Source organism: Amia ocellicauda, chromosome 11, assembly GCF_036373705.1.
Source record: "Amia ocellicauda isolate fAmiCal2 chromosome 11, fAmiCal2.hap1, whole genome shotgun sequence".
NCBI lineage: Eukaryota > Metazoa > Chordata > Actinopteri > Amiiformes > Amiidae > Amia > Amia ocellicauda.
The window spans coordinates 412,884-484,972 of NC_089860.1; the positions used below are offsets into that span (position 1 = coordinate 412,884).

The 72,089-nt window shown below is 43.7% G+C and overlaps 8 non-coding genes across 8 annotated transcripts; all 8 read right to left on the bottom strand.

Annotated features, from left to right (window-relative positions):
- Positions 1-5,284: 5,284 nt before the first annotated feature.
- trnav-aac (transfer RNA valine (anticodon AAC)) lies at positions 5,285-5,357 on the bottom strand. Its single transcript has one exon. It is a non-coding gene; the product is annotated as a tRNA-Val (tRNA).
- An 871-nt stretch (positions 5,358-6,228) lies between these two features.
- Positions 6,229-6,301, bottom strand: trnav-cac (transfer RNA valine (anticodon CAC)). The gene has a single exon. It is a non-coding gene; the product is annotated as a tRNA-Val (tRNA).
- A 16,829-nt stretch (positions 6,302-23,130) lies between these two features.
- trnav-aac (transfer RNA valine (anticodon AAC)) lies at positions 23,131-23,203 on the bottom strand. Its single transcript has one exon. It is a non-coding gene; the product is annotated as a tRNA-Val (tRNA).
- A 599-nt stretch (positions 23,204-23,802) lies between these two features.
- Positions 23,803-23,875, bottom strand: trnav-aac (transfer RNA valine (anticodon AAC)). Its single transcript has one exon. It is a non-coding gene; the product is annotated as a tRNA-Val (tRNA).
- A 16,294-nt stretch (positions 23,876-40,169) lies between these two features.
- On the bottom strand, positions 40,170-40,242 carry trnav-cac (transfer RNA valine (anticodon CAC)). Its single transcript has one exon. It is a non-coding gene; the product is annotated as a tRNA-Val (tRNA).
- A 2,155-nt stretch (positions 40,243-42,397) lies between these two features.
- On the bottom strand, positions 42,398-42,470 carry trnav-aac (transfer RNA valine (anticodon AAC)). The gene has a single exon. It is a non-coding gene; the product is annotated as a tRNA-Val (tRNA).
- Positions 42,471-58,519: 16,049 nt separating this feature from the next.
- trnav-cac (transfer RNA valine (anticodon CAC)) lies at positions 58,520-58,592 on the bottom strand. Its single transcript has one exon. It is a non-coding gene; the product is annotated as a tRNA-Val (tRNA).
- A 2,158-nt stretch (positions 58,593-60,750) lies between these two features.
- Positions 60,751-60,823, bottom strand: trnav-aac (transfer RNA valine (anticodon AAC)). Its single transcript has one exon. It is a non-coding gene; the product is annotated as a tRNA-Val (tRNA).
- Between the last annotated feature and the right edge of the window lie 11,266 nt (positions 60,824-72,089).

Consider the following 72,089-nt stretch of genomic DNA (forward strand, 5'->3'; position numbering starts at 1 on the left):
TAAATTCCTATGATGAGTGTACTTTGTGAAAGCTTTTTCCACTTCACTGTTGTCACCGGCCTGCTCCATCAGGTCATCAAGGATCACTAGGTTAGTTTGACCGGGCGGGAACAAGTCATCGTCTTACAACGAGGCGGGGAGACCTTGCACAAATTTCAGATTATTTTTTTTCGAAGCCAAATCATCGTAGAGAGGTTGCCAGCAAGAGTAACACCACACTATGTTGTCAAGAGCTTGGGACACGGTTGCGTCCACATCTTCTATGATGTTCCTTATAAGATAGCTCTTCCCCGAATTGGAGGGACCAGCTATAATACAGGAGAAAGGGTGTTGAAGTCTGTTATCAAAACCACCGCTAATATCCATAAGGCAGAGTGGTATAATCAGTCTTCAACACTCCTTTATTGTACACCACCCTGAACCGTTTGTTTAGTGATCTATTTTCCAACGTGTACTCCTTTTTATTGCGATAGATCTGATTTCCGGCTGTAATAATCTCACGAGGAGGCGCGTCTTTCTCGGTTACAAAACTTTCTACCAGGGTCGTCAGAGACTTGATGTTAATGAGCTTGTTGTTACAATGGTTCAGAGTGAAACCCTTAACTTTCATACAGGTCTTACCCGCAGCCGTTCTGTATGCGTCTTAGGACCCCCTGAAACAAACTCCACTATGTGGTCCTGAGGATCTAGTTCGCTCGTTAACTCCCCAAGGTAGTCCCCGAGGGGAGGGACCCAATCCCCTGGCCTGGTGACAAAGATTACAGAGTCAGAATCATGATAGAGTGTGCGTTCCTGCAACTGATCCATTAAGTTGTACAGTTCAAGCCGGGCGTAAGCCGTGGTAAAAACCGCTATGAAAACATTAACGTTCCCCTGTTTGGTGGGGAAATCTTTAGGGGCCCTCCACTGGACCTGTGCCACGTGGTCATTTAAGAATTGAAAGTGTGATACTGCATGTTGTTTGGAAAACATAAATTCTATAAACTGTTCAGGGGTTTTAATCAAGGTTGTGTTTAGACGGTAATTTCTTTCCCCAAACTTACCCCACAGACTGTTTAAAATCAGTTTGGACATTTGTCTCTTGGCGGGGTTTACAGTTATGTTCCTGCAACTTGGTGATGTCTGAAAAGGCAACCCTCTGTTGAGAGTTTAAGCCAGCCCTCTGATGAAGCGTTAAAGCCTCTTGCAGAGCTTGGGGTTCAGGCATGTCGGGGGTGAGTAGTTTTATTAAACTGTAAGCAAAACAGAGCTTATTGTCCCCACTGGAACTCACCACTAATTGCCTGAGCTTGGTCCTAATTATGTCGTTCTTCAAGCATTTCGACAGTCTTCTAAGCGCCCCACCCTCAGGGTTACGAACCACATTCATTACCAGAGACAGACTTTCATCAGCTAAGATGGCTGCGTTACTTTGCAATAACGCTTCGATTTTAGCCAGACATCTAAATTATCTCCACTCAGCATTACAGATAGGTTGCTAAACAAATCATCCCCTCTGAGTTCTAACTGTACAACATCTCGAGGTCTGACCCTTTCAGCAACCTGTTCAAGCATTTTCTGCAAGGCCTCGTGTATGTTGACAAATATTTCTGCATAATTGTCACAATTTAAAAGTTCTGCAAAATTAAAACACTGAATCATTTCAAAATTGTTATAGGCCGGTCTATCTATAATCACGGGATCACTGGTACTCTTGGACACATCATCATTTTGAACAAAGCCTTCACCCCCTACATTCTCACAGAGCATGTCCTCCACAGCCTTATCAGTCTCAGAACCCTCCACATTCCGAACACCCCCACTGCTGACATCTACAAAACCCCCTTTTTGAGGAGGCTCATTTAAAGCCTGTAAAAGTCCTTCAAAGATATCCAACCGGTTAATGTCAAGACCCTCCTTTATAGTGATGGCTGCTTCTGCCGCCATCCTGTGTTCTAATTGTTTCAAATCATTTATAATAGGGGCAGAATTTGGTCGGGGTAGCTCCTCCAAAGACTCCACCATTTCAAACAAATCGGGGTGAACTAGGGGGTGAACCTCTATAAGCGCTACCGGTGGGAGGTGGTTATTTAGATCATTGACCATCTGTAACAGGTCGGGGTTCACAGGTAAGTCTGTTAATTCACATTCTATCGGTGGTAATTGGGGGTTATTTAAATCATTTATCATTTGTAATAGTTCCAGGTTCATTGGGACATCAGAGGAGTTCACAACAGGGCCGGGGATGTTCTCTCGGGAAGGTCTTTTTGGGGCCCTAGCTTGTTCATAATCCTTTAGTTTGTGAGTTCTTTTACCAAGTCAGGACATTTTTTAATTTATTTTTTATTTTTCCAACAACCCACAATAGTAAGGCGTTTTGTGTCTATTAAAACATTAAATACGGTACAATTCGTTAGTAAGGGTATTAATAAGGGTGTTTTGGCTCTCTATCACCAGGTTTTGCCCCAGTAACACAAGTCTTTGATTTTGTAACAAAGTATGTAGCAACTCATGCCGACCTTCAGGAAGTAGCTCCGGGGGCTGGTGGCCTGGCTCAGCTTCAAAGGATGGTCGCTCCGGTAAATCTCGGTCGAAGGAGGCAGGGAGTGAGTGTATACTCATGGACAGAGACCAAGAAGGCCTTTGCGGTGACACCCTGGCCAAGCGCGGGGTTACTGTTTCGCGTTTCGGTAGCCAAGAAACGGGTCTGGGGGGACGATGTTGAAACTAGGCCGTCGTTGGGTGGTGTGTCAGCCCTGACTGACGGCGACCCCTGAGGTTGTTGGATGCCTGTATTTGTTCCGCCCGACAATGCGGCGGGCTGAATCTGGGGTGTTGAATTACCCCCAGAAGGCTGTGGCCTGAGTAGATGTTGGGGGGTCTCCAAGACCATCGTGGGGGATCCTCTCGGTGATCTCACCGGGAAAGATGTTTGATCCCACTTAGACGGGGTAATTGTCCTCAATAGCTCATTCACAGAATGACTATCCCAAGAGTCTTGGGAAGAATAAAAATATACATTACATTTACATCTTTAAACGGCGACAGAAATCAAACTTAAAACAACATGTCCAGGACATTCAAAACCTTTAGCTTTTTTAGACCTTTGAAAATAGCCTTAGACATTCACTACAACGCCTTATTATTTACAGACAATATATTTATTAGGACTTGATAATAAATTTAAAACAGAGAAGCCGCTGTAAATAAACTGTTTCTTAAATGTTTCTTTAAAAACTGTAATATTGTTAATAAAACACACACACACACAACAACATTTCATTTTTAAACGAACCTTCCAAGTGTAAACGCTTCCTGATCCCGGGACTTCCTGTTTCACAAACGTTTTCACGATCTGTTTAAATATTAAATACAATGAACACCTTCAAGCCTTTTCCTACAACCACTTTAAAACAGAAGTATAATAGCGGGAGATAAGCCAAACAACTTACTAAACCCTTTCGGACGGCTTTACTTCCTAACCAGACGGTACGGCAATCGGTCATTTCTAAACACGTTCCCCAGAAACAAGCCTAGACCTGTCCGGACTTCTAAAGATCTTTCCCAGAACCCCCCGCCCTACAGGAAACGGTCACCCATCGCTTAAATATTAGCCCTCAACGGGCAAACAAAGCCCTTTTAAAAACATTAAAGTTTGAAAGATCTTACTTACCTCCACAGAATAATCGTTTCTTATGTTTTTCGGCTGGTTTAGCTTTTTGCACCGCTGTGAAGGTAAGAGACATGTTTAACCTTTAACCACACCGCTTTATAAAAAGCTTTAACCTCTTACAGGCTGCAGATATTTACTCACAGCTATCAGATACCGGGGCTGACGGCCTTTCAGATTCTTGAAAGGTTACGGTTCTCGAAGGTAAAACGAAACAAGCCCTCGATGTGGAAGGCCTTTCGTTGTCTCAAACCACGTTTCTTAATACTGTTAGACAGGATAATTTTTTAAAATTAACAAAACTGGACTCAAACATCTTACAGAAACGTTATACAAACAAACAGGGGTTTAGTTCTTACCCGGTCGGCAGACAGCCTGTCTAGGGACAACCACTTCTCTTGGTCGATCCTTGGAGACATTAATCACAGGCCTTTCGATAGTTTCTGTGTAATTAAAGAGACCGGCATTAATATATATTAAAACGTTTTCATAACTCTAATGAGCCGCTTCAAACCACACACACCCATGCATAAGAACCCATGAGCGCAAACACAAAAATCTTACCGTCGTTGTTCCAGATGATCTCCTCAGCGTTGGGAATTAACTCCTGTTGACTGGCTGAAAAATTATTTTACAGAACTTAAAACAGATGTTATAGCCTTATTTACAATACATGCACACAACACGCTCTGAGTCAATGAAAAGAATCTGAAGACTTGCCTAAAAACTCGTTTAAATCGAATCGCTGATGTTGTTTCCGGACATTGTTGATCTTTAGTCTTAAATCGAAAGGTCAGTATGAGTCTGTCGAGCTGAAGACCAGACCTTCATACTTATACTGATGGCCACATGCCGGATCTGTTTGTAAGGCATTGTTCTGGTCTGGCCTTTGTGCCGCCCTGTTACCAATTAACATATCAAAACCAACCAATAAAATGACACTGCATCAAATTTCAAATAGAAACCAAGATGGAGACGATCTCTCTCCTCTCTACTCTAAACTTTTATTAGAACCTTTTGGTCTCTCAAAAAAACATTTTTAAACATCAAGACCTATAGTCAACAACCACTAAGAATATTTCAGGCCTTTATAAGCACTAAAAAACAACCTGAGCCTAGAAAATAACTATAAAGATCAAAAATAACTAGCGCTTTTACAGTGATTTTTTTTTTTTTTTATAGCGATGCTATGTTTGGTATTAAACAAGTCACAAACTACTCAGAACAGCGTTTATCCCCGCAAAAGATATATTTGGGTTTATTTTACAAAGCTTATAAATTATATAGGTTAAAAGTATTCTGAATGTTTTGATATCACACGCCATACCAACTGTTGTCTTCTACACCTTACGGTAGCAACAAATCTAACTACTGCTTTACTTTAACAATAATAATGACGGCGACCACGATGACAACAAGAACAACAACAACAAGAACAACAACAACAACATCATCATCATCATCATCATCAGATTTTAATTAAAAGTGGCTACACCAGCGTTTACAATTTCAACCTGTCGACGGACGGACGCTCTGAGTGCATCGATTGCGGGCACTCCAATGAAGAAAAGACACCCACCGCCTCCGGGGAACCACGAGGGCAAGAATGACGAAAAGGGCCAGCCCAAAGTAGGCTGTTTCCGCCCGGTTTCGAACCGGGGACCTTTCGCGCGTTAGGCGAACGTGATAACCGCTACACTACGGAAACTGACACCGCTGCCTCTTGCTTCAAATGGTTACCGTTAAAGCCTGCTGGTAAAACGGGCTCAGGTGTTTCAGGTCGGCTAGGCTGTGAGATGGCGTCTGAAGTGCGGCGAAAGGATGCCATTTTCACTGACCTGTTTGGCATTGCTAAAGGGCACATCAGGACACTTCGGAAACTCTTTTAAAGGCAGGACGCCCTGCGCTCTGACAGTGCCTGCACTTAACCCAACAAGGTGATGCTGAATGGCTTGTTCAAACGTCTGGTGGTCTTCCTTCACCACCAGACTATCAGAGCTATTGTGCCTTCTACACCTTACGGTAGCAACAAATCTAACTACTGCTTTACTTTAACATTAATAATGACGGCGACTACGACGACAACAAGAATAACAACAACAACATCATCATCATCAGATTTTAATTAAAAGTGGCTACACCAGCGTTTACAATTTCAACCTGTCGATGGACGAACGCTCTGAGTGCACCGATTTCGGGACACTTCGGAAACTCTTTCAAAGGCAGGACGACCTGCGCTCTGACAGTGCCTGCGTTTAGCCCTACAAGGTGATGCTGAATGGCTTGTTCAAACGGCTGGTGGTCTTCCGTCACCACCAGACTATCAGAGCTATACTGCGCCTTCAACTACATAAGAGTAACAGCAATGTCGCCGATCCTGCTACGGTCGTATTGTAACGCAACAACATGTATCGATTTTAAAAGTGTCAGTTCCAGTGCCTCGCAAAGCTACCCTTCTGCGATCGTTTGTTCTCAAGGTCAGGATTTCTTGCCACTCCGAGGAAGAGAAAACGACGGCCGGCCTTGGGGCAGAGAGATGGCGACGGGTAACACGGCACTGGCACGCATGCACCGCGGGTTGTTTCCGCCCGGTTTCGAACCAGGGACCTTTCGCGTGTGAGGCGAACGTGATAGCCACTACACTACGGAAACCGACCCGTCCTGCTGTTTCAAATGGCTCCCATCGAAGCCGGCTGGTAAAACGCGCACAGGGGTTTCCCGTGGGCCAGCCTGTGAGATAAAGGTTTCTATTTTCACTGACCTATTTTGCATTGCTCAAGGGCACATCAGGACACTTTGGAAACTCTTTCAAAGGAAGAACGCCCTGAGCTATGACAAGACTTACACTTACCCCAACAAGGTGATGTTCAATGGCTTGTTCAAACAGCTGCTGCTCGTCTTGTGCCACCATCAGACAATCACAAAGCTATTGTGCCTTCTACACCTTACGGTAGCAACAAATCTAACTACTGCTTTACTTTAACAATAATAATGACGGCGACCACGACGACAACAAGAAAAACAAGAACAACAACAACAACAAGAACAAGAACAACAACATCATCATCATCATCATCATATTTCAATTAAAAGTGGCTACACCAGCGTTTACAATTTCAACCTGTCGACGGACGGACGCTCTGAGTGCACCGATTTCGGGACACTTAGGAAACTCTATCAAAGGCAGGTCGCCCTGCGCTCTGACAGTGCCTGCACTTAGCCCAACAAGGTGATGCTGAATGGCTTGTTCAAACGGCTGGAGGTCCTCCGTCACCACCAGACTATCAGAGCTATACTGCGCCTTCGACTACATAAGAGTAACAGCAATGTCGCTGATCCTGCTACGGTCGTATTGTAACAGCTACAACATGTATCGATTTTAAAAGTGTGAGTTCCAGCGCCTCGCAAAGCTACCCTTCTGCGATCGTTTGTTCTCAAGGTCAGGATTTCTTGCCACTCCGAGGAAGAGAAAACGACGGCCGGCCTTGGGGCAGAGAGATGGCGACGGGTAACATGGCACTGGCACGCGTGCACCGCGGGTTGTTTCCGCCCGGTTTCGAACCGGGGACCTTTCGCGTGTGAGGCAAACGTGATAGCCACTACACTACGGAAAACGACCCGTCCTAGCGTTTCGAATGCCTCCCATCGAAGCAGGCTGATAAAACGCGCACAGGCGTTTCCCGTGGGCCAGCCTGTGAGATAAAGGTTTCTATTTTCACTGACCTATTTTGCATTGCTAAAGGGCACATCAGGACACTTCGGAAACTCTTTCAAAGGCAGGACGCCCTGCGCTCTGACAGTGCCTGCACTTAACCCAACAAGGTGATGCTGAATGGCTTGTTCAAACGGCTGGTGGTCTTCCGTCTCCACCAGACTATGAGAGCTATACTGCGCCTTCAACTACATAAGAGTAGATAGTAGGGTTTTTTGGGCGCGGCCTATTTTGTTATGACGTATGCCCTAAGCTTATTAATATTCCTACGTCATAATTGGGGGGCGTGATTTTAGGTAGAGTTATTTCCTTAATTATTCCTACGTCATATCCGTCAGAAAGTGTGCACCCATAAAACCCTGAACAACAAGGCCACCCATAAATACCCCCACCCCTCTGAAGGCAACGCCCCGAAACTCTCCTCTCTATTTAAGAACCCGCGCTTCTTTTAGGCAATACCTCTTTAATTCTCAGCTTCTGAAACATCCCGCTTCTTCAACATGTCCAGCGACATCAACATGAAACCCCGCAAGAAACAATCCCGGGCAAGGGTTCCTGTACTCACCAATTTGAAGATTGAACGCTCCTGGGTGTTGTTCTGGGGGGCTCGACGGGGTTACCGCTTTAAAAGGGATCCCAGCTATGTTGGAGTGGAGCTTCTTGCTTTGGGAGAGAAGGAGGGTACGTTGGAACCTTTTGAGACGGTAATTGAATACTCTTATGAGGACTGGTTGAAGGTGATGGCCTGGAGAGATCTGGGGCTTGTGGATAAGACTCTAGAAGGCTTGCAAGAGGGTCCAAGAGAATGCGAAATGGAGTCTCCGACTCAGGGTTTTGAAAGGTGTGAATGGGAAAGCTTGCAGAACTACGACAGACGACGTGTGGGGTTTTGGAGGGGGGTCTGACGGCTCAGGGGCTACTCTCTTCTAAGAGGGCGGTGTGTCGTGACGTAGTGAAGAGATAGGATAAAAGGTGCAACAATTCATTCATGGTTTAAAATTAAAGAGAATGTCTTACCCGAAAGCTGCGGACGTCGACAGGCTCTACAGGCCTCTTCAAACCCGGGATCACCCCTGGTTCTATTCCCCAGATTTTGTATACACTCTGGAACCCTTTGACTGTGGTTACTCTCAAAGACCTCAGACCCCGGTCCCTCAGGACGAAACAACATGCGGTGCGATGGATGTCCAAATGAGTCTCGGGGATCCCCAGCCTCTGGAGCTCATGGAGGGCCTCGATTTTGCCGAACTGTCTACCGTCTGTGCGTCTCAGGAGGGGGTCAGTCCAATGGATGGAGAAACACCCCACAAACCACCAGGCGACCCAATGAGCATCGGACTGTCCCGGGGGCGTGATGAAGACGCAGGATTTTTGCCCGGGGTATGTGACCAAGTAAGCAGAGTGGTTAAAAGCACCCTGGTGTATATTCTGAGTGCTCTCATCGACCGAGCTCTGAAAGAAGTCTGTCGGGGGTGTGAAGTGAATCACCCCAGTCAGTTGAGACACAGTTGTTTGTTTGAACCAGACCGTTACTATTTCCTGTTCTATTTCAACGTGTTTTACAGAAGACTGAACAAACCGTGGCTGAAACCGGCACTAATCAAGGCGCTCTCTTACTCCCACATACATGTCACTGTGGGACAAGTCCAGAAAATCATAGATGAGATTTTGCTGGAGCTGAAAAAGGAGCCGTTTATAATAGAGAAACTTGGGCAGCTGCTCAATGACCTGGATGAGCCGAGTAGAAAAACCGCTGGCAAGCTAAAAGCTTATTTCTTCCGTAAAGAAGTTAAAGCTGGGGGCAGCGACGAAGAATTCGACATCTACGCCACTGATTCAGACTCTGACCTGAACTAAGGGACTTTGAACATGGGGAATGTTCTGGACTGCTTCTGCAACTGGTTCTGTCATCAACACTCAGCAGCTAACCTGAGAGCGCTATTACACCATGTGCTTGACAGAAAAGTAGCCAACGCGAGCCTTTTCTCTACAGATTTAACCATCGATGAGGATCAACTTTCAAACCTGGAAAAGTGAATGGCTGCTGTAACAAAGACCGGGGGGTACGAACACTGGGATGAAGGGCTCAAGGGGGCCAAGAATGATATTAGGCCATTTCATCAACATCTGTATGACCTTTTACTGAGCATGTTTAATACACCTCTGTTTACTTTTAAAATAGGTCATATTGTTGTTTTATTTACATATGTAACTGAGGTGTGTGCCTACAAGATAAAGAAACAGGTATATTTGTTGATATAGATCAAGTAACCAATCATCTGATTTATTTTTGTCTGGACCGTAGAAAAAATTGTTGTGTATGTTATACTTTTCTCAAATGTCTAAAAAGTGGTATCTGCTCTCCTGAAGTTGAATAAAAAACCTTGTATAAAAACTTTGCGCATAGTGTGGGTCTGTGTGGTTATTTGACAGAATGACTCGGCAAGCTCCCCAAATGCAGGAACTATACTACAACCCAGCCAAGATTGGGGGTTTGGCGGGTAAGAAGGGTTTTCAAAGAGGACTCGCTGAGGCCGGAGTGAAGGTTAATGATGTGGTTGTTTCAGAATGGTTACGGGAACAAGACGCCTATACCTTACATAAACCTCTCAGGATTAACTTTAAAAGAAACCGCGTATATGCAACTGACATAGATTCACAATGGCAAATGGATCTAGTCGATATGTCAAATTTATCAAAACATAACAATGGTCACAAATTGATGTTGATGTGTATCGATGTGTTATCAAAATATGCCTGGGCTCGCATTCTACATAATAAAACAGGTCGGGCGGTGACAAGGGCCTTTGAGGATATATTGTCCCAGGGTCGATGTCCTAAAAAACTGCAGACTGATAAAGGAAAAGAGTTTCTCAACAGAGAATTTCAGAATCTACTGAAGAGACACAAAATACATCATTTCACCACCGGTAATGAGCTTAGGGCATCGGTAGTGGAGAGGTTTAACCGCACCATAAAGACCAAAATGTGGAGATATTTTACAGCGGTCAACACGTTCAAGTATTTTGATAAAGTTCAGGATTTTATCGATGCTTACAACCAAGGGTATCACACCAGTATTAAAATGAAGCCTTTAGATGTTGATCAAAGTAATTCTTTTAAGGTCTATAAAAAATTATACCGACCATTTATTAAGAAGGGAAAAACTACTTATTAGTTCAACATCGGTGATGTGGTTCGCGTTTCAAAGCTAAGGAGTACTTTTGCCAAAGGTTATGAACAAACATTTTCTGACGAATATTTTACAGTTACCGAACAGTTGGCTAGAGACCCCCCCGTGTACCGGTTAAAAGACTATGACAGGGAGGATATAGAAGGAACGTTTTACGAAGCCGAGTTACAAAAAATTATTGTGGGTAAAGACAGTGTATACAGAGTTGAAAAGATATTAGCTGAAAAAACCCAGAACCGGAAAAAATATGTGTTGATGAAATGGCTTGGATGGCCTGAAAAGTTCAATAGTTGGGTCCCGGAACAACAGGTTTGCGATATTCAATCCTTATAACAACATGCCCGCGGGTGTGTTGGGGGCATTACTTTCGATTCTCAAGATGGAATCAGGAGGCTTCTACGTGACTCTACCCAGTAATGCCTCTCTCGATATATATCCTAAAAATGAAATATCCAGTTACACGGTACAATTTGGAAAATCTATAGATCTAAGGGGGTCGTGGGAAGTGGGGTTGGCGGAAATACAGTATCCTTACACTTGGGCTGTTTTACAAGATAAGGATGCCACCTTCGCCATTTTTGATGATGTTAAAAAGAGTCAATGGACATTCACGATACAAGGAGGTTATTATGACAATGTGGATAAAATATTAGATGAGATGCATAAACAGTTCTCAGAAGGCACCCCCAACATCAAGCTATATTACAACCCTATTAAAAACAGAGTGTACAAGGTGTCAAAACCAGGTATTAGCATTCAAACCAGCGGCCAACTGGGGCGTATATTTGGGTTCTATTCTGACACAGAGAGCAGGTTCTCAGAAGTGGTGGGGCGGCTTTTACACTCTTTATGTGTATACGGATATCATAACCCACCAGAGGGTCGGGGATAGTTATGTCCCCCTTTTGAGAAATGTACTTAATAAAGGTAAAAGCAATGACATGGTCACAATTACTTATGACAAACCACACTACGTACCAGTCTCAAAGATCCACTTTGACAACATCACGATCGAAGTAAAATCGGATCAGAATATCAACGTACCCTTCCGCTTCGGTAAAGTTAATGTCAAACTACATTTTCGACCCCTGAAACAGTTTGTACATTATTAAAATGGCTACCTCGAGGGGTTATGTAGATCCTAGCGCCTATGTGGATTATTACAAGATGCAAGATGGAACGGCTTGCCCGGTATTGTAGGAGCCCCCACAATGTATGGCGCCGGTCTAGGAGGACTCTTTCGTGGTCTCTTTAGAATGGCCATACCCCTGCTTAAGAGAGGCTTTGCTATAGCCAGACCCCACTTGAAATCAGCGGCTAAAAATATTATTAGTGACGTGTTCACCAATGTTATGAACCGGGCAGCTAGCCATGAGCATCAGGAGGGTTCGGGTCTCATGGTAATGGCGAGGAGGGGGGTAAAAGAAGAAACAGCATGTGTCCACCAGGGGGCGACAAAGATCCGTGGCTAACAAAAAACGAAGAATCTCTCATTCTCCAACATATCGTGGAAACACTCGGAGAAGGAAGCAGCACAAGAAAAAACCTGCAAAAAGAAAGTCTCAAAGAAAGAAAAATAGAGCCTCAGGATACATCTTTTAAACATGTCTTTTGTCCACAGTCTATCGGAAGAATGCGTCAAATCAGAACTGGATCTGTTTACAGTTCCATACACTCAAACGAGTATAGATAAGATCATATATGTAGAGATTCCCCCTCTTTCTGCAATTTCAGACACGGCCCCTCTGGAGTTTTTTATAGCTGGCAATGGCGAGGATTATATTGATTTGAATAACACATTTATTTTAATGAACTGTAAAGTGACTGATGAGGATGGCGATGCAATCGAGAAGACGACCAACGCTGGGGTCATCAATTACCCGGTGGCCACCATGTTTTCACAGGTGGATGTGACCCTGGGAGATCGGCTCATTAGTCAAAGCAGCAATACTTACCCCTATAGAGCCATGATGGAGTGTATACTTAATTATAGTGAGGAGACCCTAAGCAAACAGTTCAACCCCGGCCTTTTCTTCAAAGACATCCCGGAAGCTATGGACGACAAGGATCCAGAGGGACTCAATAAGGGTTTGCAAAAAAGAACGGCCTTTTCAACAGAAGGGAGGACCTTTGAGCTAATGGGGCATATCCATGCAGACATATTTTTCCAAGAAAAACTCATGCTCAACGGGGTAGACATTAAAATTAAAATGATCCGTAGTAAAAGTGCTTTTTGTCTGATGACCCCTGATACTGAAAAATATAAACTGACCATATTATCGGCCTCGCTGTTTGTGAAAAAAGTGTCCGTCTCCCCGGCGGTTAAACTAGGACACGCGCAGGCGTTAATGACGGCAAACGCCAAGTACCCGATCGAAAGAGTCTATATGAAAGTCCACAGTATCCCCGCAGGGACACGGGTGATGAACCAGGAAAATCTGTTTCTAGGACAGCTCCCAAAACAGGTTATTATAGGTCTCGTGGATAATGATGCATTTACCGGGGTTTACAACAAGAACCCCTTTAACTTTAAACATTATAACGCGGAATTTATAGCGTTGTACGTCGATGGTGTGCAGGTTCCATCCAGACCTTTTCAACCTGACTTTGAAAACGGCAATGTGGTTCGTGAATATGACAGTCTAGTACTGGCTACGGGTCGCCATCTCAAGGATCAAACTCCCGGCTGATCGATCGCCGGGAATACTGCAGCGGTTACACCCTGTACGGTTTCAACCTGACCCCTGACGAAGAGTGTGGACAACATTTTTCACTGATGAAGACGGGCAATATGCGTTTGGAGATGCGTTTCAAGCAGCCTCTACCACGCACTGTAAATATGGTCGTGTATGCAGTGTTTGACAACATTATTGAGGTGAATCAGAGGAGAAACGTTATGTATGATTATTATTAAAATGAACACCAGAGAGCTCAACCACATCATGAATGCCCTGGCCAGCTCACGGAAACTGTTTCAAGGAGTCTACACCTGCGATCAGCTGCCTAAATTTAAGATCAAGAATTTACCTGCAATGTACATAATCAACACACACCCTAAAAATATGCCCGGAGAACATTGGCTGGCTATTTATCTAAGGGAGGACCACCGTGGTGAATTTTTTGATTCCTATGCAAACCCCCCGGATTTCAGACCTTTCCCTCGGAAGATCAATAACTTTCTGCTCAACAACTGTCAAGAAACCATTTACAGCGGTCGTCAAGTACAAAGTCTTCAGACCTTCACTTGTGGTCAACACTGTGTGTTTTTCTTATATCATAGATCTAAAGGAAGGTCATACCCCGATATTATGGCCTTGTACAGTGAGGATTTAGGCCAAAATGATAAAAAAGTGGCAGAGTTTGTCAGGACACTGTGGACCCCCCCTTATAACACAATGACTTACGACCCTAGCCAGCCGTGTATACAGATGGGGTGTTCTTGTGAGGATTTTAAAAGATGTCATGCGTGTTAAGGTGAAAAAATAATGAAAACAGCCTTTGAATCATTAGTTTTGTTTTTATTCAACACAATTCTTATACAAAGCAGGGGTTATGGTATAAATAAATGTACAACATTTGAAAAATAAAAAATAAAAATAAAAAATTGTTTGTCGGGTCATTATTTACAGGGGAGACAAATAAAAACATGAGATTAATAAGCTTCCCAACAATGGATAGATCCTGAGGATGGTCGCTCAGCATGGTCAGAGTAATGAGATATCGGAGTCAGATCAGGCTCCACCTCTTTACACAGACGGATTTTTTGTCGCGTTTCCTGGTTAGGAACTGTTGATTGGGGCATGTTCAGACAGGCCATCGCCTGTAGGAAAGCATTCCAGCCTACAGGTCGGCGACTATCGGGTACCTTATTAGTGCTAGTGACACTCTTCAACAAATCGAACATGTGTGAACCTTTGATCAGTAGTCCTTTAAAAACAAATTCACCCTGTTCATTCCAAGCCGTTACCCGCAGTTTCTGAACCATTTTGTGCAGGATATATTGTGCATGTCTTTTGCTTCTGGCCGGCATGTTTCTCAAAACATACGTTACAACATCTCCCTCTGAACTCTCTACAGGTTCGGTCACCGCAACATCTTTATCAACCGTTCCCCCCGCATCAGCCCCAGAACCATTTTCTTGAGAGGCCATGGTTAAAGTTAAAATGTTTTGATCTTTTTCACCCTGTCTAACCAGACGGAGGTAGCGCTGTAACGTGTTGGTATACAACTGGGCTTTGGAATACTGATTTAAATCGGCCCTGGCCTGTATAGCTTTCATTTCAGAGTCCAGGTTGTTTTCGGCCGTTTGTCTAATGGGCTCTGGCCCGACAACATTTTTTCTCAGTTTCTCAAGCTGCTCCTGAGGGATCAAAAACATTTTCTGAGCATATTCCATTATTAACCCACTCTGGAAGCTAGAAGACTGGTTAGGAAAGGCACGGCTATGCTCAACAGCGGTCCTATAAAACCCCCGGTTTGATTAATCTTCTTTCTTTTTCTTTTAATAGAATACTTCTTATTAGCGATGATCTTGATAACCGCTTTTTGTTTTTTGAGTTTAGAATGTTGAGAAGGGGTTAGGGGTATATTACCGCGTAAGATGTTAAAAGCTATTTCACACAGGGTCTCGATCAAATCCGAGGGGGCCCCTGCCAGCACAGCTTTCCTATGGCGCGGGCTCCTCTCAAATAACATTTGCAAAAGCGGCAGATTTCTTTTAATCCGAACAGACATTCTTATTTATTTCCTTTTCTTTAGCACATAGACTGCCGGCCAATCGTGCGGGCACAAACCTGTTCTTAGGCGAAAGTCTTCTGGGGTTTGTGCATTTAATTCCGCAATCAAGTACCCGTAGGGTTTTTTGGTGGCATCCTCAAATGCCTCCAAAAAGAACTTGGTCTGGTTAGGGTACATTTGACGAGCCAAGACGGTGACCTGTAGTTTATCTCTGGGGTTTTTAAAAATAATTATATAATTGGCATATAAATTAATAGTGCGGCTTTTTTTACCTTGAAAAAATAGATTTTGAACTAAATAAATAATACTTAAATTCCTATGATGAGTGTACTTTGTGAAAGCTTTTTCCACTTCACTGTTGTCACCGGCCTGCTCCATCAGGTCATCAAGGATCACTAGGTTAGTATTACCGGGCGGGAACAAGTCATCGCCACACAACGAGGCGGGGAGACCTTGCACAAATTTCAGATTATTTTTTTTCGAAGCCAAATCATCGTAGAGAGGTTGCCAGCAAGAGAAACACCACACTATGTTGTCAAGAGCTTGGGACACGGTTGCGTCCACATCTTCTATGATGTTCTTTATAAGATAGCTCTTCCCCGAATTGGAGGGACCGGCTATAATACAGGAGAAAGGGTGTTGAAGTCTGTTTTCAAAACCACCGCTAATATCCATAAGGCAGAGTGGTATAATCAGTCTTCAACACTCTTTTATTGTACACCACCCTGAACCGTTTGTTTAGTGATCTATTTTCCAACGTGTACCCCTTTTTATTGCGATAGATCTGATTTCCGGCTGTAATAATCTCACGAGGAGGCGCGTCTTTCTCGGTTACAAAACTTTCTACCAGGGTCGTCAGAGACTTGATGTTAATGAGCTTGTTGTTACAATGGTTCAGAGTGAAACCCTTAACTTTCATACAGGTCTTACCCGCAGCCGTTCTGTATGCGTAAGTCTTAGGACCCCCTGAAACAAACTCCACTATGTGGTCCTGAGGATCTAGTTCGCTCGTTAACTCCCCAAGGTAGTCCCCGAGGGGAGGGACCCAATCCCCTGGTTTGGTGACAAAGATTACAGAGTCAGTATCATGATAGAGCGTGCGTTCCTGCAACTGATCCATTAAGTTGTACAGTTCAAGCCGGGCGTAAGCCGAGGTAAAAACCGCTATGAAAACATTAACGTTCCCCTGTTTGGTGGGGAAATCTTTAGAGGCCCTCCACTGGACCTGTGCCACGTGGTCATTTAAGAATTGAAAGTGTGATACTGCATGTTGTTTGGAAAACATAAATTCTATAAACTGTTCAGGGGTTTTAATCAAGGTTGTGTTTAGACGGTAATTTCTTTCCCCAAACTTACCCCACAGACTGTTTAAAATCAGTTTGGACATTTGTCTCTTGGCGGGGTTTACAGTTATGTTCCCCGGCTCTAGACGGATCCCTTCCTTTTCAAAATATTGCTAAACGTATCGCTCTTTGGCCGCGGAGTCAACACACCATGAGGGATAGCCCGATGCCTCCTGTTTCCCTTTCAGATGGGTCATAATGTAATCAGCAAAAAGAGTATCAGATTTTTCAGAAAAATGCCAAACCTCATACACCTTACCGACTCTGTAACCTTTCTCCACCGCCTTGTCAAGCTCAATGCTACACCAGACACCCGTCAGCGCTCTCTCTTCATCACTGTTCAGACAAGAGGTAGTTTGATTTTCAGTTTCCACACACGTTCTACACAGAGGGAACATCAATTTTCCCGAACACCTGTAAGGCAACACGGGTAAGAACAGCTCGCGAGGAGGGTACATGGTGACTTTGATCAAACCAAAGTAATGTCCGATTTCGAGTAAGTCACGTTAAACAATGGTTGGACGCCCCACCGGGTACATTTTGGTCTTGTTGACATAAGGGTACAGACTGGTGAAATCATAGTAATCTACTCTCTCACCCTCCTTTACCTCATAATGTAAACAGAGGGCGTTGGTACGACCCCCAAATAACGCATCCCGGGGCTCAAGACGTTCAGGAAAGTCCAAGGTTTCCATAAACCGTTGTACCCCCGCTTCCTGTTGCTTCAGGGTCGTCCACTCGTGTTCCCAAATCACCAGCACGTTCAAACCATAGGTGTTTTTTAAAGTTTCAATTCGTTCCTGGAAATCATAGTACATATCACTGCAGAGTTTTTGTGTTACGGGGTTAAAGGTGTTTGGGTCGAAGCACTGAGGACAGCCATGGTAAATACAACCTGCAAACTCATAAGCGGTACGCCGCCCGGACACGTCGCTAAAACCGTCTAAGTAGTAAGGCCCCATTTTGACTTCCCCTTGATTTAAAGCATGTCTGATGAAGATGTTATCCCGGGCACTCAGGTATTCCAGCCACTGTATGGAGACAGTCGAAAAGTTCTTTTGTCTAGCACGATAGTTGTCAGAAGTGGTGACCGCTATAGTGTTTTTCTGCAAGAAATCGGACCGATACATTTTCATGCAGAGAGACGCTATGGTCACACTTTGCAAAGGGTCGAGACCCGATGTGTTGATAACCTCGGCGCGGAAACGCACACAGGCTTCTTTAAGGATCACCACATCATTTTTACAATAAGCAGCCATCTCTTCTCGGTCATCAAAAACACCTCCCTTAACCGTATTGTACCATTTAAAGAATTCCTCCCTCTCATGAGACATCATAGTATCAACCCCATAATAAGTGGCGGGCAGGTAGGACCCTCGATAATTTTGAGTGTCCATAGTATTAAAAAAATGGCAGAACCAACTTTTCTTCTGAGCCTCAAAACCCAGAGCCTTAGGCAAAGCGCTCAATTTCATGGGGATGAAATTTAACGAGTCTATGTAACGTTAGTTGAAAGCTTCGTCGGTGAAACACATGATCTTGCTACCCTGAGCTATTATTTTTGGGGTCACCCCATTTTCCACCAGATACTTCATCAAAATGTAAGAATCATAACCCTTAGCATTGTGGGCAATAAATGTGTAATTGAGGTATTTTGGACCGCGATACCGCGTAAAGAAATCCCTGACACAACTCTCACCGCTAGCTGACCACTCACGATCCAACATGTCAATACAGAGTATATAATTAGCAACCTGGACCCCGTTTTCTTGCCGGCATTCAAAAGCAAAAAAGACATACCGGTTGTGCGGCGGCTCCTTTTTAACCGGCTGAATAAAGCACTGGTGTTCGGACCCCGGGGTTAAATCAGCATTACAGATCCTGCATCTCGGCTCCAGACATTTGTGTGGTTTAACCTCATGAAAACGGTACTGGAGGCAACACTGCGGGCAATATTTAGTTTGATCACAATAACTCCGTTTTTTAACCCCCTCAGCAGCGGCCCTCTGTACCTTATGCTCGGAAAAACAGACTGAGAGACAAATCCTTAAGCAATCTTTACATCGGATGGTAGGGGCCAAACCCTTACGACATTGCGGATTGAAACAGACGTTACAGTAACCGTCACATCGGTGCTTAAGCTTATCATTGAAGGCCTTATAACACCAATGACAAACATACGAACAACCCAAAAAAGCCGTCAAACTCTTTATTCCAAAGTAATGACTATCACTTAGGAAGAGAAACAGTGTCTGTGTATGGGTTTCAGGATGTGTCTGAAATTTCACAAATACTTCCTTTACCTCACAACGGTACCACACAACAATTTTTAAAGACAACAACTCCTCAAACTTGGTGATGTCTGAAAAGGCAACCATCTGTTGAGAGTTTAAGCCGGCCCTCTGATGAAGCATTAAAGCTTCTTGCAGAGCTTGGGGTTCAGGCATGTCGGGGGTGAGTAGTTTTATTAAACTGTAAGCAAAACAGAGCTTATTGTCCCCACTGGAACTCACCACTAATTGCCTGAGCTTGGTCCTAATTATGTCGTTCTTCAAGCATTTCGACAGTCTTCTAAGCGCCCCACCCTCAGGGTTACGAACCACATTCATTACCAGAGACAGACTTTCATCAGCTATGATGGCTGCGTTACTTTGCAATAACGCTTCGATTTTAGCCAGACGTCTAAATTATCTCCACTCAGCATTACAGATAGGTTGCTAAACAAATCATCCCCTCTGAGTTCTAACTGTACAACATCTCGAGGTCTGACCCTTTCAGCAACCTGTTCAAGCATTTTCTGCAAGGCCTCGTGTATGTTGACAAATATTTGTCACAATTTAAAAGTTCTGCAAAATTAAAACGCTGAATCATTTCAAAATTGTTATAGGCCGGTCTATCTATAATCACGGGATCACTGGTACTCTTGGACACATCATCATTTTGAACAAAGCCTTCACCCCCTACATTCTCACAGAGCATGTCCTCCACAGCCTTATCAGTCTCAGAACCCTCCACATTCCGAACACCCCCACTGCTGACATCTACAAAACCCCCTTTTTGAGGAGGCTCATTTAAAGCCTGTAAAAGTCCTTCAAAGATATCCAACCGGTTAATGTCAAGACCCTCCTCTATAGTGATGGCTGCTTCTGCCGCCATCCTGTGTTCTAATTGTCTCAAATCATTTATAATAGGGGCAGAATTTGGTCGGGGTAGCTCCTCCAAAGCCTCCACCATTTCAAACAAATCGGGGTGAACTAGGGGGTGAACCTCTATAAGCGCTACCGGTGGGAGGTGGTTATTTAGATCATTGAACATCTGTAACAGGTCGGGGTTCACCGGTAAGTCTGTTAATTCACATTCTATCGGTGGTAATTGGGGGTTATTTAAATAATTTATCATTTGTAATAGTTCCAGGTTCATTGGGACATCAGAGGAGTTCACAACAGGGCCGGGGATGTTCTCTCGGGAAGGTCTTTTTGGGGCCCTAGCTTGTTCATAATCCTTTAGTTTGTGAGTTCTTTTACCAAGTCAGGACATTTTTTAATTTATTTTTTATTTTTCCAACAACCCACAATAGTAAGGCGTTTTGTGTCTATTAAAACATTAAATACGGTACAATTCGTTAGTAAGGGTATTAATAAGGATGTTTTGGCTCTCTATCACCAGGTTTTGCCCCACTAACACAAGTCTTTGATTTTGTAACAAAGTATGTAGCAACTCATGCCGACCTTCAGGATGTAGCTCCGGGGGCTGGTGGCCTGGCTCAGCTTCAAAGGATGGTCGCTCCGGTAAATCTCGGTCGAAGGAGGCAGGGAGCGAGCGTATACTCATGGACGGAGACCAAGAAGGCCTTTGCGGTGACACCCTGGCCAAGCGCGGGGTACTGTTCCGCGTTTCTGTAGCCAAGAAACGGGTCTGGGGGGACGATGTTGAAACCAGGCCGTCGTTGGGTGGTGTGTCAGCCCTGACTGACGGCGACCCCTGAGGTTGTTGGATGCCTGTATTTGTTCCGCCCGACAATGCGGCGGGCTGAATCTGGGGTGTTGAATTACCCCCAGAAGGCTGTGGCCTGAGTAGATGTTGGGGGGTCTCCAAGACCACCGTGGGGGATCCTCTCGGTGATCTCACCGGGAAAGATGTTTGATCCCACTTAGACGGGGTAATTGTCCTCAATAGCTCATTCACAGAATGACTATCCCAAGAGTCTTGGGAAGAATAAAAATATACATTACATTTACATCTTTAAACGGCGACAGAAATCAAACTTAAAACAACATGTCCAGGACATTCAAAACCTTTAGCTTTTTTAGACCTTTGAAAATAGCCTTAGACATTCACTACAACGCCTTATTATTTACAGACAATATATTTATTAGGACTTGATAATAAATTTAAAACAGAGAAGCCGCTGTAAATAAACTGTTTCTTAAATGTTTCTTTAAAAACTGTAATATTGTTAATAAAACACACACACACACAACAACATTTCATTTTTAAACGAACCTTCCAAGTGTAAACGCTTCCTGATCCCGGGACTTCCTGTTTCACAAACGTTTTCACGATCTGTTTAAATATTAAATACAATGAACACCTTCAAGCCTTTTCCTACAACCACTTTAAAACAGAAGTATAATAGCGGGAGATAAGCCAAACAACTTACTAAACCCTTTCGGACGGCTTTACTTCCTAACCAGACGGTACGGCAATCGGTCATTTCTAAACACGTTCCCCAGAAACAAGCCTAGACCTGTCCGGACTTCTAAAGATCTTTCCCAGAACCCCCCGCCCTACAGGAAACGGTCACCCATCGCTTAAATATTAGCCCTCAACGGGCAAACAAAGCCCTTTTAAAAACATTAAAGTTTGAAAGATCTTACTTACCTCCACAGAATAATCGTTTCTTATGTTTTTCGGCTGGTTTAGCTTTTTGCACCGCTGTGAAGGTAAGAGACATGTTTAACCTTTAACCACACCGCTTTATAAAAAGCTTTAACCTCTTACAGGCTGCAGATATATACTCACAGCTATCAGATACCGGGGCTGACGGCCTTTCAGATTCTTGAAAGGTTACGGTTCTCGAAGGTAAAACGAAACAAGCCCTCGATGTGGAAGGCCTTTCGTTGTCTCGAACCACGTTTCTTAATACTGTTAGACAGGATAATTTTTTAAAATTAACAAAACTGGACTCAAACATCTTACAGAAACGTTATACAAACAAACAGGGGTTTAGTTCTTACCCGGTCGGCAGACAGCCTGTCTAGGGACAACCACTTCTCTTGGTCGATCCTCGGAGACATTAATCACAGGCCTTTCGATAGTTTCTGTGTAATTAAAGAGACCGGCATTAATATATATTAAAACGTTTTCATAACTCTAATGAGCCGCTTCAAAACCACACACACCCATGCATAAGAACCCATGAGCGCAAACACAAAAATCTTACCGTCGTTGTTCCAGATGATCTCCTCAGCGTTGGGAATTAACTCCTGTTGACTGACTGAAAAATAATTTTACAGAACTTAAAACAGATGTTATAGCCTTATTTACAATACATGCACACAACACGCTCTGAGTCAATGAAAAGAATCTGAAGACTTGCCTAAAAACTCGTTTAAATCGAATCGCTGATGTTGTTTCCGGACATTGTTGATCTTTAGTCTTAAATCGAAAGGTCAGTGTGAGTCTGTCGAGCTGAAGACCAGACCTTCATACTTATACTGATGGCCACATGCCGGATCTGCTTGTAAGGCATTGTTCTGGTCTGGCCTTTGTGCCACCCTGTTACCAATTAACATATCAAAACCAACCAATAAAATGACACTGCATCAAATTTCAAATAGAAACCAAGATGGAGACGATCTCTCTCCTCTCTACTCTAAACTTTTATTAGAACCTTTTGGTCTCTCAAAAAAACATTTTTAAGCATCAAGACCTATAGTCAACAACCACTAAGAATATTTCAGGCCTTTATAAGCGCTAAAAAACAACCTGAGCCTAGAAAATAACTATAAAGATCAAAAATAACTAGCGCTTTTACAGTGATTTTTTTATTTATTTTTTATAGCGATGCTTTGTTTGGTATTAAACAAGTCACAAACTACTCAGAACAGCGTTTATCCCCGCAAAAGAGATATTTGGGTTTATTTTACAAAGCTTATAAATTATATAGGTTAAAAGTATTCTGAATGTTTTGATATCACACGCCATACCTACTGTTGTCTTCTACACCTTACGGTAGCAACAAATCTAACTACTGCTTTACTTTAACAATAATAATGACGGCGACCACGATGACAACAAGAACAACAACAACAACATCATCATCATCATCATCATCAGATTTTAATTAAAAGTGGCTACACCAGCGTTTACAATTTCAACCTGTCGACGGACGGACGCTCTGAGTGCATCGATTGCGGGCACTCCAATGAAGAAAAGACACCCACCGCCTCCGGGGAACCACGAGGGCAAGCATGACGAAAAGGGCACAGTAGGCTGTTTCCGCCCGGTTTCGAACCGGGGACCTTTCGCGCGTTGGGCGAACGTGATAACCGCTACACTACGGAAACTGACACCGCTGCCTCTTGCTTCAAATGGTTACCGTTAAAGCCTGCTGGTAAAACGGGCTCAGGTGTTTCAGGTCGGCTAGGCTGTGAGATGTCGTCTGAAGTGCGGCGAAAGGATGCCATTTTCACTGACCTGTTTGGCATTGCTAAAGGGCACATCAGGACACTTTGGAAACTCTTTCAAAGGAAGAACGCCCTGAGCTATGACAAGACTTACACTTACCCCAACAAGGTGATGCTCAATGGCTTGTTCAAACAGCTGCTGCTTGTCTTGTGCCACCATCAGACAATCACAGAGCTATTGTGCCTTCTGCACCTTACGGTAGCAACAAATCTAACTACTGCTTTACTTTAACAATAATAATGACGGCGACCACGATGACAACAAGAACAACAACAAGAACAACAACAACAACATCATCATCATCATCATCATCAGATTTTAATTAAAAGTGGCTACACCAGCGTTTACAATTTCAACCTGTCGACGGACGGACGCTCTGAGAGCACCGATTTCGGGCACTCCAATGAAGAAAAGCTACCCACCGCCTCCGGGGAACCACGAGGGCAAACAGGATGAAATGGACCGGCCCACAGCAGGCTGTTTCCGCCCGGTTTCGAACCGGGGACCTTTCGCGTGTTAGGCGAACGTGATAACCGCTACACTACGGAAACTGACACCGCCACGTCTTGCTTCAAACGGTTACCGTTGAAGCCTGCTGGTAAAACGGGCTCACGCATTTCAGGTCGGCTAGACTGTGAGATGGCGTCTGAAGTGCCGCGAAAGGATGCCATTTTCACAGACCTGTTTGGCATTGCTAAAGGGCACATCAGGACACTTTGGAAACTCTTTCAAAGGCAGGTCGCCCTGCGCTTTAAAAGGGATCCCAGCTATGTTGGAGTGGAGCTTTTTGCTTTGGGAGAGAAGGAGGGTACGTTGGAACCTTTTGAGACGGTAATTGAATACTCTTATGAGGACTGGTTGAAGGTGATGGCCTGGAGAGATCTGGGGCTTGTGGATAAGACTCTAGAAGGCTTGCAAGAGGGTCCAAGAGAATGCGAAATGGAGTCTCCGACTCAGGGTTTTGAAAGGTGTGAATGGGAAAGCTTGCAGAACTACGGTAGAGTGGTGAAGAGTCTATCTCAAACTACAGATCGTAAGGTTTTGTTTAGCAGTACCCTGATTACAAACCCTATTGAAGGGGGTGTGGAGGATCCAGAAAAACAGGTTACTGAAATTATGTTTGACGCCGTGGACTGGCCGTTCTTGAAAGAGGTCATAAACTGTATAAATGATGGTTTTGACATCTTGACCAAATGTTCGCAACTGGATTTGGTTAGAAGGAGAATATGCTGGATTATGGATTATATATCCCCCTTGAATGACGACGACGATGATAAAACCGACGACGTGTGGGGTTTTGGAGGGGGGTCTGACGGCTCAGGGGCTACTCTCTTCTAAGAGGGCGGTGTGTTGTGACGTAGTGAAGAGATAGGATAAAAGGCGCAACAATTCATTCATGGTTTAAAATTAAAGAGAATGTCTTACCCGAAAGCTGCGGACGTCGACAGGCTCTACAGGCCTCTTCAAACCCGGGATCACCCCTGGTTCTATTCCCCAGATTTTGTATACACTCTGGAACCCTCTGACTGCGGTTACCCTCCAAGACCTCAGACCCCGGTCCCTCAGGACGAAACAACATGCGGTGCGATGGATGTCCAAATGAGTCTCGGGGATCCCCAGCCTCTGGAGCTCATGGAGGGCCTCGATTTTGCCGAACTGTCTACCGTCTGTGCGTCTCAGGAGGGGGTCAGTCCAATGGATGTAGAAACACCCCACAAACCACCAGGCGACCCAATGAGCATCGGACTGTCCCAGGGGCGTGATGAAGACGCAGGATTTATGCCCGGGGTATGTGACCAAGTAAGCAGAGTGGTTAAAAGCACCCTGGTGTATATTCTGAGTGCTCTCATCGACCGAGCTCTGAAAGAAGTCTGTCGGGGGTGTGAAGTGAATCACCCCAGTCAGTTGAGACACAGTTGTTTGTTTGAACCAGACCGTTACTATTTCCTGTTCTATTTCAACGTGTTTTACAGAAGACTGAACAAACCGTGGCTGAAACCGGCACTAATCAAGGCGCTGTCTTACTCCCACATACATGTCACTGCGGGACAAGTCCAGAAAATCATAGATGAGATTTTGCTGGAGCTGAAAAAGGAGCCGTTTATAATAGAGAAACTTGGGCAGCTGGTCAATGACCTGGATGAGCCGAGTAGAAAAACCGCTGGCAAGCTAAAAGCTTATTTCTTCAGTAAAGAAGTTAAAGCTGGGGGCAGCGACGAGGAATTCGACATCTACGCCACTGATTCAGACTCTGACCTGAACTAAGGGACTTTGAACATGGGGAATGTTCTGGACTGCTTCTGCAACTGGTTCTGTCATCAACACTCTGTAGCTAACCTGAGAGCGCTATTACACCATGTGCTTGACAGAAAAGTAGCCAACGCGAGCCTTTTCTCTACAGATTTAACCATCGATGAGGATCAACTTTCAAACCTGGAAAAGTTAATGGCTGCTGTAACAAAGACCGGGGGGTACGAACACTGGGATGAAGCGCTCAAGGGGGCCAAGAATGATATTAGGCCATATCATCAACATCTGTATGACCTTTTGCTGAGCATGTTTAATACACCTCTGTTTACTTTTAAAATAGGTCATATTGTTGTTTTATTTACATATGTAACTGAGGTGTGTGCCTACAAGATAAAGAAACAGGTATATTTGTTGATATAGATCAAGTAACCAATCATCTGATTTCTTTTTGTCTGGACCGTAGAAAAAATTGTTGTGTATGTTATACTTTTCTCAAATGTCTAAAAAGGGGTATCTGCTCTCCTGAAGTTGAATAAAAAACCTTGTATAAAAACTTTGCGCATAGTGTGGGTCTGTTTGGTTATTTGACAGAATGACTCGGCAAGCTCCCCAAATGCTGGAACTATACTACAACCCTGCCAAGATTGGGGGTTTGGCGGGTAAGAAGGGTTTTCAAAGAGGACTCGCTGAGGCCGGAGTGAAGGTTAATGATGTGGTTGTTTCAGAATGGTTACGGGAACAAGACGCCTATACCTTACATAAACCTCTCAGGATTAACTTTAAAAGAAACCGCGTATATGCAACTGACATAGACTCACAATGGCAAATGGATCTAGTCGATATGTCAAATTTATCAAAACATAACAATGGTCACAAATTGATGTTGATGTGTATCGATGTGTTATCAAAATATGCCTGGGCTCGCATTCTACATAATAAAACAGGTCGGGCGGTGACAAGGGCCTTTGAGGATATATTGTCCCAGGGTCGATGTCCTAAAAAACTGCAGACTGATAAAGGAAAAGAGTTTCTCAACAGAGAATTTCAGAATCTACTGAAGAGACACAAAATACATCATTTCACCACCGGTAATGAGCTTAGGGCATCGGTAGTGGAGAGGTTTAACCGCACCATAAAGACCAAAATGTGGAGATATTTTACAGCGGTCAACACGTTCAAGTATTTTGATAAAGTTCAAGATTTTATCGATGCTTACAACCAAGGGTATCACACCAGTATTAAAATGAAGCCTTTAGATGTTGATCAAAGTAATTCTTTTAAGGTCTATAAAAAATTATACCGACCATTTATTAAGAAGGGAAAAACTACTTATTAGTTCAACATCGGTGATGTGGTTCGCGTTTCAAAGCTAAGGAGTACTTTTGCCAAAGGTTATGAACAAACATTTTCTGACGAATATTTTACAGTTACCGAACAGTTGGCTAGAGACCCCCCCGTGTACCGGTTAAAAGACTATGACAGGGAGGATATAGAAGGAACGTTTTACGAAGCCGAGTTACAAAAAATTATTGTGGGTAAAGACAGTGTATACAGAGTTGAAAAGATATTAGCTGAAAAAACCCAGAACCGGAAAAAATATGTGTTGATGAAATGGCTTGGATGGCCTGAAAAGTTCAATAGTTGGGTCCCGGAACAACAGGTTTGCGATATTCAATCCTTATAACAACATGCCCGCGGGTGTGTTGGGGGCATTACTTTCGATTCTCAAGATGGAATCAGGAGGCTTCTACGTGACTCTACCCAGTAATGCCTCTCTCGATATATATCCTAAAAATGAAATATCCAGTTACACGGTACAATTTGGAAAATCTATAGATCTAAGGGGGTCGTGGGAAGTGGGGTTGGCGGAAATACAGTATCCTTACACTTGGGCTGTTTTACAAGATAAAGATGCCACCTTCGCCATTTTTGATGATGTTAAAAAGAGTCAATGGACATTCACGATACAAGGAGGTTATTATGACAATGTGGATTAAATATTAGATGAGATGCATAAACAGTTCTCAGAAGGCACCCCCAACATCAAGCTATATTACAACCCTATTAAAAACAGAGTGTACAAGGTGTCAAAACCAGGTATTAGCATTCAAACCAGCGGCCAACTGGGGCGTATATTTGGGTTCTATTCTGACACAGAGAGCAGGTTCTCAGAAGTGGTGGGGCGGCTTTTACACTCTTTATGTGTATACGGATATCATAACCCACCAGAGGGTCGGGGATAGTTATGTCCACCTTTTGAGAAATGTACTTAATAAAGGTAAAAGCAATGACATGGTCACAATTACTTATGACAAACCACACTACGTACCAGTCTCAAAGACCCACTTTGACAACATCACGATCGAAGTAAAATCGGATCAGAATATCAACGTACCCTTCCGCTTCGGTAAAGTTAATGTCAAACTACATTTTCGACCCCTGAAACAGTTTGTACATTATTAAAATGGCTACCTCGAGGGGTTATGTAGATCCTAGCGCCTATGTGGATTATTACAAGATGCAAGATGGAACGGCTTGCCCGGTATTGTAGGAGCCCCCACAATGTATGGCGCGGGTCTAGGAGGACTCTTTCGTGGTCTCTTTAGAATGGCCATACCCCTGCTTAAGAGAGGCTTTGCTATAGCCAGACCCCACTTGAAATCAGCGGCTAAAAATATTGTTAGTGACGTGTTCACCAATGTTATGAACCGGGCAGCTAGCCATGAGCATCAGGAGGGTTCGGGTCTCATGGTAATGGCGAGGAGGGGGGTAAAAGAAGAAACAGCATGTGTCCACCAGGGGGCGACAAAGATCCGTGGCTAACAAAAAACGAAGAATCTCTCATTCTCCAACATATCGTGGAAACACTCGGAGAAGGAAGCAGCACAAGAAAAAACCTGCAAAAAGAAAGTCTCAAAGAAAGAAAAATAGAGCCTCAGGATACATCTTTTAAACATGTCTTTTGTCCACAGTCTATCGGAAGAATGCGTCAAATCAGAACTGGATCTGTTTACAGTTCCATACACTCAAACGAGTATAGATAAGATCATATATGTAGAGATTCCCCCTCTTTCTGCAATTTCAGACACGGCCCCTCTGGAGTTTTTTATAGCTGGCAATGGCGAGGATTATATTGATTTGAATAACACATTTATTTTAATGAACTGTAAAGTGACTGATGAGGATGGCGATGCAATCGAGAAGACGACCAACGCTGGGGTCATCAATTACCCGGTGGCCACCATGTTTTCACAGGTGGATGTGACCCTGGGAGATCGGCTCATTAGTCAAAGCAGCAATACTTACCCCTATAGAGCCATGATGGAGTGTATACTTAATTATAGTGAGGAGACCCTAAGCAAACAGTTCAACCCCGGCCTTTTCTTCAAAGACATCCCGGAAGCTATGGACGACAAGGATCCAGAGGGACTCAATAAGGGTTTGCAAAAAAGAACGGCCTTTTCAACAGAAGGGAGGACCTTTGAGCTAATGGGGCATATCCATGCAGACATATTTTTCCAAGAAAAACTCATGCTCAACGGGGTAGACATTAAAATTAAAATGATCCGTAGTAAAAGTGCTTTTTGTCTGATGACCCCTGATACTGAAAAATATAAACTGACCATATTATCGGCCTCGCTGTTTGTGAAAAAAGTGTCCGTCTCCCCGGCGGTTAAACTAGGACACGCGCAGGCGTTAATGACGGCAAACGCCAAGTACCCGATCGAAAGAGTCTATATGAAAGTCCACAGTATCCCCGCAGGGACACGGGTGATGAACCAGGAAAATCTGTTTCTAGGACAGCTCCCAAAACAGGTTATTATAGGTCTCGTGGATAATGATGCATTTACCGGGGTTTACAACAAGAACCCCTTTAACTTTAAACATTATAACGCGGAATTTATAGCGTTGTACTTCGATGGTGTGCAGGTTCCATCCAGACCTTTTCAACCTGACTTTGAAAACGGCAATGTGGTTCGTGAATATGACAGTCTAGTACTGGCTACGGGTCGCCATCTCAAGGATCAAACTCCCGGCTGATCGATCGCCGGGAATACTGCAGCGGTTACACCCTGTACGGTTTCAACCTGACCCCTGACGAAGAGTGTGGACAACATTTTTCACTGATGAAGATGGGCAATATGCGTTTGGAGATGCGTTTCAAGCAGCCTCTACCACGCACTGTAAATATGGTCGTGTATGCAGTGTTTGACAACATTATTGAGGTGAATCAGAGGAGAAACGTTATGTATGATTATTATTAAAATGAACACCAGAGAGCTCAACCACATCATGAATGCCCTGGCCAGCTCACGGAAACTGTTTCAAGGAGTCTACACCTGCGATCAGCTGCCTAAATTTAAGATCAAGAATTTACCTGCAATGTACATAATCAACACACACCCTAAAAATATGCCCGGAGAACATTGGCTGGCTATTTATCTAAGGGAGGACCACCGTGGTGAATTTTTTGATTCCTATGCAAATCCCCCGGATTTCAGACCTTTCCCTCGGAAGATCAATAACTTTCTGCTCAACAACTGTCAAGAAACCATTTACAGCGGTCGTCAAGTACAAAGTCATCAGACCTTCACTTGTGGTCAACACTGTGTGTTTTTCTTATTTCATAGATCTAAAGGAAGGTCATACCCCGATATTATGGCCTTGTACAGTGAGGATTTAGGCCAAAATGATAAAAAAGTGGCAGAGTTTGTCAGGACACTGTGGACCCCCCCTTATAACACAATGACTTACGACCCTAGCCAGCCGTGTATACAGATGGGGTGTTCTTGTGAGGATTTTAAAAGATGTCATGCGTGTTAAGGTGAAAAAATAATGAAAACAGCCTTTGAATCATTAGTTTTGTTTTTATTCAACACAATTCTTATACAAAGCAGGGGTTATGGTATAAATAAATGTACAACATTTGAAAAATAAAAAATAAAAATAAAAAAATGTTTGTCGGGTCATTATTTACAGGGGAGACAAATAAAAACATGAGATTAATAAGCTTCCCAACAATGGATAGATCCTGAGGATGGTCGCTCAGCATGGTCAGAGTAATGAGATATCGGAGTCAGATCAGGCTCCACCTCTTTACACAGACGGATTTTTTGTCGCTTTTCCTGGTTAGGAACTGTTGATTGGGGCATGTTCAGACAGGCCATCGCCTGTAGGAAAGCATTCCAGCCTACAGGTCGGCGACTATCGGGTACCTTATTAGTGCTAGTGACACTCTTCAACAAATCGAACATGTGTGAACCTTTGATCAGTAGTCCTTTAAAAACAAATTCACCCTGTTCATTCCAAGCCGTTACCCGCAGTTTCTGAACCATTTTGTGCAGGATATATTGTGCATGTCTTTTGCTTCTGGCCGGCATGTTTCTCAAAACATCCGTTACAACATCTCCCTCTGAACTCTCTACAGGTTCGGTCACCGCAACATCTTTATCAACCGTTCCCCCCGCATCAGCCCCAGAACCATTTTCTTGAGAGGCCATGGTTAAAGTTAAAATGTTTTGATCTTTTTCACCCTGTCTAACCAGACGGAGGTAGCGCTGTAACGTGTTGGTATACAACTGGGCTTTGGAATACTGATTTAAATCGGCCCTGGCCTGTATAGCTTTCATTTCAGAGTCCAGGTTGTTTTCGGCCGTTTGTCTAATGGGCTCTGGCCCGACAACATTTTTTCTCAGTTTCTCAAGCTGCTCCTGAGGGATCAAAAACATTTTCTGAGCATATTCCATTATTAACCCACTCTGGAAGCTAGAAGACTGGTTAGGAAAGGCACGGCTATGCTCAACAGCGGTCCTATAAAACCCCCGGTTTGATTAATCTTCTTTCTTTTTCTTTTAATAGAATACTTCTTATTAGCGATGATCTTGATAACCGCTTTTTGTTTTTTGAGTTTAGAATGTTGAGAAGGGGTTAGGGGTATATTACCGCGTAAGATGTTAAAAGCTATTTCACACAGGGTCTCGATCAAATCCGAGGGGGCCCCTGCCAGCACAGCTTTCCTATGGCGCGGGCTCCTCTCAAATAACATTTGCAAAAGCGGCAGATTTCTTTTAATCCGAACAGACATTCTTATTTATTTCCTTTTCTTTAGCACATAGACTGCCGGCCAATCGTGCGGGCACAAACCTGTTCTTAGGCGAAAGTCTTCTGGGGTTTGTGCATTTAATTCCGCAATCAAGTACCCGTAGGGTTTTTTGGTGGCATCCTCAAATGCCTCCAAAAAGAACTTGGTCTGGTTAGGGTACATTTGACGAGCCAAGACGGTGACCTGTAGTTTATCTCTGGGGTTTTTAAAAAGAATTATATAATTGGCATATAAATTAATAGTGCGGCTTTTTTTACCTTGAAAAAATAGATTTTGAACTAAATAAATAATACTTAAATTCCTATGATGAGTGTACTTTGTGAAAGCTTTTTCCACTTCACTGTTGTCACCGGCCTGCTCCATCAGGTCATCAAGGATCACTAGGTTAGTATTACCGGGCGGGAACAAGTCATCGCCACACAACGAGGCGGGGAGACCTTGCACAAATTTCAGATTATTTTTTTTCCAAGCCAAATCATCGTAGAGAGGTTGCCAGCAAGAGAAACACCACACTATGTTGTCAAGAGCTTGGGACACGGTTGCGTCCACATCTTCTATGATGTTCTTTATAAGATAGCTCTTCCCCGAATTGGAGGGACCGGCTATAATACAGGAGAAAGGGTGTTGAAGTCTGTTTTCAAAACCACCGCTAATATCCATAAGGCAGAGTGGTATAATCAGTCTTCAACACTCTTTTATTGTACACCACCCTGAACCGTTTGTTTAGTGATCTATTTTCCAACGTGTACCCCTTTTTATTGCGATAGATCTGATTTCCGGCTGTAATAATCTCACGAGGAGGCGCGTCTTTCTCGGTTACAAAACTTTCTACCAGGGTCGTCAGAGACTTGATGTTAATGAGCTTGTTGTTACAATGGTTCAGAGTGAAACCCTTAACTTTCATACAGGTCTTACCCGCAGCCGTTCTGTATGCGTAAGTCTTAGGACCCCCTGAAACAAACTCCACTATGTGGTCCTGAGGATCTAGTTCGCTCGTTAACTCCCCAAGGTAGTCCCCGAGGGGAGGGACCCAATCCCCTGGCCTGGTGACAAAGATTACAGAGTCAGTATCATGATAGAGCGTGCGTTCCTGCAACTGATCCATTAAGTTGTACAGTTCAAGCCGGGCGTAAGCCGTGGTAAAAACCGCTATGAAAACATTAACGTTCCCCTGTTTGGTGGGGAAATCTTTAGGGGCCCTCCACTGGACCTGTGCCACGTGGTCATTTAAGAATTGAAAGTGTGATACTGCATGTTGTTTGGAAAACATAAATTCTATAAACTGTTCAGGGGTTTTAATCAAGGTTGTGTTTAGACGGTAATTTCTTTCCCCAAACTTACCCCACAGACTGTTTAAAATCTGTTTGGACATTTGTCTCTTGGCGGGGTTTACAGTTATGTTCCCCGGCTCTAGACGGATCCCTTCCTTTTCAAAATATTGCTGAACGTATCGCTCTTTGGCCGCGGAGTCAACACACCATGAGGGATAGCCCGATGCCTCCTGTTTCCCTTTCAGATGGGTCATAATGTAATCAGCAAAAAGAGTATCAGATTTTTCAGAAAAATGCCAAACCTCATTCACCTTACCGACTCTGTAACCTTTCTACACCGCCTTGTCAAGCTCAATGCTACACCAGACACCCGTCAGCGCTCTCTCTTCATCACTGTGCAGACAAGAGGTAGTTTGATTTTCAGTTTCCACACACGTTCTACACAGAGGGAACATCAATTTTCCCGAACACCTGTAAGGCAACATGGGTAAGAACAGCTCGCGAGGAGGGTACATGGTGACTTTGATCAAACCAAAGTAATGTCCGATTTCGAGAAAGTCACGATAAACAATGGTTGGACGCCCCACCGGGTACATTTTGGTCTTGTTGACATAAGGGTACAGACTGGTGAAATCATAGTAATCTACTCTCTCACCCTCCTTTACCTCATAATGTAAACAGAGGGCGTTGGTACGACCCCCAAATAACGCATCCCGGGGCTCTAGACGTTCAGGAAAGTCCAAGGTTTCCATAAACCGTTGTACCCCCGCTTCCTGTTGCTTCAGGGTCGTCCACTCGTGTTTCCAAATCACCAGCACGTTCAAACCATAGGTGTTTTTTAAAGTTTCAATTCGTTCCTGGAAATCATAGTACATATCACCGCAGAGTTTTTGTGTTACGGGGTTAAAGGTGTTTGGGTCGAAGCACTGAGGACAGCCATGGTAAATACAACCTGCAAACTCATAAGCGGTACGCCGCCCGGACACGTCGCTAAAACCGTCTAAGTAGTAAGGCCCCATTTTGACTTCCCCTTGATTTAAAGCATGTCTGATGAAGATGTTATCCCGGGCACTCAGGTATTCCAGCCACTGTATGGAGACAGTCGAAAAGTTCTTTTGTCTAGCACGATAGTTGTCAGAAGTGGTGACCGCTATAGTGTTTTTCTGCAAGAAATTGGACCGATACATTTTCATGCAGAGAGACGTTATGGTCACACTTTGCAAAGGGTCGAGACCCGATGTGTTGATAACCTCGGCGCAGAAACGCACACAGGCTTCTTTAAGGATCACCACATCATTTTTACAATAAGCGGCCATCTCTTCTCGGAAATCAAAAACACCTCCCTTAACCGTATTGTACCATTTAAAGAATTCCTCCCTCTCATGAGACATCATAGTATCAACCCCATAATAAGAGGCGGGCGGGTAGGACCCTCGATAATTTTGAGTGTCCTTAGTATTAAAAAAATGGCAGAACCAACCTTTCTTCTGAGCCTCAAAACCCAGAGCCTTAGGCAAAGCGCTCAATTTCATGGGGAGGAAATTTAACGAGTCTATGTAACGTTAGTTGAAAGCTTCGTCGGTGAAACACATGATCTTGCTACCCTGAGCTATTATTTTTGGGGTCACCCCATTTTCCACCAGATACTTCATCAAAATGTAAGAATCATAACCCTTAGCATTGTGGGCAATAAATGTGTAATTGAGGTATTTTGGACCGCGATACCGCGTAAAGAAATCCCTGACACAACTCTCACCGCTAGCTGACCACTCACGATCCAACATGTCAATACAGTGTATATAATTAGCAACGTGGACCCCGTTTTCTTGCCGGCATTCAAAAGCAAAAAAGACATACCGGTTGTGCGGCGGCTCCTTTTTAACCGGCTGAATAAAGCACTGGTGTTCGGACCCCGGGGTTAAATCAGCATTACAGATCCTGCATCTCGGCTCCAGACATTTGTGTGGTTTAACCTCATGAAAACGGTACTGGAGGCAACACTGCGGGCAATATTTAGTTTGATCACAATAACTCCGTTTTTTAACCCCCTCAGCAGCGGCCCTCTGTACCTTATGCTCGGAAAAACAGAACGCTGAGAGACAAATCCTTAAGCAATCTTTACATCGGATGGTAGGGGCCAAACCCTTACGACATTGCGGATTGAAACAGACGTTACAGTAACCGTCACAGCGGTGCTTAAGCTTATCATTGAAGGCCTTATAACACCAATGACAAACATACGAACAACCCAAAAAAGCCGTCAAACTCTTTATTCCAAAGTAATGACTATCACTTAGGAAGAGAAACAGTGTCTGTGTATGGGTTTCAGGATGTATCTGAAATTTCACAAATACTTCCTTTACCTCACAACGGTACCACACAACAATTTTTAAAGACAACAACTCCTCAAACTTGGTGATGTCTGAAAAGGTAACCATCTGTTGAGAGTTTAAGCCGGCCCTCTGATGAAGCATTAAAGCCTCTTGCAGAGCTTGGGGTTCAGGCATGTCGGGGGTGAGTAGTTTTATTAAACTGTAAGCAAAACAGAGCTTATTGTCCCCACTGGAACTCACCACTAATTGCCTGAGCTTGGTCCTAATTATGTCGTTCTTCAAGCATTTCGACAGTCTTCTAAGCGCCCCACCCTCAGGGTTACGAACCACATTCATTACCAGAGACAGACTTTCATCAGCTAAGATGGCTGCGTTACTTTGCAATAACGCTTCGATTTTAGCCAGACATCTAAATTATCTCCACTCAGCATTACAGATAGGTTGCTAAACAAATCATCCCCTCTGAGTTCTAACTGTACAACATCTCGAGGTCTGACCCTTTCAGCAACCTGTTCAAGCATTTTCTGCAAGGCCTCGTGTATGTTGACAAATATTTCTGCATAATTGTCACAATTTAAAAGTTCTGCAAAATTAAAACGCTGAATCATTTCAAAATTGTTATAGGCCGGTCTATCTATAATCACGGGATCACTGGTACTCTTGGACACATCATCATTTTGAACAAAGCCTTCACCCCCTACATTCTCACAGAGCATGTCCTCCACAGCCTTATCAGTCTCAGAACCCTCCACATTCCGAACACCCCCACTGCTGACATCTACAAAACCCCCTTTTTGAGGAGGCTCATTTAAAGCCTGTAAAAGTCCTTCAAAGATATCCAACCGGTTAATGTCAAGACCCTCCTCTATAGTGATGGCTGCTTCTGCCGCCATCCTGTGTTCTAATTGTCTCAAATCATTTATAATAGGGGCAGAATTTGGTCGGGGTAGCTCCTCCAAAGCCTCCACCATTTCAAACAAATCGGGGTGAACTAGGGGGTGAACCTCTATAAGCGCTACCGGTGGGAGGTGGTTATTTAGATCATTGACCATCTGTAACAGGTCGGGGTTCACCGGTAAGTCTGTTAATTCACATTCTATCGGTGGTAATTGGGGGTTATTTAAATTATTTATCATTTGTAATAGTTCCAGGTTCATTGGGACATCAGAGGAGTTCACAACAGGGCCGGGGATGTTCTCTCGGGAAGGTCTTTTTGGGGCCCTAGCATGTTCATAATCCTTTAGTTTGTGAGTTCTTTTACCAAGTCAGGACATTTTTTAATTTATTTTTTATTTTTCCAACAACCCACAATAGTAAGGCGTTTTGTGTCTATTAATACATTAAATACGGTACAATTCGTTAGTAAGGGTATTAATAAGGGTGTTTTGGCTCTCTATCACCAGGTTTTGCCCCACTAACACAAGTCTTTGATTTTGTAACTAAGTATGTAGCAACTCATGCCGACCTTCAGGAAGTAGCTCCGGGGGCTGGTGGCCTGGCTCAGCTTCAAAGGATGGTCGCTCCGGTAAATCTCGGTCGAAGGAGGCAGGGAGCGAGCGTATACTCATGGACGGAGACCAAGAAGGCCTTTGCGGTAACACCCTGGCCAAGTGCGGGGTACTGTTCCGCGTTTCTGTAGCCAAGAAACGGGTCTGGGGGGACGATGTTGAAACCAGGCCGTCGTTGGGTGGTGTGTCAGCCCTGACTGACGGCGACCCCTGAGGTTGTTGGATGCCTGTATTTGTTCCGCCCGACAATGCGGCGGGCTGAATCTGGGGTGTTGAATTACCCCCAGAAGGCTGTGGCCTGAGTAGATGTTGGGGGGTCTCCAAGACCACCGTGGGGGATCCTCTCGGTGATCTCACCGGGGAAGATGTTTGATCCCACTTAGACGGGGTAATTGTCCTCAATAGCTCATCCACAGAATGACTATCCCAAGAGTCTTGGGAAGAATAAAAATATACATTACATTTACATCTTTAAACGGAGACAGAAATCAAACTTAAAACAACATGTCCAGCACATTCAAAACCTTTAGCTTTTTTAGACCTTTGAAAATAGCCTTAGACATTCACTACAACGCCTTATTATTTACAGACAATATATTTATTAGGACTTGATAATAAATGTAAAACAGAGAAGCCGCTGTAAATAAACTGTTTCTTAAATGTTTCTTTAAAAACTGTAATATTGTTAATAAAACACACACACACACAACAACATTTCATTTTTAAACGAACCTTCCAAGTGTAAACGCTTCCTGATCCCGGGACTTCCTGTTTCACAAACGTTTTCACGATCTGTTTAAATATTAAATACAATGAACACCTTCAAGCCTTTTCCTACAACCACTTTAAAACAGAAGTATAATAGCGGGAGATAAGCCAAACAACTTACTAAACCCTTTCGGACGGCTTTACTTCCTAACCAGACGGTACGGCAATCGGTCATTTCTAAACACGTTCCCCAGAAACAAGCCTAGATCTGTCCGGACTTCTAAAGATCTTTCCCAGAACCCCCCGCCCTACAGGAAACGGTCACCCATCGCTTAAATATTAGCCCTCAACGGGCAAACAAAGCCCTTTTAAAAACATTAAAGTTTGAAAGATCTTACTTACCTCCACAGAATAATCGTTTCTTATGTTTTTCGGCTGGTTTAGCTTTTTGCACCGCTGTGAAGGTAAGAGACATGTTTAACCTTTAACCACACCGCTTTATAAAAAGCTTTAACCTCTTACAGGCTGCAGACATATACTCACAGCTATCAGATACCGGGGCTGACGGCCTTTCAGATTCTTGAAAGGTTACGGTTCTCGAAGGTAAAACGAAACAAGCCCTCGATGTGGAAGGCCTTTCGTTGTCTCGAACCACGTTTCTTAATACTGTTAGACAGGATAATTTTTTTAAAATTAACAAAACTGGACTCAAACATCTTACAGAAACGTTATACAAACAAACAGGGGTTTAGTTCTTACCCGGTCGGCAGACAGCCTGTCTAGGGACAACCACTTCTCTTGGTCGAGACATTAATCACAGGCCTTTCGATAGTTTCTGTGTAATTAAAGAGACCGGCATTAATATATATTAAAACGTTTTCATAACTCTAATGAGCCGCTTCAAAACCACACACACCCATACATAAGAACCCATGAGCGCAAACACAAAAATCTTACCGTCGTTGTTCCAGATGATCTCCTCAGCGTTTGGAATTAACTCCTGTTGACTGGCTGAAAAATAATTTTACAAAACTTAAAACAGATGTTATAGCCTTATTTACAATACATGCACACAACACGCTCTGAGTCAATGAAAAGAATCTGAAGACTTGCCTAAAAACTCGTTTAAATCGAAGTCGCTGATGTTGTTTCCGGACATTGTTGATCTTTAGTCTTAAATCGAAAGGTCAGTATGAGTCTGTCGAGCTGAAGACCAGACCTTCATACTTATACTGATGGCCACATGCCGGATCTGCTTGTAAGGCATTGTTCTGGTCTGGCCTTTGTGCATCAAGACCTATAGTCAACAAACCACTAAGAATATTGCAGGCCTTTATAAGCGCTAAAAAACAACCTGAGCCAAGAAACTAACTATAAAGATCTAAAATAACTAGCGCTTTTACAGTGATTTTTTTTTTTTTTTTAATAGCGATGCTTTGTTTGGTATTAAACAAGTCACAAACTACTCAGAACAGCGTTTATCCCCGCAAAAGAGATATTTGGGTTTATTTTACAAAGCTTATAAATTATATAGGTTAAAAGTATTCTGAATGTTTTGATACCACATGCCATACGTACTGTTGTCTGAGCCCACCCCCGCCACCCATGGTGTGAGTGATTTAGCCTTGAGTGTTGTGATCTATTTAGCATTGAGTGATCAGTTGTTTTTATTTTTTAAACGATTCCTTATCATCAGGGATTGAGACTGCTAAAATACCTTAAAAGCATATCCTTATCTTAAGTCTAACTCTTATGAGCTTTAAGACCCTAGAATGTATTTAAGTAAAACGACTGAACACATTATGTGAGAGATAAAATATAACCACAGCTTTTTTTTTTTTTTTTTACAAAAACAATTAACCTATACACACAAACACCCACACACACACCCTCTTTTTTAATTTTATTTTTAATTAAATTTGAGGGGAGAGACAGAGCCAGATACAGTGTGGATAACATAAGTACCCTATGCAAAACAGGCATTGTTAGGACCTGGGATCATAACACACAACAGAACTTGTTGATCTTATAAAATGATTGGGCGAGAGAGAGAGAGAGACAGACAGAGACAGTGTGAATATGATAAACGCACTATTCAAAACTGGCATTGTTAAGACCTGGGACCATTACAGACAACAGAACTTGTTGATCTTATAACGGTTTAGATTTACTAAACCATTACATGTATATTTAAAAAAGACCCCCAAACACTACAGGAAGAGCCGACCCATTCACACTCTACAGTTGACCAACAAGAAAAACAAGAACAACAGGTTATGGGCGGCCTTGTTGTTCAGGGTTTTATGGGTGTACACTTTCTGACGGATATGACGTAGGAATAATTAAGGAAATAACTCTACCTAAAATCACGCCTCCCAATTATGACGTAGGAATATTAATAAGCTTAGGGCATACGTCATAACAAAATAGGCCGCGCCCATAAAACCCTACTATCTACTCATAAGAGTAACAGCAATGTCGCCGATCCTGCTACGGTCGTATTGTAACAGCAACAACATGTATCGATTTTAAAACTGTCAGTTCCAGCGCCTCGCAAAGCTACCCTTCTGTGATTGTTTGTTCTCAAGGTCAGGATTTCTTGACACTCCGAGGGATGGCCGGCCGCGTTACAGGGACAGATAACACAGCACTAGCACGCGTGCACCGCGGGTTGTTTCCGCCCGGTTTCGAACCAGGGACCTTTCGCGTGTGAGGCGAACGTGATAGCCACTACACTACGGAAACCGACCTGTCCTGGTGTTTCGAATGGCTCCCATCGAAGCCGGCTGGTAAAACGCGCACAGGCGTTTCCCGTGGGCCAGCCTGTGAGATAAAGGTTTCTATTTTCACTGACCTATTTTGCATTGCTCAAGGACACATCAGGACACTTTGGAAACTCTTTCAAAGGAAGAACGCCCTGAGCTATGACAAGACTTACACTTACCCCAACAAGGTGATGCTCAATGGCTTGTTCAAACAGCTGCTGCTCGTCTTGTGCCACCATCAGACAATCACAGAGCTATTGTGCCTTCTACACCTTACGGTAGCTTTACTTTAACAATAATAATGACGGCGACCACGACGACAAAAAGAAAAACAAGAACAACAACAACAACAACAATAACATCATCATCAGATTTTAATTAAAAGTGGCTACACCAGCGTTTACAATTTCAACCTGTCGACGGACGGACGCTCTGAGTCCAACAATTTCGGGAACTCCAATGAAGGAAAGCCACCTACCACCTCCGGGGAACCACGAGGGCAAGCAGGACGAAAAGGGCCGGCCCACAGCAGGCTCTTTCCGCCCGGTTTCAAACCGGGGACCTTTCGTGCGTTAGGCGAACGTGATAGCCACTACACTACGGAAACCAACCCGTCCTGGTGTTTCGAATAACTCCTATCGAAGCCGGCTGGTAAAATGCACACAGGCGTTTCCCGTGGGCCAGCCTGTGAGATAAAGGTTTCTATTTTCACTGACCTATTTTGCATTGCTCAAGGGCACATCAGGACACTTTGGAAACTCTTTCAAAGGAAGAACGCCCTGAGCAATGACAAGACTTACACTTACCCCAACAAGGTGATGCTCAATGGCTTGTTCAAACAGCTGCTGCTCGTCTTGTGCCACCATCAGACAATCACAGAGCTATTGTGCCTTCTGCACCTTACGGTAGCAACAAATCTAACTACTGCTTTACTTTAACATTAATAATGACGGCGACTACGACGACAACAAGAACAACAACAACAACAACAACATCAACAAGAACAACAACAACATCATCATCATCATCATCAGATTTTAATTAAAAGTGGCTACACCAGCGTTTACAATTTCAACCTGTCGACGGACGGACGCTCTGAGTGCACCGATTTCGGGATACTTCGGAAACTCTTTCAAAGGCAGGACGCCCTGCGATCAGACAGTGCCTGCACTTAGCCCAACAAGGTGATGCTGAATGGCTTGTTCAAACGGCTGGTGGTCTTCCGTCACCACCAGACTATCAGAGCTATTTTGTGCCTTCAACTACATAAGAGTAACAGCAATGTCACCGATCCTGCTACGGTCGTATTGCAACAGCAACGACATGTATCGATTTTAAAAGTGTCAGTTCCAGCGCCTCGCAAAGCTACCCTTCTGCGATCATTTGTTCTCAAGGTCAGGATTTCTTGCCACTCCGAGGAAGAGAAAACGACGGCCGGCCATGGGGCAGAGAGATGAGGACGGGTAACACGGCACTGGCACGCGTGCACCGCGGGTTGTTTCTGCCAAGTTTCGAACCGGGGACTTTTCGCGTGTGAGGCGAACATGATAGCCACTACACTACAGAAACCAACCTGTCCTGGGGTTTCGATTGGCTCCCATCGAAGCAGGCTGGTAAAACGCGCACAGGCGTTTCCCGTGGGCCTGCCTGTGAGATAAAGGTTTCTATTTTCACTGACCTATATTGCATTGCTCAAGGGCACATCAGGACACTTTGGAAACTCTTTTAAAGGAAGAATGCCCTGAGCTATGACAAGACTTACACTTACCCCAACAAGGTGATGCTCAATGGCTTGTTCAAACAGCTGCTGCTCGTCTTGTGCCACCATCAGACAATCACAGAGCTATTGTGCCTTCTACACCTTACGGTAGCAACAAATCTAACTACTGCTTTACTTTAACAATAATAATGACGGCGATCACGATGACAACAAGAACAACAACAACAACATCATCATCATCATCATCATCAGATTTTAATTAAAAGTGGCTACACCAGCGTTTACAATTTCAACCTGTCGACGGACGGACGCTCTGAGAGCACCGATTTCGGGCACTCCAATGAAGAAAAGCTACCCACCGCCTCCGGGGAACCACGAGGGCAAACAGGACGAAAAGGGCCGGCCCACAGCAGGCTGTTTCCGCCCGGTTTCGAACCGGGGACCTTTCGTGTGTTAGGCGAACGTGATAACCGCTACACTACGGAAACTGACACCGCCACGTCTTGCTTCAAACGGTTACCGTTGAAGCCTGCTGGTAAAACGGGCTCAGGCATTTCAGGTCGGCTAGACTGTGAGATGGCGTCTGAAGTGCCGCGAAAGGATGCCATTTTCACAGACCTGTTTGGCATTGCTAAAGGGCACATCAGGACACTTCGGAAACTCTTTCAAAGGCAGGACGCCCTGCGCTCTGACAGTGCCTGCACTTAGCCCAACAAGGTGATGCTGAATGGCTTGTTCAAACGGCTGGTGGTCTTCCGTCACCACCAGACTATCAGAGCTATACTGCGCCTTCAACTACATAAGAGTAGATAGTAGGGTTTTTTGGGCGCGGCCTATTTTGTTATGACGTATGCCCTAAGCTTATTAATATTCCTACGTCATAATTGGGGGGCGTGATTTTAGGTAGAGTTATTTCCTTAATTATTCCTACGTCATATCCGTCAGAAAGTGTACACCCATAAAACCCTGAACATCAAGGCCACCCATAAATACCCCCACCCCTCTGAAGGCAACGCCCCGAAACTCTCCTCTCTATTTAAGAACCCGCGCTGCTTTTAGGCAATACCTCTTTAATTCTCAGCATCAGAAACATCCCGCTTCTTCAACATGTCCAGCGACATCAACATGAAACCCCGCAAGAAACAATCCCGGGCAAGGGTTCCTGTACTCACCAATTTGAAGATTGAATGCTCCTGGGTGTTGTTCTGGGGGGCTCGACGGGGTTACCGCTTTAAAAGGGATCCCAGCTATGTTGGAGTGGAGCTTTTTGCTTTGGGAGAGAAGGAGGGTACGTTGGAACCTTTTGAGACGGTAATTGAATACTCTTATGAGGACTGGTTGAAGGTGATGGCCTGGAGAGATCTGGGGCTTGTGGATAAGACTCTAGAAGGCTTGCAAGAGGGTCCAAGAGAATGCGAAATGGAGTCTCCGACTCAGGGTTTTGAAAGGTGTGAATGGGAAAGCTTGCAGAACTACGGTAGAGTGGTGAAGAGTCTATCTCTAACTACAGATCGTAAGGTTTTGTTTAGCAGTACCCTGATTACAAACCCTATTGAAGGGGGTGTGGAGGATCCAGAAAAACAGGTTACTGAAATTATGTTTGACGCCGTGGACTGGCCGTTCTTGAAAGAGGTCATAAACTGTATAAATGATGGTTTTGACATCTTGACCAAATGTTCGCAACTGGATTTGGTTAGAAGGAGAATATGCTGGATTATGGATTATATATCCCCCTTGAATGACGACGACGATGATAAAACAGACGACGTGTGGGGTTTTGGAGGGGGGTCTGACGGCTCAGGGGCTACTCTCTTCTAAGAGGGCGGTGTGTCGTGACGTAGTGAAGAGATAGGATAAAAGGCGCAACAATTCAATCATGGTTGAAAATTAAAGAGAATGTCTTACCTGAAAGCTGCGGACGTCGACAGGCTCTACAGGCCTCTTCAAACCCGGGATCACCCCTGGTTCTATTCCCCAGATTTTGTATACACTCTGGAACCCTTTGACTGCGGTTACTCTCCAAGACCTCAGACCCTGGACTGCTTCTGCAACTGGTTCTGTCATCAACACTCTGCAGCTAACCTGAGAGCGCTATTACACCATGTGCTTGACAGAAAAGTAGCCAACGCGAGCCTTTTCTCTACAGATTTAACCATCGATGAGGATCAACTTTCAAACCTGGAAAAGTTAATGGCTGCTGTAACAAAGACCGGGGGGTACGAACACTGGGATGAAGCGCTCAAGGGGGCCAAGAATGATATTAGGCCATTTCATCAACATCTGTATGACCTTTTACTGAGCATGTTTAATACACCTCTGTTTACTTTTAAAATAGGTCATATTGTTGTTTTATTTACATATGTAACTGAGGTGTGTGCCTACAAGATAAAGAAACAGGTATATTTGTTGATATAGATCAAGTAACCAATCATCTGATTTCTTTTTGTCTGGACCGTAGAAAAAATTGTTGTGTATGTTATACTTTTCTCAAATGTCTAAAAAGGGGTATCTGCTCTCCTGAAGTTGAATAAAAAACCTTGTATAAAAACTTTGCGCATAGTGTGGGTCTGTGTGGTTATTTGACAGAATGACTCGGCAAGCTCCCCAAATGCAGGAACTATACTACAACCCAGCCAAGATTGGGGGTTTGGCGGGTAAGAAGGGTTTTCAAAGAGGACTCGCTGAGGCCGGAGTGAAGGTTAATGATGTGGTTGTTTCAGAATGGTTACGGGAACAAGACGCCTATACCTTACATAAACCTCTCAGGATTAACTTTAAAAGAAACCGCGTATATGCAACTGACATAGACTCACAATGGCAAATGGATCTAGTCGATATGTCAAATTTATCAAAACATAACAATGGTCACAAATTTATGTTGATGTGTATCGATGTGTTATCAAAATATGCCTGGGCTCGCATTCTACATAATAAAACAGGTCGGGCGGTGACAAGGGCCTTTGAGGATATATTGTCCCAGGGTCGATGTCCTAAAAAACTGCAGACTGATAAAGGAAAAGAGTTTCTCAACAGAGAATTTCAGAATCTACTGAAGAGACACAAAATACATCATTTCACCACCGGTAATGAGCTTAAGGCATCGGTAGTGGAGAGGTTTAACCGCACCATAAAGACCAAAATGTGGAGATATTTTACAGCGGTCAACACGTTCAAGTATTTTGATAAAGTTCAGGATTTTATCGATACTTACAACCAAGGGTATCACACCAGTATTAAAATGAAGCCTATAGATGTGGATCAAAGTAATTCTTTTAAGGTCTATAAAAAATTATACGGACCATTTATTAAGAAGGGAAAAACTACTTATAAGTTCAACATCTGTGATGTGGTTCGCGTTTCAAAGCTAAGGAGTACTTTTACAGTTACCAAACAGTTGGCTAGAGACCCCCCCGTGTACCGGTTAAAAGACTATGACGGGGAGAATATAGAAGGAACGTTTTACGAAGCCGAGTTACAAAAAATTATTGTGGGTAAAGACAGTGTATACAGAGTTGAAAAGATATTAGCTGAAAAAACCCAGAACCGGAAAAAATATGTGTTGATGAAATGGCTTGGATGGCCTGAAAAGTTCAATAGTTGGGTCCCGGAACAACAGGTTTGCGATATTCAATCCTTATAACAACATGCCCGCGGGTGTGTTGGGGGCATTACTTTCGATACTCAAGATCGAATCAGGAGGCTTCTACGTGACTCTACCCAGTAACGCCTCTCTCGATATATACCCTAAAAATGAAATATTTGGAATTTGGAAAATCTATAGATCTAAGGGGGTCGTGGGAAGTGGGGTTGGCGGAAATACAGTATCCTTACACTTGGGCTGTTTTACAAGATAAGGATGCCACTTTCGCCATTTTTGATGATGTTAAAAAGAGTCAATGGACATTCACGATACAAGGAGGTTATTATGACAATGTGGATAAAATATTAGATGAGATGCATAAACAGTTCTCAGAAGGCACCCCCAACATCAAGCTATATTACAACCCTATTAAAAACAGAGTGTACAAGGTGTCAAAACCAGGTATTAGCATTCAAACCAGCGGCCAACTGGGGCGTATATTAGGGTTCTATTCTGACACAGAGAGCAGGTTCTCAGAAGTGGTGTGGCTGCTTTTACACTCTTTATGTGTATACGGATATCATAACCCACCAGAGGGTCTGGGATAGTTATGTCCCCCTTTTGAGAAATGTACTTATTAAAGGTAAAAGCAATGACATGGTCACAATTACTTATGACAAACCACACTACGTACCAGTCTCAATGACCCACTTTGACAACATCACGATCGAAGTAAAATCGGATCAGAATATCAACGTACCCTTCCGCTTCGGTAAAGTTAATGTCAAACTACATTTTCGACCCCTGAAACAGTGTGTACATTATTAAAATGGCTACCTCGAGGGGTTATGTAGATCCTAGCGCCTATGTGGATTATTACAAGATGCAAGATGGAACGGCTTGCCCGGTTTTGTAGGAGCCCCCACAATGTATGGCGCCGGTCTAGGAGGACTCTTTCGTGGTCTCTTTAGAATGGCCGTACCCCTGCTTAAGAGAGGCTTTGCTATAGCCAGACCCCACTTGAAATCAGCGGCTAAAAATATTGTTAGTGACGTGTTCACCAATGTTATGAACCGGGCAGCTAGCCATGAGCATCAGGAGGGTTCGGGTCTCATGGTAATGGCGAGGAGGGGGGTAAAAGAAGAAACAGCATGTGTCCACCAGGGCGACGAAGATCCGTGGCTAACAAAAAACGAAGAATCTCTCATTCTCCAACATATCGTGGAAACACTCGGAGAAGGAAGCAGCACAAGAAAAAACCTGCAAAAAGAAAGTCTCAAAGAAAGAAAAATAGAGCCTCAGGATACATCTTTTAAACATGTCTTTTTTCCACAGTCTATCGGAAGTATGCGTCAAATCAGAACTGGATCTGTTTACAGTTCCATACACTCAAACGAGTATAGATAAGATCATATATGTAGAGATTCCCCCTCTATCTGCAATTTCAAACACGGCCCCTCTGGAGTTTTTTATAGCTGGCAATGGCGAGGATTATATTGATTTGAATAACACATTTATTTTAATGAACTGTAAAGTGACTGATTAGGATGGCGATGCAATCGAGAAGACGGCCATCGCTGGGGTCATCAATTACCCGGTGGCCACCATGTTTTCACAGGTGGATGTGACCCTAAGAGATCGGCTCATTAGTCAAAGCAGCAATACTTACCCCTATAGAGCCATGATGGAGTGTAAACTTAATTATAGTGAGGAGACCCTAAGCAAACAGTTCAGCCCCGGCCTTTTCTTCAAAGACATCTCGGAAGCTATGGACGACAAGGATCCAGAGGGACTCAATAAGGGTTTGCAAAAAAGAACGGCCTCTTCAACAGAAGGGAGGACCTTTGAGCTAATGGGGCATATCCATGCAGACATATTTTTCCAAGAAAAACTCATGCTCAACGGGGTAGACATAAAAATTAAAATGATCCGTAGTAAAAGTGCTTTTTGTCTGATGACCCCTGATACGGAAAAATATAAACTGACCATATTATCGGCCTCGCTGTTTGTGAAAAAAGTGTCCGTCTCCCCGGCGGTTAAACTAGGACACGCGCAGGCGTTAATGACGGCAAACGCCGAGTACCCGATCGAAAGAGTCTATATGAAAGTCCACAGTATCCCCGCAGGGACACGGGTGATGAACCAGGAAAATCTGTTTCTAGGACAGCTCCCAAAACAGGTTATTATAGGTCTTGTGGATAATGATGCATTTACCGGGGTTTACAACAAGAACCCCTTTAACTTTAAACATTATAACGTGGAATTTATAGTATTGTACGTCGATGGTGTGCAGGTTCCATCCAGACCTTTTCAACCTGACTTTGAAAACGGCAATGCGGTTCGTGAATATTACAGTCTAGTACTGGCTAAGGGTCGCCATCTCAAGGATCAAACTCTGCTGATCGATCGCCGGGAATACTGCAGCGGTTACACCCTGTACGGTTTCAACCTGGCCCCTGACGAAGAGTGTGGACAACATTTTTCACTGATGAAGACGGGCAATATGCGTTTGGAGATGCGTTTCAAGCAGCCTCTACCACGCACTGTAAATATGGTCGTGTATGCTGTGTTTGACAACATTATTGAGGTGCATCAGAGGAGAAACGTTCTGTATGATTATTATTAAAATGAACACCAGAGAGCTCAACCACATCATGAATGCCCTGGCCGGCTCACGGAAACTGTTTCAAGGAGTCTACGCCTGCGATCAGCTGCCTAAATTTAAGATCAAGAATTTACCTGCAATGTACATAATCAACACACACCCTAAAAATATGCCCGGAGAACATTGGCTGGTTATTTATCTAAGGGAGGACCAACGTGGTGAATTTTTTGATTCCTATGGAAACCCCCCAGATTTCAGACCTTTCCCTCGGAAGATCAATAACTTTCTGCTCAACAACTGTCAAGAAACCATTTACAGCTGTCGTCAAGTACAAAGTCTTCAGACCTTCACTTGTGGTCAACACTGTGTGTTTTTCTTATATAATAGATCTAAAGGAAGGTCATACCCCGATATTATGGCCTTGTACAGTGAGGATTTAGGCCAAAATGATAAAAAAGTGGCAGAGTTTGTCAGGACACTGTGGACCCCCCCTTATAACACAATGACTTACGACCCTAGCCAGACATGTATACAGATGGGGTGTTCTTGTGAGGATTTTAATAGATGTCATGCGTGTTAAGGTGAAAAAATAATGAAAACAGCCTTTTAATCATTAGTTTTGTTTTTATTCAACACAATTCTTATACAAAGCAGGGGTTATGTTATAAATAAATGTACAACATTTGAAAATAAAAAAAATAAAATAAAAAATTGTTTGTCGGGTCATTATTTACAGGGGAGACAAATAAAAACATGAGATTAATAAGCTTCCCAACGATGGATAGATCCTGAGGATGGTCGCTCAGCACGGTCAGAGTAATGAGATATCGGAGTCAGATCAGGCTCCACCTCTTTACACAGACGGATTTTTTGTCGCGTTTCCTGGTTAGGAACTGTGGATTGGGGCATGTTCAGACAGGCCATCGCCTGTAGGAAAGCATTCCAGCCTACAGGTCGGCGACTATCGGGTACCTTATTAGTGCTAGTGACACTCTTCAACAAATCAAACATGTGTGAACCTTTGATCAGTTGTCCTTTAAAAACAAATTCACCCTGTTCATTCCAAGCCGTTACCCGCGGTTTCTGAACCATTTTGTGCAGGATATATTCTGCATGTCTTTTGCTTCTGGCCGGCATGTTTCTCAAAACATCCGTTACAACATCTCCCTCTGAACTCTCTACAGGTTCGGTCACCGCAACATCTTTATCAACCGTTCCCCCCGCATCAGCCCCAGAACCATTTTCTTGAGAGGCCATGGTTAAAGTTAAAATGTTTTGATCTTTTTCACCCTGTCTAACCAGACGGAGGTAGCGCTGTAACGTGTTGGTATACAACTGGGCTTTGGAATACTGATTTAAATCGGCCCTGGCCTGTATAGCTTTCATTTCAGAGTCCAGGTTGTTTTCGGCCGTTTGTCTAATGGGCTCTGGCCCGACAACATTTTTTCTCAGTTTCTCAAGCTGCTCCTGAGGGATCAAAAAAATTTTCTGAGCATATTCCATTATTAACCCACTCTGGAAGCTAGAAGACTGGTTAGGAAAGGCACGGCTATGCTCAACAGCGGTCCTATAAAACCCCCGGTTTGATTAATCTTCTTTCTTTTTCTTTTAATAGAATACTTCTTATTAGCGATGATCTTGATAACCGCTTTTTGTTTTTTGAGTTTAGAATGTTGAGAAGGGGTTAGGGGTATATTACCGCGTAAGATGTTAAAAGCTATTTCACACAGGGTCTCGATCAAATCCGAGGGGGCCCCTGCCAGCACAGCTTTCCTATGGCGCGGGCTCCCCTCAAATAACATTTGCAAAAGCGGCAGATTTCTTTTAATCCGAACAGACATTCTTATTTATTTCCTTTTCTTTAGCACATACACTGCCGGCCAATCGGGCGGGCACAAACCTGTTCTGAGGCGAAAGTCTTCTGGGGTTTGTGCTTTTAAGTCCGCAATCAAGTACCCGTAGGGTTTTTTGGTGGCATCCTCAAATGCCTCCAAAAAGAACTTGGTCTGGTTAGGGTACATTTGACGAGCCAAGACGGTGACCTGTAGTTTATCTCTGGGGTATTTAAAAAGAATTATATAATTGGCATTTAAATTAATAGTGCGGCTTTTTTTACCTTGAAAAAATAGATTTTGAACTAAATAAATAATACTTAAATTCCTATGATGAGTGTACTTTGTGAAAGCTTTTTCCACTTCACTGTTGTCACCGGCCTGCTCCATCAGGTCATCAAGGATCACTAGATTAGTTTGACCGGGCGGGAACAAGTCATCGTCACACAACGAGGCGGGGAGACCTTGCACAAATTTCAGATTATTTTTTTTCGAAGCCAAATCATCGTAGAGAGGTTGCCAGCAAGAGTAACGCCACACTATGTTGTCAAGAGCTTGGGACACGGTTGCGTCCACATCTTCTATGATGTTCTTTATAAGATAGCTCTTCCCCGAATTGGAGGGACCGGCTATAATACAGGAGAAAGGGTGTTGAAGTCTGTTATCAAAACCACCGCTAATATCCATAAGGCAGAGTGGTATAATCAGTCTTCAAGACTCTTTTATTGTACACCACCCTGAACCGTTTGTTTAGTGATCTATTTTCCAACGTGTACCCCTTTTTATTGCGATAGATCTGATTTCCGGCTGTAATAATCTCACGAGGAGGCGCGTCTTTCTCGGTTACAAAACTTTCTACCAGGGTCGTCAGAGACTTGATGTTAATGAGCTTGTTGTTACAATGGTTCAGAGTGAAACCCTTAACTTTCATACAGGTCTTACCCGCAGCCGTTCTGTATGCGTAAGTCTTAGGACCCCCTGAAACAAACTCCACTATGTGGTCCTGAGGATCTAGTTCGCTCGTTAACTCCCCAAGGTAGTCCCCGAGGGGAGGGACCCAATCCCCTGGCCTGGTGACAAAGATTACAGAGTCAGTATCATGATAGAGCGTGCGTTCCTGCAACTGATCCATTAAGTTGTACAGTTCAAGCCGGGCGTAAGCCGTGGTAAAAACCGCTATGAAAACATTAACGTTCCCCTGTTTGGTGGGGAAATCTTTAGGGGCCCTCCACTGGACCTGTGCCACGTGGTCATTTAAGAATTGAAAGTGTGATACTGCATGTTGTTTGGAAAACATAAATTCTATAAACTGTTCAGGGGTTTTAATCAAGGTTGTGTTTAGACGGTAATTTCTTTCCCCAAACTTACCCCACAGACTGTTTAAAATCAGTTTGGACATTTGTCTCTTGGCGGGGTTTACAGTTATGTTCCCCGGCTCTAGACGGATCCCTTCCTTTTCAAAATATTGCTGAACGTATCGCTCTTTGGCCGCGGAGTCAACACACCATGAGGGATAGCCCGATGCCTCCTGTTTCCCTTTCAGATGGGTCATAATGTAATCAGCAAAAAGAGTATCAGGTTTTTCAGAAAAATGCCAAACCTCATACACCTTACCGACTCTGTAACCTTTCTCCACCGCCTTGTCAAGCTCAATGCTACACCAGACACCCGTCAGCGCTCTCTCTTCATCACTGTGCAGACAAGAGGTAGTTTGATTTTCAGTTTCCACACACGTTCTACACAGAGGGAACATCAATTTTCCCGAACACCTGTAAGGCAACACGGGTAAGAACAGCTCGCGAGGAGGGTACATGGTGACTTTGATCAAACCAAAGTAATGTCCGATTTCGAGAAAGTCACGATAAACAATGGTTGGACGCCCCACCGGGTACATTTTGGTCTTGTTGACATAAGGGTACAGACTGGTGAAATCATAGTAATCTACTCTCTCACCCTCCTTTACCTCATAATGTAAACAGAGGGCGTTGGTACGACCCCCAAATAACGCATCCCGGGGCTCTAGACGTTCAGGAAAGTCCAAGGTTTCCATAAACCGTTGTACCCCCGCATCCTGTTGCTTCAGGGTCGTCCACTCGTGTTCCCAAATCACCAGCACGTTCAAACCATAGGTGTTTTTTAAAGTTTCAATTCGTTCCTGGAAATCATAGTACATATCACCGCAGAGTTTTTGTGTTACGGGGTTAAAGGTGTTTGGGTCGAAGCACTGAGGACAGCCATGGTAAATACAACCAGCAAACTCATAAGCGGTACGCCGCCCGGACACGTTGCTAAAACCGTCTAAGTAGTAAGGCCCCATTTTGACTTCCCCTTGATTTAAAGCATGTCTGATGAAGATGTTATCCCGGGCACTCAGGTATTCCAGCCACTGTATGGAGACAGTCGAAAAGTTATTTTGTCTAGCACGATAGTTGTCAGAAGTGGTGACCGCTATAGTGTTTTTCTGCAAGAAATTGGACCGATACATTTTCATGCAGAGAGACGCTATGGTCACACTTTGCAAAGGGTCGAGACCCGATGTGTTGATAACCTCGGCGCAGAAACGCACACAGGCTTCTTTAAGGATCACCACATCATTTTTACAATAAGCGGCCATCTCTTCTCGGAAATCAAAAACACCTCCCTTAACCGTATTGTACCATTTAAAGAATTCCTCCCTCTCATGAGACATCATAGTATCAACCCCATAATAAGAGGCGGGCGGGTAGGACCCTCGATAATTTTGAGTGTCCTTAGTATTAAAAAAATGGCAGAACCAACCTTTCTTCTGAGCCTCAAAACCCAGAGCCTTAGGCAAAGCGCTCAATTTCATGGGGAGGAAATTTAACGAGTCTATGTAACGTTAGTTGAAAGCTTCGTCGGTGAAACACATGATCTTGCTACCCTGAGCTATTATTTTTGGGGTCACCCCATTTTCCACCAGATACTTCATCAAAATGTAAGAATCATAACCCTTAGCATTGTGGGCAATAAATGTGTAATTGAGGTATTTTGGACCGCGATACCGCGTAAAGAAATCCCTGACACAACTCTCACCGCTAGCTGACCACTCACGATCCAACATGTCAATACAGTGTATATAATTAGCAACGTGGACCCCGTTTTCTTGCCGGCATTCAAAAGCAAAAAAGACATACCGGTTGTGCGGCGGCTCCTTTTTAACCGGCTGAATAAAGCACTAGTGTTCGGACCCCGGGGTTAAATCAGCATTACAGATCCTGCATCTCGGCTCCAGACATTTGTGTGGTTTAACCTCATGAAAACGGTACTGGAGGCAACACTGCGGGCAATATTTAGTTTGATCACAATAACTCCGTTTTTTAACCCCCTCAGCAGCGGCCCTCTGTACCTTATGCTCGGAAAAACAGAACGCTGAGAGACAAATCCTTAAGCAATCTTTACATCGGATGGTAGGGGCCAAACCCTTACGACATTGCGGATTGAAACAGACGTTACAGTAACCGTCACAGCGGTGCTTAAGCTTATCATTGAAGGCCTTATAACACCAATGACAAACATACGAACAACCCAAAAAAGCCGTCAAACTCTTTATTCCAAAGTAATGACTATCACTTAGGAAGAGAAACAGTGTCTGTGTATGGGTTTCAGGATGTGTCTGAAATTTCACAAATACTTCCTTTACCTCACAACGGTACCACACAACAATTTTTAAAGACAACAACTCCTCAAACTTGGTGATGTCTGAAAAGGCAACCATCTGTTGAGAGTTTAAGCCGGCCCTCTGATGAAGCATTAAAGCCTCTTGCAGAGCTTGGGGTTCAGGCATGTCGGGGGTGAGTAGTTTTATTAAACTGTAAGCAAAACAGAGCTTATTGTCCCCACTGGAACTCACCACTAATTGCCTGAGCTTGGTCCTAATTATGTCGTTCTTCAAGCATTTCGACAGTCTTCTAAGCGCCCCACCCTCAGGGTTACGAACCACATTCATTACCAGAGACAGACTTTCATCAGCTAAGATGGCTGCGTTACTTTGCAATAACGCTTCGATTTTAGCCAGACATCTAAATTATCTCCACTCAGCATTACAGATAGGTTGCTAAACAAATCATCCCCTCTGAGTTCTAACTGTACAACATCTCGAGGTCTGACCCTTTCAGCAACCTGTTCAAGCATTTTCTGCAAGGCCTCGTGTATGTTGACAAATATTTCTGCATAATTGTCACAATTTAAAAGTTCTGCAAAATTAAAACGCTGAATCATTTCAAAATTGTTATAGGCCGGTCTATCTATAATCACGGGATCACTGGTACTCTTGGACACATCATCATTTTGAACATAGCCTTCACCCCCTACATTCTCACAGAGCATGACCTCCACAGCCTTATCAGTCTCAGAACCCTCCACATTCCGAACACCCCCACTGCTGACATCTACAAAACCCCCTTTTTGAGGAGGCTCATTTAAAGCCTGTAAAAGTCCTTCAAAGATATCCAACCGGTTAATGTCAAGACCCTCCTCTATAGTGATGGCTGCTTCTGCCGCCATCCTGTGTTCTAATTGTCTCAAATCATTTATAATAGGGGCAGAATTTGGTCGGGGTAGCTCCTCCAAAGCCTCCACCATTTCAAACAAATCGGGGTGAACTAGGGGGTGAACCTCTATAAGCGCTACCGGTGGGAGGTGGTTATTTAGATCATTGACCATCTGTAACAGGTCGGGGTTCACCGGTAAGTCTGTTAATTCACATTCTATCGGTGGTAATTGGGGGTTATTTAAATTATTTATCATTTGTAATAGTTCCAGGTTCATTGGGACATCAGAGGAGTTCACAACAGGGCCGGGGATGTTCTCTCGGGAAGGTCTTTTTGGGGCCCTAGCTTGTTCATAATCCTTTAGTTTGTGAGTTCTTTTACCAAGTCAGGACATTTTTTAATTTATTTTTTATTTTTCCAACAACCCACAATAGTAAGGCGTTTTGTGTCTATTAAAACATTAAATACGGTACAATTCGTTAGTATGGTATTAATAAGGGTGTTTTGGCTCTCTATCACCAGGTTTTGCCCCACTAACACAAGTCTTTGATTTTGTAACAAAGTATGTAGCAACTCATGCCAACCTTCAGGAAGTAGCTCCGGGGGCTGGTGGCCTGGCTCAGCTTCAAAGGATGGTCGCTCCGGTAAATCTCAGTCGAAGGAGGCAGGGAGCGAGCGTATACTCATGGACGGAGACCAAGAAGGCCTTTGCGGTAACACCCTGGCCAAGCGCAGGGTACTGTTCCGCGTTTCTGTAGCCAAGAAACGGGTCTGGGGGGACGATGTTGAAACCAGGCCGTCGTTGGGTGGTGTGTCAGCCCTGACTGACGGCGACCCCTGAGGTTGTTGGATGCCTGTATTTGTTCCGCCCGACAATGCGGCGGGCTGAATCTGGGGTGTTGAATTACCCCCAGAAGGCTGTGGCCTGAGTAGATGTTGGGGGGTCTCCAAGACCACCGTGGGGGATCCTCTCGGTGATCTCACCGGGGAAGATGTTTGATCCCACTTAGACGGGGTAATTGTCCTCAATAGCTCATCCACAGAATGACTATCCCAAGAGTCTTGGGAAGAATAAAAATATACATTACATTTACATCTTTAAACGGCGACAGAAATCAAACTTAAAACAACATGTCCAGGACATTCAAAACCTTTAGCTTTTTTAGACCTTTGAAAATAGCCTTAGACATTCACTACAACGCCTTATTATTTACAGACAATATATTTATTAGGACTTGATAATAAATGTAAAACAGAGAAGCCGCTGTAAATAAACTGTTTTATTAAATGTTTCTTTAAAAACTGTAATATTGTTAATAAAACACACACACACACAACAACATTTCATTTTTAAACGAACCTTCCAAGTGTAAACGCTTCCTGATCCCGGGACTTCCTGTTTCACAAACGTTTTCACGATCTGTTTAAATATTAAATACAATGAACACCTTCAAGCCTTTTCCTACAACCACTTTAAAACAGAAGTATAATAGCGGGAGATAAGCCAAACAACTTACTAAACCCTTTCGGACGGCTTTACTTCCTAACCAGACGATATGGCAATCGGTCATTTCTAAACACGTTCCCCAGAAACAAGCCTAGACCTGTCCGGACTTCTAAAGATCTTTCCCAGAACCCCCCGCCCTACAGGAAACGGTCACCCATCGCTTAAATATTAGCCCTCAACGGGCAAACAAAGCCCTTTTAAAAACATTAAAGTTTGAAAGATCTTACTTACCTCCACAGAATAATCATTTCTTATGTTTTTCGGCTGGTTTAGCTTTTTGCACCGCTGTGAAGGTAAGAGACATGTTTAACCTTTAACCACACCGCTTTATAAAAAGCTTTAACCTCTTACAGGCTGCAGACATATACTCACAGCTATCAGATACCGGGGCTGAGGGCCATTGAGATTCTTGAAAGGTTACGGTTCTCGAAGGTAAAACGAAACAAGCCCTCGATGTGGAAGGCCTTTCGTTGTCTCGAACCACGTTTCTTAATACTGTTAGACAGGATAATTTTTTTTAAATTAACAAAACTGGACTCAAACATCTTACAGAAACGTTATACAAACAAACAGGGGTTTAGTTCTTACCCGGTCGGCAGACAGCCTGTCTAGGGACAACCACTTCTCTTGGTCGAGACATTAATCATAGGCCTTTCGATAGTTTCTGTGTAATTAAAGAGACCGGCATTAATATATATTAAAACGTTTTCATAACTCTAATGAGCCGCTTCAAAACCACACACACCCATACATAAGAACCCATGAGCGCAAACACAAAAATCTTACCGTCGTTGTTCCAGATGATCTCCTCAGCGTTGGGAATTAACTCCTGTTGACTGGCTGAAAAATAATTTCACAGAACTTAAAACAGATGTTATAGCCTTATTTACAATACATGCACACAACACGCTCTGAGTCAATGAAAATAATCTGAAGACTTGCCTAAAAACTCGTTTAAATCGAAGTCGCTGATGTTGTTTCCGGACATTGTTGATCTTTAGTCTTAAATCGAAAGGTCAGTATGAGTCTGTCGAGCTGAAGACCAGACCTTCATACTTATACTGATGGCCACATGCCGGATCTGCTTGTAAGGCATTGTTCTGGTCTGGCCTTTGTGCATCAAGACCTATAGTCAACAAACCACTAAGAATATTGCAGGCCTTTATAAGCGCTAAAAAACAACCTGAGCCAAGAAACTAACTATAAAGATCTAAAATAACTAGCGCTTTTACAGTGATTTTTTTTTTTTTTTTAATAGCGATGCTTTGTTTGGTATTAAACAAGTCACAAACTACTCAGAACAGCGTTTATCCCCGCAAAAGAGATATTTGGGTTTATTTTACAAAGCTTATAAATTATATAGGTTAAAAGTATTCTGAATGTTTTGATACCACATGCCATACGTACTGTTGTCTGAGCCCACCCCCGCCACCCATGGTGTGAGTGATTTAGCCTTGAGTGTTGTGATCTATTTAGCATTGAGTGATCAGTTGTTTTTATTTTTTAAACGATTCCTTATCATCAGGGATTGAGACTGCTAAAATACCTTAAAAGCATATCCTTATCTTAAGTCTAACTCTTATGAGCTTTAAGACCCTAGAATGTATTTAAGTAAAACGACTGAACACATTATGTGAGAGATAAAATATAACCACAGCTTTTTTTTTTTTTTTTTTACAAAAACAATTAACCTATACACACAAACACCCACACACACACCCTCTTTTTTAATTTTATTTTTAATTAAATTTGAGGGGAGAGACAGAGCCAGATACAGTGTGGATAACATAAGTACCCTATGCAAAACAGGCATTGTTAGGACCTGGGATCATAACAGACAACAGAACTTGTTGATCTTATAAAATGATTGGGCGAGAGAGAGAGAGAGACAGACAGAGACAGTGTGAATATGATAAACGCACTATTCAAAACTGGCATTGTTAAGACCTGGGACCATTACAGACAACAGAACTTGTTGATCTTATAACGGTTTAGATTTACTAAACCATTACATGTATATTTAAAAAAGACCCCCAAACACTACAGGAAGAGCCGACCCATTCACACTCTACAGTTGACCAACAAGAAAAACAAGAACAACAGGTTATGGGCGGCCTTGTTGTTCAGGGTTTTATGGGTGTACACTTTCTGACGGATATGACGTAGGAATAATTAAGGAAATAACTCTACCTAAAATCACGCCTCCCAATTATGACGTAGGAATATTAATAAGCTTAGGGCATACGTCATAACAAAATAGGCCGCGCCCATAAAACCCTACTATCTACTCATAAGAGTAACAGCAATGTCGCCGATCCTGCTACGGTCGTATTGTAACAGCAACAACATGTATCGATTTTAAAACTGTCAGTTCCAGCGCCTCGCAAAGCTACCCTTCTGTGATTGTTTGTTCTCAAGGTCAGGATTTCTTGACACTCCGAGGGATGGCCGGCCGCGTTACAGGGACAGATAACACGGCACTAGCACGCGTGCACCGCGGGTTGTTTCCGCCCGGTTTCGAACCAGGGACCTTTCGCGTGTGAGGCGAACGTGATAGCCACTACACTACGGAAACCGACCTGTCCTGGTGTTTCGAATGGCTCCCATCGAAGCCGGCTGGTAAAACGCACACAGGCGTTTCCCGTGGGCCAGCCTGTGAGATAAAGGTTTCTATTTTCACTGACCTATTTTGCATTGCTCAAGGACACATCAGGACACTTTGGAAACTCTTTCAAAGGAAGAACGCCCTGAGCTATGACAAGACTTACACTTACCCCAACAAGGTGATGCTCAATGGCTTGTTCAAACAGCTGCTGCTCGTCTTGTGCCACCATCAGACAATCACAGAGCTATTGTGCCTTCTACACCTTACGGTAGCTTTACTTTAACAATAATAATGACGGCGACCACGACGACAAAAAGAAAAACAAGAACAACAACAACAACAACAACAACAATAACATCATCATCAGATTTTAATTAAAAGTGGCTACACCAGCGTTTACAATTTCAACCTGTCGACGGACGGACGCTCTGAGTCCAACAATTTCGGGAACTCCAATGAAGGAAAGCCACCTACCACCTCCGGGGAACCACGAGGGCAAGCAGGACGAAAAGGGCCGGCCCACAGCAGGCTCTTTCCGCCCGGTTTCAAACCGGGGACCTTTCGTGCGTTAGGCGAACGTGATAGCCACTACACTACGGAAACCAACCCGTCCTGGTGTTTCGAATAACTCCTATCGAAGCCGGCTGGTAAAATGCACACAGGCGTTTCCCGTGGGCCAGCCTGTGAGATAAAGGTTTCTATTTTCACTGACCTATTTTGCATTGCTCAAGGGCACATCAGGACACTTTGGAAACTCTTTCAAAGGAAGAACGCCCTGAGCAATGACAAGACTTACACTTACCCCAACAAGGTGATGCTCAATGGCTTGTTCAAACAGCTGCTGCTCGTCTTGTGCCACCATCAGACAATCACAGAGCTATTGTGCCTTCTACACCTTACGGTAGCAACAAATCTAACTACTGCTTTACTTTAACATTAATAATGACGGCGACTACGACGACAACAAGAACAACAACAACAACAACAACATCAACAAGAACAACAACAACATCATCATCATCATCAGATTTTAATTAAAAGTGGCTACACCAGCGTTTACAATTTCAACCTGTCGACGGACGGACGCTCTGAGTGCACCGATTTCGGGATACTTCGGAAACTCTTTCAAAGGCAGGACGCCCTGCGATCAGACAGTGCCTGCACTTAGCCCAACAAGGTGATGCTGAATGGCTTGTTCAAACGGCTGGTGGTCTTCCGTCACCACCAGACTATCAGAGCTATTTTGCGCCTTCAACTACATAAGAGTAACAGCAATGTCACCGATCCTGCTACGGTCGTATTGCAACAGCAACGACATGTATCGATTTTAAAAGTGTCAGTTCCAGCGCCTCGCAAAGCTACCCTTCTGCGATCATTTGTTCTCAAGGTCAGGATTTCTTGCCACTCCGAGGAAGAGAAAACGACGGCCGGCCATGGGGCAGAGAGATGAGGACGGGTAACACGGCACTGGCACGCGTGCACCGCGGGTTGTTTCCGCCAAGTTTCGAACCAGGGACTTTTCGCGTGTGAGGCGAACATGATAGCCACTACACTACAGAAACCAACCTGTCCTGGGGTTTCGATTGGCTCCCATCGAAGCAGGCTGGTAAAACGCGCACAGGCGTTTCCCGTGGGCCTGCCTGTGAGATAAAGGTTTCTATTTTCACTGACCTATATTGCATTGCTCAAGGGCACATCAGGACACTTTGGAAACTCTTTTAAAGGAAGAATGCCCTGAGCTATGACAAGACTTACACTTACCCCAACAAGGTGATGCTCAATGGCTTGTTCAAACAGCTGCTGCTCGTCTTGTGCCACCATCAGACAATCACAGAGCTATTGTGCCTTCTACACCTTACGGTAGCAACAAATCTAACTACTGCTTTACTTTAACAATAATAATGACGGCGATCACGATGACAACAAGAACAACAACAACAACATCATCATCATCATCATCATCAGATTTTAATTAAAAGTGGCTACACCAGCGTTTACAATTTCAACCTGTCGACGGACGGACGCTCTGAGAGCACCGATTTCGGGCACTCCAATGAAGAAAAGCTACCCACCGCCTCCGGGGAACCACGAGGGCAAACAGGACGAAAAGGGCCGGCCCACAGCAGGCTGTTTCCGCCCGGTTTCGAACCGGGGACCTTTCGCGTGTTAGGCGAACGTGATAACCGCTACACTACGGAAACTGACACCGCCATGTCTTGCTTCAAACGGTTACCGTTGAAGCCTGCTGGTAAAACGGGCTCAGGCATTTCAGGTCGGCTAGACTGTGAGATGGCGTCTGAAGTGCCGCGAAAGGATGCCATTTTCACAGACCTGTTTGGCATTGCTAAAGGGCACATCAGGACACTTCGGAAACTCTTTCAAAGGCAGGACGCCCTGCGCTCTGACAGTGCCTGCACTTAGCCCAACAAGGTGATGCTGAATGGCTTGTTCAAACGGCTGGTGGTCTTCCGTCACCACCAGACTATCAGAGCTATACTGCGCCTTCAACTACATAAGAGTAGATAGTAGGGTTTTTTGGGCGCGGCCTATTTTGTTATGACGTATGCCCTAAGCTTATTAATATTCCTACGTCATAATTGGGGGGCGTGATTTTAGGTAGAGTTATTTCCTTAATTATTCCTACGTCATATCCGTCAGAAAGTGTACACCCATAAAACCCTGAACATCAAGGCCACCCATAAATACCCCCACCCCTCTGAAGGCAACGCCCCGAAACTCTCCTCTCTATTTAAGAACCCGCGCTGCTTTTAGGCAATACCTCTTTAATTCTCAGCATCAGAAACATCCCGCTTCTTCAACATGTCCAGCGACATCAACATGAAACCCCGCAAGAAACAATCCCGGGCAAGGGTTCCTGTACTCACCAATTTGAAGATTGAATGCTCCTGGGTGTTGTTCTGGGGGGCTCGACGGGGTTACCGCTTTAAAAGGGATCCCAGCTATGTTGGAGTGGAGCTTTTTGCTTTGGGAGAGAAGGAGGGTACGTTGGAACCTTTTGAGACGGTAATTGAATACTCTTATGAGGACTGGTTGAAGGTGATGGCCTGGAGAGATCTGGGGCTTGTGGATAAGACTCTAGAAGGCTTGCAAGAGGGTCCAAGAGAATGCGAAATGGAGTCTCCGACTCAGGGTTTTGAAAGGTGTGAATGGGAAAGCTTGCAGAACTACGGTAGAGTGGTGAAGAGTCTATCTCTAACTACAGATCGTAAGGTTTTGTTTAGCAGTACCCTGATTACAAACCCTATTGAAGGGGGTGTGGAGGATCCAGAAAAACAGGTTACTGAAATTATGTTTAACGCCGTGGACTGGCCGTTCTTGAAAGAGGTCATAAACTGTATAAATGATGGTTTTGACATCTTGACCAAATGTTCGCAACTGGATTTGGTTAGAAGGAGAATATGCTGGATTATGGATTATATATCCCCCTTGAATGACGACGACGATGATAAAACAGACGACGTGTGGGGTTTTGGAGGGGGGTCTGACGGCTCAGGGGCTACTCTCTTCTAAGAGGGCGGTGTGTCGTGACGTAGTGAAGAGATAGGATAAAAGGCGCAACAATTCAATCATGGTTGAAAATTAAAGAGAATGTCTTACCTGAAAGCTGCGGACGTCGACAGGCTCTACAGGCCTCTTCAAACCCGGGATCACCCCTGGTTCTATTCCCCAGATTTTGTATACACTCTGGAACCCTTTGACTGCGGTTACTCTCCAAGACCTCAGACCCTGGACTGCTTCTGCAACTGGTTCTGTCATCAACACTCTGCAGCTAACCTGAGAGCGCTATTACACCATGTGCTTGACAGAAAAGTAGCCAACGCGAGCCTTTTCTCTACAGATTTAACCATCGATGAGGATCAACTTTCAAACCTGGAAAAGTTAATGGCTGCTGTAACAAAGACCGGGGGGTACGAACACTGGGATGAAGCGCTCAAGGGGGCCAAGAATGATATTAGGCCATTTCATCAACATCTGTATGACCTTTTACTGAGCATGTTTAATACACCTCTGTTTACTTTTAAAATAGGTCATATTGTTGTTTTATTTACATATGTAACTGAGGTGTGTGCCTACAAGATAAAGAAACAGGTATATTTGTTGATATAGATCAAGTAACCAATCATCTGATTTCTTTTTGTCTGGACCGTAGAAAGAATTGTTGTGTATGTTATACTTTTCTCAAATGTCTAAAAAGGGGTATCTGCTCTCCTGAAGTTGAATAAAAAACCTTGTATAAAAACTTTGCGCATAGTGTGGGTCTGTGTGGTTATTTGACAGAATGACTCGGCAAGCTCCCCAAATGCAGGAACTATACTACAACCCAGCCAAGATTGGGGGTTTGGCGGGTAAGAAGGGTTTTCAAAGAGGACTCGCTGAGGCCGGAGTGAAGGTTAATGATGTGGTTGTTTCAGAATGGTTACGGGAACAAGACGCCTATACCTTACATAAACCTCTCAGGATTAACTTTAAAAGAAACCGCGTATATGCAACTGACATAGACTCACAATGGCAAATGGATCTAGTCGATATGTCAAATTTATCAAAACATAACAATGGTCACAAATTTATGTTGATGTGTATCGATGTGTTATCAAAATATGCCTGGGCTCGCATTCTACATAATAAAACAGGTCGGGCGGTGACAAGGGCCTTTGAGGATATATTGTCCCAGGGTCGATGTCCTAAAAAACTGCAGACTGATAAAGGAAAAGAGTTTCTCAACAGAGAATTTCAGAATCTACTGAAGAGACACAAAATACATCATTTCACCACCGGTAATGAGCTTAAGGCATCGGTAGTGGAGAGGTTTAACCGCACCATAAAGACCAAAATGTGGAGATATTTTACAGCGGTCAACACGTTCAAGTATTTTGATAAAGTTCAGGATTTTATCGATACTTACAACCAAGGGTATCACACCAGTATTAAAATGAAGCCTATAGATGTGGATCAAAGTAATTCTTTTAAGGTCTATAAAAAATTATACGGACCATTTATTAAGAAGGGAAAAACTACTTATAAGTTCAACATCTGTGATGTGGTTCGCGTTTCAAAGCTAAGGAGTACTTTTACAGTTACCAAACAGTTGGCTAGAGACCCCCCCGTGTACCGGTTAAAAGACTATGACGGGGAGAATATAGAAGGAACGTTTTACGAAGCCGAGTTACAAAAAATTATTGTGGGTAAAGACAGTGTATACAGAGTTGAAAAGATATTAGCTGAAAAAACCCAGAACCGGAAAAAATATGTGTTGATGAAATGGCTTGGATGGCCTGAAAAGTTCAATAGTTGGGTCCCGGAACAACAGGTTTGCGATATTCAATCCTTATAACAACTAGCCCGCGGGTGTGTTGGGGGCATTACTTTCGATACTCAAGATCGAATCAGGAGGCTTCTACGTGACTCTACCCAGTAACGCCTCTCTCGATATATACCCTAAAAATGAAATATTTGGAATTTGGAAAATCTATAGATCTAAGGGGGTCGTGGGAAGTGGGGTTGGCGGAAATACAGTATCCTTACACTTGGGCTGTTTTACAAGATAAGGATGCCACTTTCGCCATTTTTGATGATGTTAAAAAGAGTCAATGGACATTCACGATACAAGGAGGTTATTATGACAATGTGGATAAAATATTAGATGAGATGCATAAACAGTTCTCAGAAGGCACCCCCAACATCAAGCTATATTACAACCCTATTAAAAACAGAGTGTACAAGGTGTCAAAACCAGGTATTAGCATTCAAACCAGCGGCCAACTGGGGCGTATATTAGGGTTCTATTCTGACACAGAGAGCAGGTTCTCAGAAGTGGTGTGGCTGCTTTTACACTCTTTATGTGTATACGGATATCATAACCCACCAGAGGGTCTGGGATAGTTATGTCCCCCTTTTGAGAAATGTACTTATTAAAGGTAAAAGCAATGACATGGTCACAATTACTTATGACAAACCACACTACGTACCAGTCTCAATGACCCACTTTGACAACATCACGATCGAAGTAAAATCGGATCAGAATATCAACGTACCCTTCCGCTTCGGTAAAGTTAATGTCAAACTACATTTTCGACCCCTGAAACAGTGTGTACATTATTAAAATGGCTACCTCGAGGGGTTATGTAGATCCTAGCGCCTATGTGGATTATTACAAGATGCAAGATGGAACGGCTTGCCCGGTTTTGTAGGAGCCCCCACAATGTATGGCGCCGGTCTAGGAGGACTCTTTCGTGGTCTCTTTAGAATGGCCGTACCCCTGCTTAAGAGAGGCTTTGCTATAGCCAGACCCCACTTGAAATCAGCGGCTAAAAATATTGTTAGTGACGTGTTCACCAATGTTATGAACCGGGCAGCTAGCCATGAGCATCAGGAGGGTTCGGGTCTCATGGTAATGGCGAGGAGGGGGGGTAAAAGAAGAAACAGCATGTGTCCACCAGGGCGACGAAGATCCGTGGCTAACAAAAAACGAAGAATCTCTCATTCTCCAACATATCGTGGAAACACTCGGAGAAGGAAGCAGCACAAGAAAAAACCTGCAAAAAGAAAGTCTCAAAGAAAGAAAAATAGAGCCTCAGGATACATCTTTTAAACATGTCTTTTTTCCACAGTCTATCGGAAGTATGCGTCAAATCAGAACTGGATCTGTTTACAGTTCCATACACTCAAACGAGTATAGATAAGATCATATATGTAGAGATTCCCCCTCTATCTGCAATTTCAAACACGGCCCCTCTGGAGTTTTTTATAGCTGGCAATGGCGAGGATTATATTGATTTGAATAACACATTTATTTTAATGAACTGTAAAGTGACTGATTAGGATGGCGATGCAATCGAGAAGACGGCCATCGCTGGGGTCATCAATTACCCGGTGGCCACCATGTTTTCACAGGTGGATGTGACCCTAAGAGATCGGCTCATTAGTCAAAGCAGCAATACTTACCCCTATAGAGCCATGATGGAGTGTAAACTTAATTATAGTGAGGAGACCCTAAGCAAACAGTTCAGCCCCGGCCTTTTCTTCAAAGACATCTCGGAAGCTATGGACGACAAGGATCCAGAGGGACTCAATAAGGGTTTGCAAAAAAGAACGGCCTCTTCAACAGAAGGGAGGACCTTTGAGCTAATGGGGCATATCCATGCAGACATATTTTTCCAAGAAAAACTCATGCTCAACGGGGTAGACATAAAAATTAAAATGATCCGTAGTAAAAGTGCTTTTTGTCTGATGACCCCTGATACGGAAAAATATAAACTGACCATATTATCGGCCTCGCTGTTTGTGAAAAAAGTGTCCGTCTCCCCGGCGGTTAAACTAGGACACGCGCAGGCGTTAATGACGGCAAACGCCGAGTACCCGATCGAAAGAGTCTATATGAAAGTCCACAGTATCCCCGCAGGGACACGGGTGATGAACCAGGAAAATCTGTTTCTAGGACAGCTCCCAAAACAGGTTATTATAGGTCTTGTGGATAATGATGCATTTACCGGGGTTTACAACAAGAACCCCTTTAACTTTAAACATTATAACGTGGAATTTATAGTATTGTACGTCGATGGTGTGCAGGTTCCATCCAGACCTTTTCAACCTGACTTTGAAAACGGCAATGCGGTTCGTGAATATTACAGTCTAGTACTGGCTAAGGGTCGCCATCTCAAGGATCAAACTCTGCTGATCGATCGCCGGGAATACTGCAGCGGTTACACCCTGTACGGTTTCAACCTGGCCCCTGACGAAGAGTGTGGACAACATTTTTCACTGATGAAGACGGGCAATATGCGTTTGGAGATGCGTTTCAAGCAGCCTCTACCACGCACTGTAAATATGGTCGTGTATGCTGTGTTTGACAACATTATTGAGGTGCATCAGAGGAGAAACGTTCTGTATGATTATTATTAAAATGAACACCAGAGAGCTCAACCACATCATGAATGCCCTGGCCGGCTCACGGAAACTGTTTCAAGGAGTCTACGCCTGCGATCAGCTGCCTAAATTTAAGATCAAGAATTTACCTGCAATGTACATAATCAACACACACCCTAAAAATATGCCCGGAGAACATTGGCTGGTTATTTATCTAAGGGAGGACCAACGTGGTGAATTTTTTGATTCCTATGGAAACCCCCCAGATTTCAGACCTTTCCCTCGGAAGATCAATAACTTTCTGCTCAACAACTGTCAAGAAACCATTTACAGCTGTCGTCAAGTACAAAGTCTTCAGACCTTCACTTGTGGTCAACACTGTGTGTTTTTCTTATATAATAGATCTAAAGGAAGGTCATACCCCGATATTATGGCCTTGTACAGTGAGGATTTAGGCCAAAATGATAAAAAAGTGGCAGAGTTTGTCAGGACACTGTGGACCCCCCCTTATAACACAATGACTTACGACCCTAGCCAGACATGTATACAGATGGGGTGTTCTTGTGAGGATTTTAATAGATGTCATGCGTGTTAAGGTGAAAAAATAATGAAAACAGCCTTTTAATCATTAGTTTTGTTTTTATTCAACACAATTCTTATACAAAGCAGGGGTTATGTTATAAATAAATGTACAACATTTGAAAATAAAAAAAATAAAATAAAAAATTGTTTGTCGGGTCATTATTTACAGGGGAGACAAATAAAAACATGAGATTAATAAGCTTCCCAACGATGGATAGATCCTGAGGATGGTCGCTCAGCACGGTCAGAGTAATGAGATATCGGAGTCAGATCAGGCTCCACCTCTTTACACAGACGGATTTTTTGTCGCGTTTCCTGGTTAGGAACTGTGGATTGGGGCATGTTCAGACAGGCCATCGCCTGTAGGAAAGCATTCCAGCCTACAGGTCGGCGACTATCGGGTACCTTATTAGTGCTAGTGACACTCTTCAACAAATCAAACATGTGTGAACCTTTGATCAGTTGTCCTTTAAAAACAAATTCACCCTGTTCATTCCAAGCCGTTACCCGCGGTTTCTGAACCATTTTGTGCAGGATATATTCTGCATGTCTTTTGCTTCTGGCCGGCATGTTTCTCAAAACATCCGTTACAACATCTCCCTCTGAACTCTCTACAGGTTCGGTCACCGCAACATCTTTATCAACCGTTCCCCCCGCATCAGCCCCAGAACCATTTTCTTGAGAGGCCATGGTTAAAGTTAAAATGTTTTGATCTTTTTCACCCTGTCTAACCAGACGGAGGTAGCGCTGTAACGTGTTGGTATACAACTGGGCTTTGGAATACTGATTTAAATCGGCCCTGGCCTGTATAGCTTTCATTTCAGAGTCCAGGTTGTTTTCGGCCGTTTGTCTAATGGGCTCTGGCCCGACAACATTTTTTCTCAGTTTCTCAAGCTGCTCCTGAGGGATCAAAAAAATTTTCTGAGCATATTCCATTATTAACCCACTCTGGAAGCTAGAAGACTGGTTAGGAAAGGCACGGCTATGCTCAACAGCGGTCCTATAAAACCCCCGGTTTGATTAATCTTCTTTCTTTTTCTTTTAATAGAATACTTCTTATTAGCGATGATCTTGATAACCGCTTTTTGTTTTTTGAGTTTAGAATGTTGAGAAGGGGTTAGGGGTATATTACCGCGTAAGATGTTAAAAGCTATTTCACACAGGGTCTCGATCAAATCCGAGGGGGCCCCTGCCAGCACAGCTTTCCTATGGCGCGGGCTCCCCTCAAATAACATTTGCAAAAGCGGCAGATTTCTTTTAATCCGAACAGACATTCTTATTTATTTCCTTTTCTTTAGCACATACACTGCCGGCCAATCGGGCGGGCACAAACCTGTTCTGAGGCGAAAGTCTTCTGGGGTTTGTGCTTTTAAGTCCGCAATCAAGTACCCGTAGGGTTTTTTGGTGGCATCCTCAAATGCCTCCAAAAAGAACTTGGTCTGGTTAGGGTACATTTGACGAGCCAAGACGGTGACCTGTAGTTTATCTCTGGGGTATTTAAAAAGAATTATATAATTGGCATTTAAATTAATAGTGCGGCTTTTTTTACCTTGAAAAAATAGATTTTGAACTAAATAAATAATACTTAAATTCCTATGATGAGTGTACTTTGTGAAAGCTTTTTCCACTTCACTGTTGTCACCGGCCTGCTCCATCAGGTCATCAAGGATCACTAGATTAGTTTGACCGGGCGGGAACAAGTCATCGTCACACAACGAGGCGGGGAGACCTTGCACAAATTTCAGATTATTTTTTTTCGAAGCCAAATCATCGTAGAGAGGTTGCCAGCAAGAGTAACGCCACACTATGTTGTCAAGAGCTTGGGACACGGTTGCGTCCACATCTTCTATGATGTTCTTTATAAGATAGCTCTTCCCCGAATTGGAGGGACCGGCTATAATACAGGAGAAAGGGTGTTGAAGTCTGTTATCAAAACCACCGCTAATATCCATAAGGCAGAGTGGTATAATCAGTCTTCAAGACTCTTTTATTGTACACCACCCTGAACCGTTTGTTTAGTGATCTATTTTCCAACGTGTACCCCTTTTTATTGCGATAGATCTGATTTCCGGCTGTAATAATCTCACGAGGAGGCGCGTCTTTCTCGGTTACAAAACTTTCTACCAGGGTCGTCAGAGACTTGATGTTAATGAGCTTGTTGTTACAATGGTTCAGAGTGAAACCCTTAACTTTCATACAGGTCTTACCCGCAGCCGTTCTGTATGCGTAAGTCTTAGGACCCCCTGAAACAAACTCCACTATGTGGTCCTGAGGATCTAGTTCGCTCGTTAACTCCCCAAGGTAGTCCCCGAGGGGAGGGACCCAATCCCCTGGCCTGGTGACAAAGATTACAGAGTCAGTATCATGATAGAGTGTGCGTTCCTGCAACTGATCCATTAAGTTGTACAGTTCAAGCCGGGCGTAAGCCGTGGTAAAAACCGCTATGAAAACATTAACGTTCCCCTGTTTGGTGGGGAAATCTTTAGGGGCCCTCCACTGGACCTGTGCCACGTGGTCATTTAAGAATTGAAAGTGTGATACTGCATGTTGTTTGGAAAACATAAATTCTATAAACTGTTCAGGGGTTTTAATCAAGGTTGTGTTTAGACGGTAATTTCTTTCCCCAAACTTACCCCACAGACTGTTTAAAATCAGTTTGGACATTTGTCTCTTGGCGGGGTTTACAGTTATGTTCCCCGGCTCTAGACGGATCCCTTCCTTTTCAAAATATTGCTGAACGTATCGCTCTTTGGCCGCGGAGTCAACACACCATGAGGGATAGCCCGATGCCTCCTGTTTCCCTTTCAGATGGGTCATAATGTAATCAGCAAAAAGAGTATCAGGTTTTTCAGAAAAATGCCAAACCTCATACACCTTACCGACTCTGTAACCTTTCTCCACCGCCTTGTCAAGCTCAATGCTACACCAGACACCCGTCAGCGCTCTCTCTTCATCACTGTGCAGACAAGAGGTAGTTTTATTTTCAGTTTCCACACACGTTCTACACAGAGGGAACATCAATTTTCCCGAACACCTGTAAGGCAACACGGGTAAGAACAGCTCGCGAGGAGGGTACATGGTGACTTTGATCAAACCAAAGTAATGTCCGATTTCGGGAAAGTCACGATAAACAATGGTTGGACGCCCCACCGGGTACATTTTGGTCTTGTTGACATAAGGGTACAGACTGGTGAAATCATAGTAATCTACTCTCTCACCCTCCTTTACCTCATAATGTAAACAGAGGGCGTTGGTACGACCCCCAAATAACGCATCCCGGGGCTCTAGACGTTCAGGAAAGTCCAAGGTTTCCATAAACCGTTGTACCCCCGCATCCTGTTGCTTCAGGGTCGTCCACTCGTGTTCCCAAATCACCAGCACGTTCAAACCATAGGTGTTTTTTAAAGTTTCAATTCGTTCCTGGAAATCATAGTACATATCACCGCAGAGTTTTTGTGTTACGGGGTTAAAGGTGTTTGGGTCGAAGCACTGAGGACAGCCATGGTAAATACAACCAGCAAACTCATAAGCGGTACGCCGCCCGGACACGTTGCTAAAACCGTCTAAGTAGTAAGGCCCCATTTTGACTTCCCCTTGATTTAAAGCATGTCTGATGAAGATGTTATCCCGGGCACTCAGGTATTCCAGCCACTGTATGGAGACAGTCGAAAAGTTATTTTGTCTAGCACGATAGTTGTCAGAAGTGGTGACCGCTATAGTGTTTTTCTGCAAGAAATTGGACCGATACATTTTCATGCAGAGAGACGCTATGGTCACACTTTGCAAAGGGTCGAGACCCGATGTGTTGATAACCTCGGCGCAGAAACGCACACAGGCTTCTTTAAGGATCACCACATCATTTTTACAATAAGCGGCCATCTCTTCTCGGAAATCAAAAACACCTCCCTTAACCGTATTGTACCATTTAAAGAATTCCTCCCTCTCATGAGACATCATAGTATCAACCCCATAATAAGAGGCGGGCGGGTAGGACCCTCGATAATTTTGAGTGTCCTTAGTATTAAAAAAATGGCAGAACCAACCTTTCTTCTGAGCCTCAAAACCCAGAGCCTTAGGCAAAGCGCTCAATTTCATGGGGAGGAAATTTAACGAGTCTATGTAACGTTAGTTGAAAGCTTCGTCGGTGAAACACATGATCTTGCTACCCTGAGCTATTATTTTTGGGGTCACCCCATTTTCCACCAGATACTTCATCAAAATGTAAGAATCATAACCCTTAGCATTGTGGGCAATAAATGTGTAATTGAGGTATTTTGGACCGCGATACCGCGTAAAGAAATCCCTGACACAACTCTCACCGCTAGCTGACCACTCACGATCCAACATGTCAATACAGTGTATATAATTAGCAACGTGGACCCCGTTTTCTTGCCGGCATTCAAAAGCAAAAAAGACATACCGGTTGTGCGGCGGCTCCTTTTTAACCGGCTGAATAAAGCACTGGTGTTCGGACCCCGGGGTTAAATCAGCATTACAGATCCTGCATCTCGGCTCCAGACATTTGTGTGGTTTAACCTCATGAAAACGGTACTGGAGGCAACACTGCGGGCAATATTTAGTTTGATCACAATAACTCCGTTTTTTAACCCCCTCAGCAGCGGCCCTCTGTACCTTATGCTCGGAAAAACAGAACGCAGAGAGACAAATCCTTAAGCAATCTTTTCATCGGATGGTAGGGGCCAAACCCTTACAACATTGGGGATTGAATCAGACGTTACAGTAACCGTCACAGCGGTGCTTAAGCTTATCATTGAAGGCCTTATAACACCAATGACAAACATACGAACAACCCAAAAAAGCCGTCAAACTCTTTATTCCAAAGTAATGACTATCACTTAGGAAGAGAAACAGTGTCTGTGTATGGGTTTCAGGATGTGTCTGAAATTTCACAAATACTTCCTTTACCTCACAACGGTACCACACAACAATTTTTAAAGACAACAACTCCTCAAACTTGGTGATGTCTGAAAAGGCAACCAT